This window comes from Micromys minutus (genome assembly GCF_963924665.1).
Source record: "Micromys minutus genome assembly, chromosome: X".
Classification (NCBI taxonomy): domain Eukaryota; kingdom Metazoa; phylum Chordata; class Mammalia; order Rodentia; family Muridae; genus Micromys; species Micromys minutus.
The window spans coordinates 118,520,891-118,592,979 of NC_137970.1; the positions used below are offsets into that span (position 1 = coordinate 118,520,891).

Consider the following 72,089-nt stretch of genomic DNA (forward strand, 5'->3'; position numbering starts at 1 on the left):
AACCAAGGAACAGAGCAGAGATCCAGAAAAGACAGGATAAAAAGACACGGTCACCTAGAATAACTATAATCATTCTAACTCTTTTCATCCAAACATAAATGTAGAAATAATAAACTTAAAAATGAAATTAAGAAAATGAAATGACAAACACAAACCAAAGCCAAGCCTCAAGTCAATAGAGCACAACACTTAGAATACAGAATCTCAAGCACTGAGGTCAAAGTAGAAGCAATGAACATTTTTTATTAATAAATTTGCAAATTGTTCTTTCTAGCTCTATGAAAAATAAAGTTAGAAATTTGATGGGATTGCACTGAATTTTTAGATTACTTTTGGATAGATGGCCATTTTTATAGTGTTGATCCTTCCAAATCCATGAGAATGGGAGATCTTTCCATCTTCTGAGGTCTTCTTCAATTTCCTTCTTTAGAGACTTGAAGTTCTTGTCATACAGATATTTCACTTGCTTGGTTAGGGTCAGAATTTATTAAAATTTACTAAAAATACATTAGGATCTAAAGGTTGATTAAGCAGATCATATTCACAGAGCTCATAAACAGCATGATATTTATTAAATATTAAACATAATTTAAAATATTAGATATCATTATTGCTAGTGCAATTCATGACTTGTGAATATTTTTTGATGGGAATAAATAATTTTCCTTTAAATGTGAATTTATTTGATATTTACTAAAACAATATAATTAAAAAATAACACAGTTAACAATGAAAATAATAATGTAGTTAAATATATATACTGCCTATGTTTAAAATCTTCCTTTGGGCAAAGCCCCAATTTATATTCTATGAATATTGTAGAATACTGATGCACTGAGATAGGTATGTTAAATAGTATGAGTTTAAAAGCAAAATTATTAATACCTCAATCTAGCTTTATAGAGTTATCCAACTATATATTATTGCTAATATAATTTAACTAGCTCCAAATTATATTATAACAGACAGAACAGGGGCTAGAATTACATGTATCATTCAATATCTTTTTATCTAATGTTATATTAAGCTTTACTTTCTTGACTATATATAATTTCTTAAATATTTATCAATTGTGTATTATTATATCAGATTTCATGCTATATCCTGATATCTTAGTGAACAAGTTTGAGTGTCGATGTTTTTCTAAAGCAGTTAAGAAAACATACATCCTTGCCATTGCATTAGTACCTACATTGCAAGCATTCTTTAAGTGAAAGCAAGCTTATAAAAGGTCTGCTTTCTGCCAGGAGAAAGACAGTTGCTAGTGCTAGACATTTTGTTGTAGGGAGTGACAGACCTAGTGAGACATTCATGCCCACGGGAAAGAGCAAAATGTCTTTAACTTACAGTTAAACATTTTGTAAATGGTCCTGGTGAAATTATCCAGCTTGATGGCCTGATGGAGTTTCTGCACATGGAGCTGCCTTCCATCTTCCTGTAGCCTTCCTCACAGAGGTATTGCTGCATAGAATTCAAGTCTCAGTCAAACCTGCTTTTATATCATGGAGCTGATATATTACCACCCCATTTCTCTGAGTTCAATGGCCACAGTCAATTACCAGTTGGAATCACTACATCTGCCATCTTTATGCTACCTGACTCTGCTTTTGTATGAGCTGTGTCCTATATTAATAGTCCAAGTTTTCTTTTCTTTTTTCTTTTTCTTTCTTTTTTTGCCACCCTACCCTGTGGCAAAAGAGCTTTATTTCTTCTTTCTGGTTTTTATTTTGTTTTTTTTTTTTTTTAATTTTCTTTTGTTTTTTTTTTTTAACTTTATTTTAAAAAAACAACGATAGATGGACAAATTTTTAGCATTTTTGTATAAAAGTATACGAATACATTTTTAAGGTTGTAATTAAGTATTTGTGGGTACATATACATACACATATGTATATATGTAACAATAATATAGGAAAAGAGGCTATTAATTTGAGGGGATAGGAGAGAGACTAGGAGGGGCTGTAGGGAGGAAAGGGAGATGTGATACAGTTCTATTTTAATTAAAATATATTATTTTTTGTTGAACTTCACACAGTCTGTGAGTTGTTTCTGGGGTGTTCAGAGCTTTCTGGGGTTAGTATCCCATTATCAGTGACTGCATATTATGTCTGTTCTTTTGTGACTGTGTTATCTCACTCAGGATGATATTCTCTAGATGCATCCATTTTCTTAAGAATTTTGTTAAGTCATTGTTTCTGGTGGCTGAGTAGTACTCCATTGTGTAAATGTACCACAATTTTTGTATCCATTCATCTACTGAAGGACATCTGGGTTCTTTCCAGCTTCTGGCTATTATAAATAGAGCTGCAATGAACATTGTGGTGCATGTATCTTTGTTGTATGTTGGAGCGTCTCTGGGGTAAATGCTCAGAAGTGGAATAACTGGGTCTTCAGGTAGTACTATGTCCAATTTTCTGAGGAACTGCCAGACTGATTTCCAGAGTGGTTGTATCAGTTTATAACTCCACCAACAGTGGAGGAGTGTTTCTCTTTCTCCACATCCTCCCCAGCATCTGTTGTCATCTGAGTTTTGGATCTTGGCCAATCTGACTGGTGTGAGGTGGAATCTCAGGGTTGTTTTGATTTGCATTTCCCTGATGGCTAAGGATGTTGAGTACTTCCTTAGATGTTTCTCAGCCATTTGATATTCCTCGATTGAGAACTTTTTACTTAAGTCTGTACCTCATTTTTTAATAGCGTTGTTTAATTCTCTGGTGTCTAGCTTTTTGAGTTCTTTGTATACCTTGAATATTAGGCCTCTATCTGATGTGGGGTTGGTAAAGATCTTTTCCCACTCTATTGGCTGCCGTTTTGTTTTCTTGACGGTGTCTTTAGTCTTACAGAAATTTTGCCATCTCATTAAGTCCCATTTGTCAATCTTTGACCTTCGAGCACGAGCCATTGGTGTTCTGTTCAGGAAATGTTCTCCTGTGCCTATGAGGTAGGCCAAGTTTTCTGACTTTGGAATACACTTGATTATTTCAATGATAGAACAAACTATAATTCCTTATCCTCCAACTCTTTTGCCAGTTGTGAACTGGTTCCATCTTTTACCTCAGTCATTGTTCCCTCAATCTTCCATATAGACTTCAGGGTATCCTGTAACTTTCTCTAGAGGACTTAAGGTTAATGCTTGCTGCCTTTTTCATTCTAAACACACCATCCCACACTTTGTGGCTTGCCTCTCTTCTCTCATTCTTTTATAACATGTTCTCAAATAATATCATTTCAGGGTCTCGTTTTTCCCCCACCTCCATCAAGTTACTTATAACCAATTTGTTTTCTACTTCTGCTCTAGGATAGTGTTTAAAGTCTCACTATCACCCCAATTACTATTGAATGTGTCCCAAATGCTCCCAATTGAAAAGGAAGCATTTCTATGCAAACAGCATGAACAACACAGAACAGATAAAAATGTTACTTCTTGCTCTTGTTTGTAGGCTTCTCACTTTATATTTAATACTAACTCAAACTCTGTGTTCCATTCATATACTCATTTCATCCCACAGGGCTGTCCTGTTCCCTATTAATAGGGTTATGTCTCTAAGACCAAAGGATGACAGTCTTTTTTTTTAAATCAACTATCTCTGGGTTAATTTATCTCAAAACTGATATGGATTAGAGTCTATTAATGTACTGAGATGGAATTTTAAGGAAAGACTTATCAAACTTAGTGCAGATGTCAGTATCATTGTTCTAGGTCACAATCATAAAATTATTTAAAATGATATACTGAATATATAAGTGGGGAACAAGATCCTGAAAGATAACCCACATCATGTACCAGCAGACAAGATAGCAATAGGAAAATCTATTCTACATGTGAAAAAAATCCAAATGACAGCTGAGTAAGGAAAACTAACATGGCAACTTCCATAATGTCCAGAAACTGCAACCTGGTATGATCATTACCAAGGAGTTAAATCTATGTTCACATAATCTTTTACATGGTTATTGTTATAGCAGGTTGTAACAGACAACTTGGAAAAATCCAAGGTGTATACCATAACATACATCCAACTGTTTGAATCAATATTAGAACTTATGCTAAATGGGGGAAAGCCAAAGCTTAATGACTATATACTGTGTAATTCTACTTATTAAGAATTCTTAAAATGACAATATTGGATGGGAGAATAAGGTTGGTTACAATAAAATAGTAGCCTGTCAGGGGTGAGGCATAGCATCTTGGGCCCTGTGACTGGTCAGTAAAGAAATACCCTGTCTACAGACACATTAGAACTAGAATACAGTGCCCAAAGACCGGGATGGAAGTATGAACAGCATCCTGAGAGGTTTCTGCTCATGAGATGCGTGTCTGTCTTCACTATGCCAAGCTGTCACATGAACGTATGTATATGATAAAACCATATGGTTAACATGGTTACATATGGGTAAATATCATTTGCTCACACAAAATTACATGTGAAACTGGGCAAACTGTAGTAAGGCAGATGAAGCAGGTCCAGGCCACTTCCTGGATGTGATTTTTGTATTATTATGTTGTTACCACTGGAGGAGTTTAGTAAAGACACATAGTGATGGCTCTTTGTTTACAAAGGTATGTGAGAATTTGACTCCAATAGCATTCAATTCAAAAGGCAGCCACACTTCATTATATGGAAAATAAGCATGGGATCACTTAAATTAAGCACATAGTCATGACAAAGTGAAATGCTACTAGGTAAGAAAATTGGAACAAATGTTAAACCAGAGCATCTTTCTAAAATTCATAAAGTAAAAAGAAAGTATCTGAGAAATACACTACAAAAGAAGAGAAAAAGATATAAAGGCAGACAGATATATAATGTACGAAAAGGACAAATGTCCATAAATGTACATACTTGTGGAATTAACCTCACTTGAAGGATATATAAACACATGTTAGTATGTGTATATGAAGACAAAGGATATAAAACCAAGGACTGGCCATCTCGGGGAGAGATTAAATAGAGAAACAAGAGATGGCAGAGAAAAACAGCTCAAGGTCTAGGATTAGCTTAGTCCTCTGACCCTGAGCTCTAACCCATCTGTCCTACTCCACCACCCTTTGCAGAACAGTCACTGGCCATGCTAATAGTGCTAGAGGGTGAAGGACACAGACGGTAAGAGGAATGGTCTCACTGCTTGCTTCCTCTACTCTAGTTCTCAGTAGACAGAGCCCCCTTCATTATCCACTCTGGGGATGGGGACACATGATTCTTCCTCCCTTTGCCTTAATAGGACACTACTCCAAGCATGGTTTCTTTATAACTACTAGAATGAAGTTCTGGTCATCTGAATAAAGGCTCCCATAGGCTTATAGGGAGTTGTACTAGTAGGAGGTGTAGCCTTGTTATAGATGTGACCTTGTTGGAAGAAATGTTTTAGTGGTAGTGGGAGTAGGATTTGAGGTTTATAGATGCTCAAGCCAGGCCCAGGGTCTTCCTGCTGCCTTCAGATATAGATATAGAACTCTTCATCTTCTTCTCCAGCAATGTGTTTGCCTGCAAGTTGCTGTGATTACAAACGTGAGGAGAATGGACTTAACCTCTGTACTGGAAGTCATCCCAAATTAAAGTTATGGTCCTCATAGTTTCTACTCATATCAATAAAAACCCAGCTAAGACAAGTAAATGTTCTTGTCTATTTTTTTATAAACATTTAACCAACACTCCACAAAAATCACAGATATTCCTCATTGCACCTTCCATGTGTCACTACTACCCAACCCACAACACATGCAAAGACACACACACCACCTGCAAATATCTCATGTTTTGTACCTTCAAATAGGACCAAATATTGCAGGTGTGTCTTATTTCTTTTCTTCCTCTGGTTCTTATTGATGGTTCTTAACTAAACTGTCAACCTCTGTTCACTCCCCAATTCGGAGGGAATTGTGCTCCTCAGTTCTCAAATCAGTACTCCTGCCTTTCTTTTCCCCCTACCCCCACTACCTCCCCCCTCTTGTCTCTTCCTTCCCCACTCTGTCAGTTATTTCCCCTCTTTTCTCCTCCCCTCTTCTTCCTCTGACATCCCTCCCAGTCCTCCAGCTTTCCTTTCCATCTTCACTCTCCCTTGACTTCTTCCTCTCTCTCTCTATTCCACATCTCCTCTACATTGCTTTCCCCTTTTCTGTACCCTCTCCAATTCTCTCTACTTTCTTTCTTCCCTTCCCTCCACCCACTCCCTCCATCTCCTTTATTCCTTTAACTTCCCTCTTCACATCCCCTTAATTTCTTTCCTGTATCCCATAAACTTTAGTTTTCTCCCCTCCTTTTCTCTCTTCTGTGTTCCACCATTCTCTACCATCTCTCTCCTTTCTCCCTACTCTCCCCTTCCATAACTTACTCTATCCCAGTGCTACTCCCCCTCCCCTCCCTTCTTTTCCATCTATCCTACTCCCTTATGTCCCTTCCTCCCTCATGTCTCCTCCTCTGTTCCCCTTCCCATAGTCTCCCCCTCCCTCTTGTGTTGCTTTTATATCAAATTGGTACAAGTAAGAGTCATCTGGGAAGAGAGACCTCAATTGTCTCCACCAGCTTCTCATATACCCTGTGGACATATATATGGGGAACTTTGATGATTAATGAAGGAAGGCCCAGGCCATTGGGAATAGTGTAAGCCTTGAGTAAATGACCTTGTATAGGCTGAAGAACATTCAAAAGCTGAACCTAGGCCTCCCCACACATATTTAGCAGATGTACAACTTGGTATTCATGTGGATCCCAAACAACTGGAACAAGTACCATCCCGAAAGCTATTGCCTATACATGTGATTTGTTCTTCTAGCTGAGCTGCCTTGTCTGGTGTCAATGGGAGAGGAAGTGCTTAGCCTCACAGAGACTTGAAGTGCTAGGGCAAAGGGATACTCAGGAGGGCCTCCACCCACTCAGAGAAGGAGAGGAGGTTTGGGGAAAAGGATTGTTCTAGGGGCTGCACAGGATGGGGCAGTGAGGGGAGTGTAACATGAATAAGTAATAAAATAAATAAATAAATAAATAAATAAATAAATAAATAAATAAATAAATAAACAGAAATGTAGGTGAATAAGCCAGTAAGCAGCATTCCTCTATTGTCTCTACTTTGGGTGATGTCTTCAGTTCCAGCTTTGAGTTCCTCCTTTGGATTCCTTTCATGATGAACTGTGCTCAGAACATGTAAAGCAAATCCCCTTTTCTTCTTTAAGTTGCATTTGGTCAGGTTTTATCACAAGAATAGAAAGCAAACTTGGACACTTTCCCTTTCTCCCCTCACCCACCACAGTGCCTCTTCCACTTTCCTCTCTTTACTTCCCCTTTTCTTCTACTACCCTACTTCCTTTCTGACATTTACTTCCTTCTTCTCATTTACTCTCTTCCCTCCATGATCTTCCCTTGCTCCATTGTTGTTCCCTTCTTTGTTCTCCTCCCCTTCCCTTGCCTTCCTGTTCTTTGCCATTCACTTCCCTCTGCACTCCTTCCTCTCTCTGCTCCTGTCCATGTTGCTTTCCCTCTCTATCCCTCCCAATTGCTTCTTATCCTTCTCTGCCCTTATTTCCATTCTCCATCTTTCTGTAGCCTTCTCTAAGCATTCAGCTTTCCCTTTCACCAGTCTATCTATTTCCTCTCCTCTTATCCCCTATTCATTAGTGCCCATGCCCCTCATTCTGTTCCTTTTGCATTTATTCATCGCCCTCTACAACCCCCTCACAGGTTACATACTCTCTATACCTTCTTTACCTCTTCTACATTCCATCTATTTCCTTCTCCCTCCCTTCCCTTCTCCTTTATCTTCTTCCTTGATCTCTCTCCCTTCCTCACCCTCTTTCTCCCTTCCCCCTCCATGTCTTTTATCCTCAACTTTGCTCTCCTCTTCCCTTCTATTTCATTCCTGGCCATCTTCTCTCTGTCCTTGCCTGTCCTCTGCCCTCTTCATCCATTTCAACTGTTTCTCTATTCCCTCTACCATTCTTGTCTTCCATCAATTTCACCCTTACTTCTTCCTTTCTTTTCCTCATCCCATTCCCTCACTCCTCCCATTCTTTTCCACCTCTGCCATTCCACTTCCTCCCTCTCACTTTTCTTTCCCTTCCTTCTGTTGTCCCTCTCTCCACATCTGTCCCTCTTCCTCCATCTTATACATTACTTCCACATTCATTCCATTCTTCTGTTTTCCTCTCATCCTTCCTCTTCCTTTTCTCTTCCCATTCTCTTTCCCTCTCCTTCTCTCTTCCTTTCTCTGTGCCTTCTACCACTTCTCCTTCTATTTCCTCCCTGTGCCATGCTTTTCATAGCCCTATCCATAACCTCTCCTCCACCATTCAATTCTTTCCCCACCTCCTCTTTCCTATCCCCTCACTTACCTCTTCCTCCCTCCCTCTAGTTCACACCCTCCCCCCTCCATTTCCCCACCTTCCATTGTGATTTCATCATTTTCTCTCTCTTGCTTGTCTCTTCCCACACCCTTTACCTCCCTCTTTTTTCTACCACTCCATTTCTATTTCCCCAATACCTCTTCTTTTCCTACTATCCCCGTTCCCCTCTCTGTTGCACATTACTCTGACCTCCCCAACTGTTTCCTTCCCTTCCTCCTGGTTCCTCTCCATCCCGCTCTTCACTCATCCTACAAGCCCAATGCTCTTTTTTTCCTCTTCTGTCATCTGACCTCTCTCTCCTTCCCCTCTCTCTAACTACACCTCTATTCCCTTTCCCTCACTCCTTTTTCTCCATTCCCCTTCTATCTTCTCACGTTCCTCTCCATTACCACAGCCCCCATACTCTTCTCCCTCATCCAGTTCCTTCCCCTCTTTCTCCCCTTCCCTTCCCCTCACTTACCTCTAATCTCCTTTTCCTTTACTCTAGTTCACTGCACTTCCCATACCCTTTGCCTCCAGCCATTGTGATCTCACCACTTCCTTTCTGTTCTTCCAGGCTCCCTCTACCCTCCTCTACTCCACCAGCTCTGCCCTACACCTTCTCTCTTAGTCTACTAGCCCTTACCTTCCTGGTATCTTATGTTCACTTCATTAAAATTGCCTCTCCTTTCTCATTCATTTTTAAATCTCTTCCTTTTACTCTTCCCTTAGCCTTTCTCCTTGGTTCAAACCCCTTCTCCTTCCCTTCCCTCTCTTTCCCCAGCCACCTTAATCTGTCCTTTTCTTATTTCCTACGACTTCTGCTCTTTATGCCTTCCTCATTGACACTTTACTCCTTTCTCTTTTCCTCTATCCCTCCCATCACCTCAACTTCTCCCCTTCTCCCTTAATCCCCTAGCTCCCCTACAATTTTCCTATCCTTACTTCCCCTTTCCTCTTCCCCTTTCTTCTTCTTCTTCTTGTTTTCTCTTTCCATAGCTTTTTTTTTTTTTTTCATTTTTAATCAAGGAACTTTCTTACAAAGAGTTTCTCCTGCTAAATCTTGTTCTTACTTTATTGATCAGACCTGACCTGTTTCTTATAGGGCTCTGCAGCCTGCTGGAAATGGTGCAGAACTGCTTAGGTCTGCAATTGCTGCCATTTACTGGGTGTTATTTGGACTGCTAGAATGGTCCTGAGTCCCTTCCTTCTTTTCCAGATGACTAGGGTTTCTCTTCTTCTTGCCTCTATAGCAAATAACGATCACCGTTTGGTTCTTGGCCTTGTTCGGGTTTTGAGCGAGCACTTCTTTCACTCTTCTGATTATCTTCTCTCTCTGATCAAGAAACAAGAAAAGGCAAGAGAATGTTAGTTGGGGGTAAGATGTAGAAGAGCTGGCAAGGAGAGCTTTATAAGAAAGAGTACGGTTCTGTAACAAGAAACTCATGGGGCAGAGAACTATGGGAAAGGGGGAGGAGCTTTGGATCATCTGACCTTCTCATCTCGCTTGTTCTCATGCCGGACAGGCCCTGTTGCCTCATTCTTTTCTGAGGTGTTGCTTTGTGTAGGCTCTTCTTCCATCTTTCTGGTGATCTTTAGTTACACTAGTTCCCCCTACTATACAGCTTTCTGTAAGCAATGCTACCCCTGGCAGTAATGACCAGGAAGTCTCCTGCCGGTCCTTTATATCTGCTCTACCGCGTAATGAGAAACCACACCCTTAAGGATTGTTTGGTCACCAGGTACACAGGCAGTACCAGGTCTTCACCCAGTGGTGGTGCTGTCTGCTGGGTTAAGCAACATAGAAGCTTATTGCTGACAAATCCATGGGTGTGGTAGGCTGGGGGCAGGTATGGAGGAAGATAAGCTCCTCTGGTGGTCAAAGAACACTGAACTATATAGCCTAAACTCACCTTCTCATCTCCCCATGTTAAGGTTTCAGTACATACATGACACAATGGGGGATTTCTTCAAACCTTTCCTGGGGCAACTCTTTTTATACCGCTCCACGTCCTATGGTGCTATATACACATCCTCAATGTTATCTAGTATTATGGATGTCTCTTTTTGAAATTCGTAATATTAATATACTCAGTTAAGTCTTGGGGAAAATGTGGTTCATCTTATAACACAATCTAATATACATTGAAGACAATTTACTTCTTGGCTACATCTGTGCAGTATTTCTGTCCCATCTGGTTCTCTTCATGTGGTTCTCTACATGATAGCCTTGTAGAACTCCTCAGTATTTTGCTTCCCAACTGAAATCAGAGCCTCTGTCAAATGTCTGAGTAAAAAAATTTAATAACCTTGTTTCACATCAGTCCAGTGTGTTTATATCCAAGCTCTAAAGCAAGGTATTCATACACAGGTTTTACTAGGCAAGGGGAGCAGTTGTCCATATTGTGAAAGTTCTGGAAGCCTCGGTGTTTTTATTAATAAAGTATAACTAGGTAGTGTTCTAAAGATTCTACTATGTAAAGAGGCATTATGATGGCTGTGTACATCTAACTAAGCATACAGGGAATTTCTTGTGAGTATAGAGTTATTTCTGGCCAAAAATTAAATAAAAATATCAACCCCTTAAATGCTTGAGAAAGGAACCAAGAAGAGGGATGGCATACCCTATAGTTCTCTGGTGGTTTGCAGAACTGACCCCATTTCATTTAGAATTTGAATATCTCAAAACAGTAAAGTAAAGAAAAATAGTAACAAACCTTATTGCGGTATGATGCCTTGTTACCAGCAGTAAAAAAGGGGTTACCAAGGTGTACCAGTTTTCAAGAAAACATTGAGGCAATTACCTGAAGATGATAAAGAACTGTCTTGATTTCTCATTCCACAGGATTTTTGTCAAAGAATGATTCAACTTACTTCTTCTAGCCTCTGTTGGTAACTATGTCATGTTCCATGGAAGTGGTAAAATCAATTGTTCAATACATGAGCCAGGAGAAATAGGAGGGAGGAAGAAAATGGAACCTTACACTCCCCCATTATTCAAATACTCCCAAGGGCCTAAGGGCCTCCCACAGGGTCCCACCTCCAAAAGTTGTACTATCCTAGTCCCACAATGCTAACTTTGGAGGACAAGCTTGAATGAAGTAGACACCAATGAGAAAGGGGGCATAGAACATCTTTTCTCAGTGAACTTCTGCTATTACAGTGATTACTACCTTCACCTATTCGGGCATTGGTAGGCCCACTTTGAAGTTTGCTTTGGGGAGCAGGGCCCCTTGCTTGCAGTTAATACTGACAGTATGAGTCTGAGTAAAAATAAAAGTAGAATCTACACAGGTGTGAGTCATCAAACAGATCATGTCAGAACCAATTAAAACATTGAAAGTTAAACAGTTGCCATGCTCGGATGGGTGCTTCATATCAGGCAGTGTGAGAAGACATGTTGAATACATCCATATCCAGTGTTTTGGTATTTCCCCTCTGAAGTGCCTTAGGCTGTGGAGGGTAATTCCCTTATTACTGTGCCTAATATGAAAAGTGTTGCAACGCCATGTGATACACTGAGGTAGTTTGCAATGAGAAATACCTGCAGTTGTACAGATCAAAGGGAGAGAGAAAACTCACTGTGAGGTTTTGCCACCCCACCACAAGGGACCTTGAAAGAAAGATATTCTTTCATTCCTAAAAAGCTCCTCTTGAAATCAATAGTAAACATTTAGGTGGGAGACGAGAAAGTGTGGTATTTAATGTTTTGTTTATTTTTCCCTACTAATACTGTACTCTGTTTCTCTAATTTTAATTGGTTCCTGTTATCTGTGAAAATGTAGGGATATAGTCTTGTTAAGAGGTGAAAATGACTGCTACCTTTTCTTTACTTCACACCCCCTATCACTGCCAGGTATCCAGAGCACAGAATCTCTGGTCCAGTCATGGTTAGGGATTTAATGCTTTCCACATGAAAAGACATCCCAGGAAACTCTCCCTGTACTAGCACTTCAGGCTCAGATAAGGAAAGCCCTTTTAAATGACCACTGACTTTTAGCAACCCATGCCATGTGGGTATACTATGTAGGTCTCAGCATGATAGTGAGGCATCCTTGCCTTGGATGGTGGCCTTCATGTCCTCACATGACATAGACATGGCACTCTGTATGTTCTGTTTTAGAATCACTTTTGCAATCAATTCGCCATTCGCTCTTCTCTCTGCATGGAAGTCTCTCTACCATATAACAGTCTCTTCTATATGACGCTGTATTTCATAAGGAACATTGGCTTTACTGAAGGCTTAGGGAATCTAAGAATCTGAAGGTTCCTTCATATCTAGATCCACTGCAGTAGTGGACTCTTCCATGCAGGTCAGTGAATGAAGAATACAGAGACACCCATTTCTCATGGAGCGACTGTGTTTCTTCCAGGAAAGTAGCAATTCGTCTTTCACCATCTCACCGTCCTTCTGAACTGTTTCAGCTAAATGAGAATCCAAAACTACTATTTGGGACAGTTGTGTGGATGTCATTTAGTTTGCAGTAAAATATCCCATTTTGGAGACCAGGGCTCAGAGTACTACACTTGTCTACTTTGTATAGATAGGCCCAGGGTCATCAGCCTTATAAAAATTGTCAGTTGAAGCTAAGTCACTGGGGGAGGCAGCCCTAGGTTGGCTTCAGTTGACTTCAGCCCTGTGCTCCCCATTCTCTTACCGTTGCTCGACATTGGCCAATTCTCCTTCATCGTGGCTCCTTTCCCATTCATTCTTATGTGTATCATACAGCAGATGTCTGTGATGCTTCTCCACATGGTATAAGCCTCGACTTTGTAGTTCCTCTCCTCCTCCATTGTCTTCCACTTCTTGACAAGAACATAGTGACCTGAATAGACTTGAAGGACTTAGAGCCACACTGTTTGGTTAGGTTGGAGTTCAGATCCCTGACTCACAATCTCCCACCCCCCACTACACACCATGTTTTGCTTCAAATTTTTATATCGTTTTATACGGAAGTTCTCCCAGAATAACCAGAGAGGTGTTCACATTCCGAAAACACAAAGAATCTTTGGAGAGCCACAGACTGCCCTAGGTTTGTTGGGATTCAACTAAGCAGTCCTCCTTCATCTTCCCTGAGGAGCAGAGACATGGAGTAAGGCTACTGAGAGGCAATAAGGAGGGGTTTATCCTTGTGAATTATTAATACAAAATCTGAATGGGAGGATTAAGAGGAATTTTAATCTTAATGACCATGTACTGGAAAACAGCACAAACACCTTCAGTGAAGGAGGTTTGGGTGAGTTTTATTGGGAGAGATGAACAAGAGACAGAAGTTGCCATTCCACTGAAGTCAAGCCTGGGAAAGCAGTTTGTTTCTGGAGATAAGGTCACCAACAGTCAGGAAGTCTCAAAGGCAGCTGCTTCACCAGAAGCCCTTCTCAGCATGAGTGATGACTCACCAAACATCCCTGGAGCTCCAACCCTGCTTACAATCAGCTCCACTAAACCCAGTCTCCTCTCCCCAGACTGTAATTACTTAATACGGCCTTAGGTGCAGGCCTTGTGAATGTGAAACTTTCTGGGCTTCCAAACCTCTTTAGTTTTCTTGGCTTACTGATTCTTGTGAGCTTCCCTCATTTCTTCTGATAGGAATGCTTCTGTTCAGAGGATGTTGCAAAATGGAAAATACCTGATGACCCTCCAGTCATATATATACTATGGAATAATATTTCAGAGAAAAACACTGGTGGCACAGAAAACTTTAATGGTCATCTAGAGAACTGTGTGGTGAGAAAAAGTGTAAAGACTGCTTGTGTGAGAATTGATTCTCTGTGACCTTGAAAAGATAATCCTGTAAGAAGGTGCCCTGACCCCTGATGTTTCAGAGCTTCCTGCTGGGCATCTGGATTCCAGAAGAGAAGCAGGAAGGCCTGAGCAAGTGACAGGTTATTTCTGAATATCTCTTAAGTAACAACCCTGAGAACAGCTGACTGCTCTCTGTGATGAGGGTGGGAGTCACACTCCATCTTCCAATGACATGAATACACACACACACACTCACACACACACACACACACACACACACACACACACACACACACACACACACACATCCAAACCACTTTCCTAGCCAGTGTGTTTGGATGTAGAGATCTTTACATATGTAGCACAGTACACATTCATGACTGTGGACATAGAATAGTTAAGCTTAGAGGATGCTACTCACAACTAATCACCCAGAAGAAAGGTTTTATAGGCATTGTCAGTGAAAGAAGTAGCTAGCTTTAATTCGATTCTACAGAAAAGCAAAAAAGAAAAAAATATTATAAGTAACTGTCTCAGTGATTTGGAGACTGAAAATAACCAAGATCTCAGGTGGAAATTTCCACAGGATAAGTTTAAAGATGTAAGTTCTGGTCACCAGTCTGATAGCAAGATAAGTTGATGCTTTAATCCAAGTTCCAAGGACAAAATAGATGGGATGCTATAGCACTCTCAGTCAGGCAACAAGAACTCTCGCTTTTACTTGGTATACTGTTCTATTCATGCCTTTAGCAGACTGAGTGGGACTCCCACTATCATCACAGAGAGCATACAGTTATTCTCAGGGTAGTCTGCCAAGAGACATTTAGAAATACCCCCTCAAATACATATAGAAAGGGGGCTGCATAGGGAGAATCTGAGAGAGACTGAGAGACAGACAGATAGATAAAAATGGCATTTGTCAAATTTGTGTGATCTGGCAGCTTGTGGTTATATCATTGATGATCCCAGTAACTTCAGGAAATTATGTGCTATATGCCATACTATAAGAATTTAGCCTGAGTTTGCATCAAGTCCACTTGATGTCTACCCTCACCAGCTCAAGTACATAACTTAGCACATATATGTATGTTGACTGACTGCATTGTTATTGAACTTGGCTGTGTCACTCATCTATTCTGTGAATACGTTAAAACAAAGCAGGGCCTTTTTAAATCTTCCTCATATCTAAAAACGATGTGAATTAAATCTTAACCAAATTAACATGTCAGGCAGCATGGTTTTCCATAGGGTTTCCCAGACACAGTCAAAGTAAATTCCTTCACAGAAAGGGCAGGTGAACCATTCTGTACATGGAAGTTGTGGCCAGTGAAGTAAACCTTTCAAGGCCTGAGACACAGCTGAGTCTTGGGTTCAGAAGACTGAGATAAATGTTCAGATGTGTGGTTCTGGTGGCTGTGAGGTCACAGGGACAGAATGTGGGACGAGTTGAAGCACAAGTAGAATCGGGACAGAAATCATAAATACAGACTTTCAAGAGCTGGCAGAGGAAAAGTGCTCTCCAATAAAGGGGGAAATGTGGTTGAACTCAGAGGAAAAAATCTTGGGGGAACTGTGTCATACAAAGAAAGGTGTGCTTACATCGAGAACATGGTCTCAGTGGGAGGCACAATAACATATTCTGTAGGAAAAGATAATGATATGAAGAAAAGGGACTGTGCTCATGCCTTCCCTGATCAAGCAGTCACTACTGATTATTGAGAGTGGCAAGTCTGTTCGTCTAAAAAGAACAAGAGAGCACACAGATAGGAAACATTGCAGCCTCCAATTAAACAATACACTAAAGAAATTATCTGACTTCTGTGAATAAATGTCCTTAAGTCATCCTCAAAATATTCACAGTGATTACAGTGTGCAGGTGTAATTTCTACCATTGTCAGTCATTTCAAATGATTTCTGAGCTGGGTACTCATGCTGGCAGAATGGGCACAGACATTAGTGGCTTAAAATTGTGTGTGAAAAAGCAATAGTAGATAGTTTGAGACTAGCAAGGCCAGCCTGTCTTGAGTCCTTACATGGTCCTTGCAGTAGGAGGAGTAAGAGGGGACTCCAGGCAACAGAATTCCATCATTGGCAAACAGCACATTTTCCCAGAAGTCTGAACTGGATTTTGTGGGAAAGTGCAGGTTTTGCTGCTGTTATCTATTACAGGCCTGATTAGACGTTTGGTTTTGCAGAGACAGAAGCTGGAGACAAGTCTTATGTGAAAAAGAAGATAAGACACAGATGTGGGCACATAGGGGTCCAAGTATGCCTGATCCTAAATAGGTGGTATTTTAAACATCTTCACAAGAATCAATGAAAACAGATGTGTAAATTCAGAGAGCTAGTAAGTCTGGTATGTGTTTAGAATGATGAGTAAAAAAGCAAACTGAAACGCAGGAAGGGAGACAAAGAAGATAATTGAAACTCAGAAAGGGGGAAAGAGAAGGATATACTACAATGTAAAGCCAGTTGAGATGAAGCAGTCCCTAAAGAATGTCAGTCACTCTAGTACTCACTGCCAACACTAAAGAAGCTGTATACTCCACCTAGCAGACATACTCTATCCCTACTCACCAGGTCAACTTCTGACTGTCTATAAAACCACAGATTTCATGTCACCATGTACAGACTAGTGTTCTGTTGAATCTCTTTTTAACATCTTTTCAACAACAACAACAAAATGGAGAACAAAACACTCACAGGAGGAAATACAAGGTAAAATAGAGGATCAGAGGTTGAGAAAAAGATCATTTAGAAGCTGCCTCACCTGGGGATCCACCCCAATTCAGTCACCAAACCCAAGCACTATTACTGATGCCAAGAAGTTCTTATTGGCAGGAACCAGATAGGGATGCCTCATCAGGGGTTCTGCAAGAGTCATACAGATATAGCTGAGCATGCTTGCAGCTAACCATTAGACTGAACACAGGAACCCTAATGAAGGTGCTAAAGAAAGGACTGAAGTACCTGAAAGGGTCTGCAACACCATGGGAAGAACAACATTATAAACCAACCAAACCCTTCACAACTCCCATTAACTAAAACACCAACCAATGAGCACACATTGAGAGAACTATTGATCCAGTTGCATATGTAGCTGAAGATAGCAGTGTCTGGCATCAATGTGAGAAGAGGCCTTTGGTCCAGTGAGGCCACATTTTCCCAATGTAGGGGAATGCCAAGGCACTGAGGTAAAGAGGGATATTAGGAGGTTGTGCACCTTTGTGGAAACAAGTAGAGGGGGAGGGGGGAGGGGATAACATTTCAAATGTAAATACAGAGAATATCTAATAAAAAAGACTAAAAAATGTATTTATTGCCTTAACACCCTCCTAGGCCTTGCTCCTTGGCTTATTGTTAGCAGTGGTTCCTATAGCAATGATGGCAAGGTGAAGGTGCTCTACAAACATCCATCCCATGGCCACAGACACAGCTTAAGTCTACTCCCTCTCTTCTCATCAGTCCAAGGTTTTAACTTTATGGTTCTGAAAGCCTAAAAAAATACAACAATATGTATCTCAATATCTACCAGAGTAAAAAGCATTTAAAAGGCAGATATAGGTGGCCTAAGTGCCAAACTTGTCTCAGAACTTTGGAGTTGGTATACTATGGCCATGGCTAAAAGTCTTTCTATCTGTAAGGTATTGACAGTTTGTACTTCTAATAAACTAGTAAAGGAATTTACTAGAACATTAAATAAGTAAATAAATAAATAAATAAATACTGTGTGTGTCACAAAGTCTAGTAAGGTAAAGAGGCACTTCAGTGTATTACAGAACTTCAGAGACATTATCACTCCCTGTAATACACTGCAATATAATATATCAATAGTTTCATCAAACTAGATGTCCTGAGTCACTAAAACACCCACTTTCAAAATTTCAGCAGTAAGAATGCTTTCTTTTTATTTAGCATCCTACAGTAGATGTGGACCAGTGTTTAGATGGTGGATTCAGTTGAAAAGGCTGAAGCCAACATCTCTTAACCAAATCTGAAACATCAGCATTACTTTGATTTATTTTAATTTCTTAGAGGCAGTCATGAAAATCAGACAATCCTGCCATGTAACTATCTTTGGAATCATGTTGGTTCCTTTCATATTTATAAGCACTGCTTCATCTCAGGCTGTTATTTCTCAAATTTGTCCTTTGCCCTCATTAGGCTTTCATATAAAAATTAAACATGAAAATTTTCTTGTCATTCCAAGACCTTCCACAGTGAAGACCAATGTTCTTTCTAGAACTGTCCCCTGTGCCACCATCAACCTATTGGGTATCCACAAGGGCCAAACAGTTCCCTGATTTAAAAACCCCAGGCACGATAATTATGTACTGCTATTATTGACACTGCTTTCTCAACATTTTATAGTCTTTCACCTTTTGAACTTCATGTCACTCCTTTTTTGCCAATCAAAGCCTACTCAAGCATTAGCAACCTTCTCTGCCCCCTGAGAAAGAATTAACCAATTCCTCCTTTAAACTCCCACAGATATTTAATTATACTTTTGTCATATAATACTAGTAGAGACTACCCTTAAATGGAAAGTGGATTCAGATGTTTCCTTAAAATTTCAGCATTCTTAAACATTTTAGCACTGTGACTTTAGGCATCGAGCCCCTCGAAACCTTAATTTCCTTATTTCATAGTGAACAATATTCTCTACATCTGTGTATCTGTCTGTGAGACTGTATGTCTGTCTGTGAATCTATCTAGCTCTACAACAGCAATATCCAAATATTGAATACACATTTGTTTAATGTGTTAAACTGTAGTATAGTTTCAAAAACGCCTTTTAGATATAATGTTTAAGTCTGTTTAATATTAATATTCTGCTCATAGAATGAAACTATGCAGATGAAAGAAATGCACTCATTGCTCCCAGCCATTCCAACCAGGTCAGCATTCACTTGTTTAGCTATTGACTTCATCAATGCTACCATGTCTTACTTCATGCTAAGTTAATATTTTTAAAGAACCTTTACAGAAAAGAGATAAAAGTATCTTATTACATGAATGATTCTACCTTAGAATTACTCAAAACTAACTGGAAAAGCAAGTAGAAAGTTTCTTCTTTCAGCAAACACTCTTGCTATAATTGTCTATGGGATGACTTCAGGAACCACTCTCACACTGAAGATGGAGATCTATGATTTGGGATTCGAAATGCCAGAGACACGTGGTGGAGGCTGTGGAAAGTACAAGTACTTAGGCTTTTGTTTAGGTAACTGCTCAAAATTATCAGCAAGAGTAAATAGATATGGGAGACAAAAAGTCTACAGAAAATTCACTCTAATATTCATCATCTAAGGTATAGTCCAGTGACAAAGAAGAAATATGTGCTGCCAAATTCATTTCTACTTTTATAAAATGATTGGTTTTAAATAAGACTGCTATGGACAACACAGACCCAGTTAAGAGATGGGACCACCCACTCACCTCAAAAATATTAATACAGAATTCCTCCTCTCAACAGGAAATGCAGGGATAAAGAGTGGAGCAGAGACAGAGGCTGCCCCACCTAGGGATCCATCCTATCTACAGATACCAGACCCACCCAGACATGATTGCTGATGCCAAGAGCCACTAGCTGACAGAAGTGTGTTATAACTGTCCCCTGAGAGGGTCTGCCAGAGCCTGACCAATACAGATGCACATACTCACAGCCAACTATCAGAATGAGTACAGGGATCCCAATGGAGAAGTTAGGGCAAGAACTGAAGAAGCTTAAGGGGTTTGCATTCCCATAGGAAGAACAACAATATTAACTAACCAGACACCTCAAAGCTCCCAGAAACTAAAACATCAACCAAAGAGTACACATTGGGCAACCCATGGCCCCAGCTGCATTTGTAGCAGAGGATGACCTTATCTGGCATCCCTTGGAGGCTCAATGACCCAGTATAGGGGAATGCCATGGCGGTGAGGTCATAAGAGTTACAATAAATATTTAATTACAGGTGATGTGAATCACAGATATTATAGAAAACTTATCAAAATACCATTCAAATAATTCCTCATAAAGGTGCATATTGAAAATGAACTTAGCACTATGTATATATGTCATTCAATGTCTTCTATTTATTTCCTCCATTTTGCAGATCAGTCAACAGAGGCTCAAAAAAGTTCAATTCCTTAAGTTGAGGAACATACATATGTACATATGTACATACATACATACATACACGGAAAGGGGAAGTTTTAGAAACATCAATGTGGAAATTGAGGAGGAAGGGGAAGGAATACACAAGTAAGCAGATTGATAATAAAAGTTGTCTGTATTTGTTTCAAAGTTACATTTTGGAGAAGTCAATTATTTTTACCCACAGATATATTTTTTTGTTTCAATTTTTTGTTTGTATGGCTGAGGGGTATTGTCATAAGGTTTATAGAAATAGCTTACAAGCACACTAAGTTAGCAGTATTACAAATTCATGTGTAAGCAAGAAAAGTAATTCTTTGTGTGTATGTGTGTGTGCGTGTGTGTGTGTACACGTATGTGTATGCATGCAAGCATGTGTGTGCTTACAAATAAGTCCACGCATGAAGGCAAATGGTTACCTTGTCAGGCATTTATCCACCTAACTTTTTGAAACTGAGTTTCTCACTCAATCTACAGCGTTGCAGTTTGGCAATACTGGCTAGATAATGAACTGCCAGGAGCTCTTATCTCTAGACTCATCCCTGTTCGTTACCCCAGGATTGGTGTTACCTAAGTACTGTCTGCCTTACCCCGTTAACTGTGAACAATAGGCATCTATCTTCATGCTTTACACGGCAACACTTTACCTCCTAAGCCACCTACCCCAATCAAATTTGTGAAATCCTGGTGTTACATTTTATTATAGAGAAAGGCTTATGGGACTTCGTAGGTATTGAGCTTAAATCCTCAGGTGTTTCATCTTCTATACTTGTTAAAGTCCACTTTAGAGTCACTTAGATAAATCAGACTCCAAAAGCAAAATACCTATACATGAAGGTAACCCCAAAAACTATTTATAGGCAGAACCATGCCTATTTTTAAACTTTATATTACTAAAGTTTATGGGAATTTCTGAAATTTGATATCACTTAGATGTGATAACTCTCACTAAAGAACATTCTTATTTTTAAGATTTCAAAATAACTTCTTATAACTTGCATATCAGCGATTTTACCTGTCACTCAGGGGTCCTTTACTATTCATAGTTTCTAAGGTATGAAAACTAGCTTCTACTGGCTTGATTGCTCAAACGTCTTAGGCTTGAAAAATGACCCCTCCATATATATTCTGCTCCTGTCTACATGTATCTTATCACACTTTCAGTTGTGAAGAGTCCAAGCTTCCAAGCTTTATCTTTACCAGACTGATATCCTTTAAGCCAATGAAAAAGTTTCGCCATTATTTTTGGCCTTTTATGTAAGTGTAAAGCCCGCATTGAGGAATGAGGTGATCATATCTACACGGTTTCTCAAGTTTCCATCTTTTTGATATCAAGATATCATTAGGAGAAAGAATTGTAATTCATGGACTCAACCTAAAGTACCTCTTATATTCAGAACTCCATAAAACCTGAATAACTTTGAAGATGTCAAGATGAAATCTAAAGCCCTGCACAGAATCTTGAAGATTGCCTTAAAATATATTGTTCTAAGTTTCTAGTGCCTGGATTTTATTTATTATAAATATGGAAGTATTTCAATTTCATGCCTCAAAAAGTGTACTTACGTCATTTCCATTAGTCTCTTCTACCTGTGCACATGTATGAGCACATATGCGTGCAAGTGTGTGCATGTTTACATGCACAGAGATACACATACACAAATATTTCATACACATACACAAATATTTCCATATCCTACCAAGTCCACTTAATGTTACACATACATACATACATACATACATACATACATACATACATACATATGTTTATGGTTGGAACTTTGTGTTGGAAAACCTATAAGGTGATGTGTCCCTGGAGAAAACTGATTTTGTCTCAGCAGGCATTGATACACTGATTGACAGTAGGTCATCATTGAAGAACAGGACCAAGTGAGATTTTCCATATCCAAAAGTGGTACCTAGATTTTCACAAGAGGAGTTAAAACCTCATGCACTGGGAAACATGGCAAGTAAATCTCTCAAAATGAGTCCCTGTAATCAGACTGAGTTGAAGAATTGTTTACAAGAAGTTTATTAGAGAAATTTCAAGAGAGTTTCACTATTGAATCTTACATGAGCTGTGAGATCCAAAGGGTAACAACAATTAGAAACCCTTCCACTAATTTTTTTTCTGTTAAGTCAATGGCTTACTCAGGACTACCCCACCTCCACATGTTTACACATTCCAAAAAGGATCCTTATCTATGCTGTTGGTGCGCTACATAAGACCTTTGGATAGTGTTGATGTCTCTGAACTTCTTCCACTGTCTGTTATTTCACTGAAGAGTTCAAAATTTAGACACTCTTCATGTTGTAAATGCTTGATAAAAATGCTCTAAATTTACAGGTATATGAGCTTCTTAAAAAGAAACTGCTCCAAGGTAGAGCTGACTAATGAGAGATACTGACCAGAGATGAGGCTCTGAAAATGTATACTCAGGTAATGTGACATGGTTTCAAGGCTTTAATAACTTTCATGGTTGTCCTAGTGTAAAGTGGGGCAATTTGAATTTTGTTATTCCAGAATTATCTAGCTATATAACCTCCAGTAGGGGAATAAACTTGAGGCCATGAACTTTTCTAGATATAGGGTGATTTGAAGTGATGTAAAGGCCAGTAGCCACACGTGACATATAAAAATGATGACTGTAGACAGACCTGTGTAAATGAGTATCTACAACCATTATGGATGAACAGAATTAACCACACTGGGTACAGAAACATGCATATGTAGTAAAGAAAAACAGGAAAAGGTATATTGTATTCTCTAGATGAATTTTAAAATTCTTGTGGGGTCTTTTAGGAGTGATACATAATGATTTGTAGAATAGTCAGTATCAGTTAATGCATAAAACCTGATAATTACCTTCTCTGCACACCATTTTTTTCTAAATGAATTAGCAATTTAATCATGACTACTTTGTGGGGATAAAATTAAAATAAACTAATCCTATTTGTTCCTACTTAATCAAAGTCAACTCAGGATTTCCATTTTTGTCCAAAGGAAGTTTTTTGTACTGGACTGCATATGAATTTAAGAAAACTTGGACTCAACAGAAATAGTACTATGCCAGTCTTCGCTTCTAGGAAGCTTTATTCTCTATGAATGTCTATTCCAAGCTTTTAGAAGCACTTTGAAATTCTGCCATATTCTCTTAAAGAAATAAAACCCTTTCCCACATCTTGATTGCTGCCATTGTAAGACATGAATATCTTTGTTAGAACACTGTCAGTGGAAAAGAACTGTAGTTACTCAATGAGTCAGTATGTGGGCTCAACAAAAAGGTTGTTGCTTAGGGAAATTGGAGTAGAAAGGTAGACCCACACCCAGGACATATACTTAAATAAAAGGTAAACCAAACATGTTTCCAAACTTAAGGCCTCATTTTTTTGCAAAATGTACTCTTTAAGTTTTCCTTGACTGGGTGTTCTCTTTGATTCTAGATAAATGCTTCACACTGTGCAGTTTCAGCACTGCCTTACAGTCACATTAGTAGAAATCTAAACACCTTCATCACCACAGCAAATGTGTAGAGGGCTGCGTTCAAAGGCCTAGACTTGAAATTCAGGTATTCAAAATTGAATAATGTTTCATTATTTGTTTTCTCTTTAGGACTCTGGTGTTAAGAAAACTAAAGTACACAATATCTTCTAATATGCAGAATCTGTTAAATAAATGCCTTAAAGCTTTCTAACATTTCACTGTGCTAAGATGGGGTGTGTGAAAAGAGACTATATCTGTGATCCTGTTATATCAATTGTTAACTTTACCTTTGCTGGTGTTACTTAAGCCTCCTGAGCCTTAGTTCTCTCAGCTGCAAGATGGAAAAAAAAATCACTGTGAATGAAGACAGTCATGAACAATGCTTAAAGAATTCTAGTTTACAGTCTGCCTGTGATCAGTCATAGTTATCGTTTCCAAGTCTTTGTAGTCAATTCACTCATACTTTCTTCTATGTGCTTCTCTCTGCTGAAAATGATTCCTACAAAACTGTCATCATCCTTGCTGCTAAAGCTAATGAATACATTGGCATCTACATCTCATCGTTTTTCTTGTTAGTATTTGACACAGTTGGCCACTCCATCCTTCTGGTATGTATAGCTCTGTTGATATCTCATTAGTCATAACTGTGTTCCAGGCACTGTTTTAAGTGTTTTACATAAGAAACTCTGTATTATACTATTTATAGTGTTTCAGCTGTATTTTCCATATTAGCAAATGATGCTCAAAGGCATTTTCATGTTCAATTACAGAAATTTTAAGTGATAGATCTGGATTTCAGGAGGAAGCATGACATTACTCAAATTACTACCCTAAACTGGATTTTTATTTCACTCTATATACTTAAATAGTGTGCTTCTAAAAAGTTGATGTGCTTCTAGATTGTTTTTTTTTCTTTTTTTGGTATTTTATTTTACATGAGTAAGTTATAAATTCCTCCAATGTGCAGTAACACACACACACACACACACACACACACACACACACACACACAGAGAGAGAGAGAGAGAGAGAGAGAGAGAGAGAGAGAGAGAGAGAGAAAGAGAGAGAGAGAATACACTAAAGTAATATCCAACAGGTATTTTAGAGCCTGATTTATCAAATACTTGGTCAAAATCTATATAGGTCATACAACTGACTGTGAAAGTCATGAAAATTTTGGAACAAGTACAAGTGCTCCTACATCACAGTAACCAAATTTAATTCAAAGTAACTGGATAATGAATCTGACATGCTTCTGTTTGTGCTTACACATGTTGAATTATAAGGTGGCACTGCAGCCTTAGCTCTAAATATAAAACATATGCACTTTGCACTATACACTCTGTATCTCTCTTTCAATATACACCAACAAATTCTACCTGTATACTGCCACATTTGAGATTATTGTATATTACTGATTACACTAAATTTATAAATAAAAAATTTCTATTCATATAGAAATATAATGATTTGATTATGGATGGAGAATGATGGTTTTCAATCAATTTTCCTACCATCATTCTTCAGCACTTAAAGATACAATTTGGACAACCTTCAATTATAACATGTTAGCATGTACAGTGGTTTCAATTAAAAACTATTTAATATAGGTACAGGCATTTGAATACTTGGTCCACAGTTAGTAACACAGTTTGGGATACATATGGAATCTTTAAGACATATGACATTGACTGACGAAGTACATTACTAGGATCAAGCTCTCTGCTCCAGGTTTTCAGATGAAGACTGATCATTCAGATTCTTGCCACCTACTGCCATACCTTCCGAGGCATTATAAACTCTCCCATGAAACTGTAGCCAAAATACACTCTCCATTCTTTAAATTATTTTGGTCATGTTATTTTACACAAGAACAAAAAGTAGCTAATTGAGAAGCTGGTACAAACAATGTCTCCATTCTTTAAATTATTTTTGGTCATGTCATTTTACACAAGAACAAAAAGTAGCTAATTCAAAAGTTGGTACAAGAAATGTTATAAAGCGCCCCCCCAACTTTTGAGAAATATGGAAGACTTTGGAACTTTGGACTAGAAAATCATTTCTAAGAAAAGATTACTGGGTCCCACCATGTGTACTCTTTGGTTGGTGGTTTAGTCCCTGGGAGCTCTGAAAGGTCTGGTTGGTTAATACTGTTGTTCTTCCTTTGGGGTTGCAGCTTCATATGTAGCAGAGGATGGCCTTCTTAGACATCAATTGGAGGAGAGGCTTTTGGTCCCAAGAAGACTGGATGCCTCAATATAGGGGAATGCCAGGGTGGGGAGATAGGAGTGGGTGGGTGGAGGAGCACCCTAATAGAAGCAAGAGGAGGGAGGATAGGATAGGTGTTTTCTGGAGGGGAAACTGGGAAAGGAGAAAACATTTGAAATGTAAATAAATAAAATATTCCAAAAAATAACAAAAAGATCAATGGGTCAGTCTAGTAGGTCTTTGGAAAAGAGTAATTTGAACGATAGAGGTTTAGCTAATAAGATTGATAGAGTAAAGCTTTCTATTTGAAAATTGGCTAAAATACATTTGAATGCTATTTTGGCAATGAAACTGCTGTAGTGTGTTCATGCTATAAAAATTTAGGAATAAATTTAAAGGTGGTGTTTCTAGTTTGGTATTCCATTGCTGTCATAAAACACTAAAAAAAGAGGTGACACAAGGAAGAAATGGTTTATTTGTTTCACACTTCTGGGTCACTGTACGTCATTGACGGAATCCAAGGTGGTAATTGAAGCGGAAACTACAGAGGAATGCAGCTTTACTAATTTATTTTATGACCCCCCTCAAAAAACCTGGGGCCAAGTTGTCTAGGAACAGCACCTTGCTCAGGTGGATAGGCCCTTCTACACAAATTTAAGAAAGTATTCCACCAACATAACCATAGTCCAATCTCTTGGAGGCAATTCTTCAACTGGGATTTCCGCTCTTCCAAAGCCACACCAGCTGTTTCAAGGTGAAAAAAATCAACTAACCAGCATACTAATAATGTAAAATGTTTTTGGTGGAATAGGTTTCAAAACTGAATAAAGAATTAATCTATTACAATTATTACTAAAAGTTCTTATGAATGCCTACAACACAGAAGAACAAGTGAGGCAAAATGAAGTAAAACTGCACGGTTAAGAATTGTAAGAAGCTTAATGTAACCCATCAGACATGCTGAAAAGAGATTCTAATTGCTGATGATATTAATTTCATTAATGAGAAGATTCCTAGTCTGGGTTTGGAATAGGGAGGTACTTTCACAGGAAGACTTCACACAGCTTGTGATGGTTTGCATATGCTTAGCCCAGGGAGTGGCATTATTAGAAGGTGTGGCCTTGTTGAAGGAAGTGTGTCACTCTGGTGATGGGCTGGGAGACATTCCTCCTAGCTGCCTGAGGTTGCTCAGTCTGTTCCTGTTTTCCTTAGTCTGTTCAACTTCCCTGTACCATGCCTGCCTGGATGCTGCCATGCTCTCACCTTGATGACACTGGACTGCACCTCTGAACCTGTAAGTCAGCCCCAATTAAATGCCCTTATAAGACTTGCCTTGGTCATGGTGTCTGTTCACAGCAATAAAACCCTAACTAAGACAGAAGTTGGTACCAGGGACTGGGGTGTTGCTGTGTTGACCTGACCATGCTTTTGTTTGGAAGAATGTGGATTTTGGGACTTGGGATTTGGAAAGCTGTGGAAGACTTTAAGTGGGGCTTAATGGGTTATCCTAGTAAGAATATGGAAGACTTTGTTATTGAGAGTGATTCAAATTGTGTCGATTTGGCCCAAGAGGTTTCAGTGGAGAATTTTAGTATGTGGCCTAGAGACTGTTTTTGTAGTATTTTGGTGAAGAACATGGCTGCTTTTTGCCCTTGTCCAAAGAGTCTGCCTGAGGTTAAGGTGAAGAGATTTAGGCTAATTGCTTTGAAAAAGGAAGTCTCAAAATGGCCTGGTGTAAATTCTGTTGTGTGGTTGCTAAAGCTCACCCTTATGAAGAACATTTTAATGAAAAGGAGCAAGTTGAGAAAGGAAAGATACAAAACATATGGTTCCAGTATTAAAGGGACACCAGGACAAAGGACAGGGGTACTGAAACTTCACTGTGAGCGACTTGTCAGGGAGGCACCAGAGGTCTCCAAAATAGCATAGGCTCTTGTTACTGCCCCTAGAAAACTGGAAGTTTGCTGAAAGCTGCATCCGCAATAGACTTGTGACATACTTTTAGTTTAGAAACTCTTTATATTTTGAAACTAAAACTCCACTGCTATTAAATTTTGTGATTTGTTGTCTGAAAATACAGCTTTAGTAAATAAAATGAATGGGTGAAGAGAAAAAAAAAAAGAGAGAGACACCAGGAAATGAAATGAAGCTAAATTCTGTGTTCAAGAATTTTAAATTGAATTAAGGAAGTAAGGACCTTGGGACAAAATCCCACTGAGCTAAATTGGCTCCAGGTAACAGTACAAACCTTTAATCCCAGGAGTCAAAGACAAGCAGATCTCTAAATTCAAGGCCAGCCTAGAACTTGCTCAGAAGAAAAGCTTAAATCCAGGTGTGGTGGTACAAACCTTTAATCCCAGGAGACTGGCATACAGATCTCTAATTTCAATGTCAATCTACAGAGAAAGATCCTGGACAGCCAAGCTTAGACAATGAAGGAGTTAGAAAAGAGGAATCTAGTGATAAAGTAATAGAACAAGAGTGGCATGTTCCAGCTCCTGCAAGCAGCAGAACTTGGCAGCTTTGGGCATGTGGCTCTGGCCTTATAGTTAAGAGGAGAAGGAGACCACTGGGACCACTGATGCTGGTCAGGTGGAGCTAAGAAATAAGTGGTGATTAAGAAGAGACCAGCATCACTGAGGTGAAGTCTTCTGGGAAGTGTTTTCTGAAAGGACAAAAAAAAATTGTATTCCAGAGATAGCCAAGGTTGTACCTCCTGCTGCAGCTGTACTTGATAATGTGTAAGAATCACTCAGGTGGTACTGGATTTGAAGGCATGAAGGCATCATGGATTACAGCTGAAGCTTGGCACTGTGAGAGGCCATGGAAAGCCACTGTTGAAAGTGCAGCCTCAGTTGTAGTTGACAATCCAGGATTGAAGGGGTCATGAAAGGATATAAGGCTTGGCACCATGAAGAGAGCCTATGAGAGGGTATTGGTGAAGCCTAGTTGCAATGGAAGACCTCAGTATATTTGAGATGCCAGTACCATAGGATGATCACCAAGAACAACAGCAAAGGTGTAGTGGATCAACCTGAGCTTGAAGTGGTAGAGCAGGCAGAGCTGGAGAAGTGAAGCCAGCCCTTGGATGAACCCAGAAGATCATGTGTAGATCCCAGACATTGAAACAAAAAGCTGTAACATTGAAGCTGCCTTGGAGACCAAAAGATGTTAAAGATGCCAGAGCAGAGGGATACCTACCAAGGAAAGCTGCTAACAGGGAGTGGAACCAGCCCAGAAGAAAGAAGTTTGTTGCCATCAACAAAGATGAAAAAGGAGTTGAATATAAAGACTGCTTTGACATCAGGCATGGAGATGGCAGAATCTGGAATTTGCCCAGCTGGTTGCCTGACTTAATTCAAGGATTACAGTTAAGTGATTGGATGAATCTCAGAAGAGACTGGACTTTTAATATTGTTGACACTGCTACAGACTACGGGAACATTGGCAGTTGGACTTAACGTAATTTTTATTATGCTATATTTAGGTATGGCCCCCATAGAATCATGTGTTTGAACAAGCCTATGGGGGCCAGGGAGTGGAATGTGATGGTTTGCATATGCTTAGCCCAGGGAGTGGCACTAGTAGAAGCTGTGGCCTTGTTGGAGGAACTATGTCACTCTGGGGGAGGGCTTAGAGACACTCCTCCTAGCTGCCTGAGGTTGCTTAGTCTATTCCTGGGTTGCGTTGGATGAGGATGTAGAACTCTCAGCTTCTCCTGTACCAAGCCTGCTTGGATGCTGCCATGCTCTCACGTTGATGAAACTGGACTGAACCTCTGAACCTATAAGTCAGCCCCAATTAAATGTTGTCCTTATAAGACTTGCCTTGGTCATGGTGTCTGTTCACAGCAATAAAACCCTAACTAAGACACAGCTTAACTTCCAATTTGAAAAATAAAGCTTAAGGTGTTTTCAGTTCCTAGAAAACAACTACATGCAACAGCTTCTACTAATATAATTCAAGGGGTGAGGCTCCAGCTTAAGCTGGCAGTCTAACTTGAGAATGTTAATCATATCATACTGGCTTCTGAGACATAAAGGATGAGTCAGAATGAAAGGATGTCAAGAATGAGAGAATTAAGTATTCTTCCTCCATGGTTTCAGAGAGCTGTGGAGGCTAGGACAAATGTGAAGGGGAGTCTTTACAGAGTTTGATTTGTTGTGTGAAGCTGAGAAAGTGAAGCCTTGGTTGAGGTGGAGATACCAAGTTGTAATGACAGAATCATAAGACATCTGTCAAAGATAGCTAGCTGATAGCGGGTCACAGAAGCAGCCCAAGAGAGAGATGTCTGGTTAATATATCAAAGCAGGATGACTGGATACATCTAATATCTGTGAAACTAAATCTTTAGCCACCGGTCAAGGGACCCAGGTGTTTGTACTACTGGATTTGTTCTTTGATTTGATCACATACTTTCTCATGCCTGCATTCCTTACTTTAGAATGGAATTATATATTATGTCATTATACATTAGAAGTTTGTATTTTTTTTTTTGAAAGGTCGCTATTTAAAAGATTGTCATTAGTGGATACTAGCCCATAAGCTCAGAATACAAGAAACAACTCATAGACCATATGAAGCTACAAAAAGGAAGTAAAAAATGTGAATGATTTAGTCCTTCTTAAAAGGCAGAACAAAATAATCACAGGAGGAAATACAGGGAAAGAGATTGGAACAGGGACTGAAGAAAAGATCATCCAGAGACTGCCTCACCTGAGGACCCATCCCATATGCAGCCACCAAATCCAGTCACTATTGCTGATCCAAGAAGTGCTTGCTGACAGGAGCTTGATATGGAAGTCTCCTTAGAGGCTCTTCCGGAGTCACATAGATACAGACGAGAATGCTTGCAACTCCCCATCAGACTGAGCACGGGAACTAGAAAAAGGAGCTAGAAAATGGATTGAAGAAGCTGAAACGGACTGCAACCCTATGGGAAGAACAACAATATCAACCAACCAACCCCCCCCCCCCCCAGAGCTCCCAGGGACTAAAACAGCAAACAATCAGTACACATGGAGAGACCCAGCTACATATGTAGCAGAGAATGGCATTGTCTGGTATCAATAGTAGGAGAAGCCTTTGTAGGGAATGCCAGGGCAATGAAGTGGGAGTAGGTGGTTGGGAGTGGGAGTATCTTCATAGATGCAAAGGGAGGAAGGAGGGAAAATGGGAGGGGCTAACATTTGTTTTATTAACTACATAAAATATCCAATAAAAATAATTTTAAAAGATTGCTGTTAGTCTCAGAAATCACTATGGGCACTCTTGAGACTGTGAAAGAGTATGAATCTTCTGATGTTTAAAAAATGAATTTTACAACCTGACGTAGTTGTTAGAATCTAGACACCAGGAAGAATAATGTGATAGTTTCGGTGAGGGATCCCCATACTCTTGGGAATCTGAATAGTTGATGCAGAGTTGGAGACACTGGATGAGTTTAGAAAATATAGCCTTGTTCAGGAAAATGTGTTACTGGGGGCAGGGATTTAGGTTTCAAAATCTATGAGCAGTTTCTAGTGTGTTCTATTGGTTTCTGGCAGATGGTTCCAGATGCAAATTCTCAGCTGGCTTCTCCAGTTGCTATGTCTGCCTGCTGCCATGCAACCCCACAATTACAGTGGTAGATTCTTATTCCCATGGAACCATAAGCCCAAGTAAACCCTTTTACTATGAGGTGAATTAGTAATGGTATTTTATCTCAGCAACAGAAATTTAACCAAGGCACCTGTATTAAATTTGAGTAAACCCAATAAAAACAGTTCGCCAAACTGAACTTGGGTGGTAGACTTACTTTAGATTATCTTTGTTCCACAATTATTTGGTCATATCTCCTCATGAATAGTATCATACTACAAACCATAGAAGGCATAAAGGAATGGACTGTTCCTGGGACCCAGGCAGTCCCAGGCTAAGACTCACACTAAAAGGCTACAACTCCCAAGCCAGACTTCCTCCCTTCAGGCCATACTCTCCCTAACTGCTGGTGGCTCCTGTTGGTTAATGCTTAATTTTCAAAGGAGGAGAAAATGTTTACTCTCCTGGCCTGCTGGCCTAAAGAAACAAGTCTTCAAAGCATAGCCCAGTGTGTCCATAATGTTTGGTTTTCCTGTCTTTCTCCACTGCAGTTGGTAATAACTTCTCTCAAAGCTTCTGTGCTCTACAGAGTCATGAACATTGTCTTGGGAGTTAAGATCTAGATATATTCCTCTGCAATATTTGTAGAAACAAACAAAATACATTCCTGCTCCAGGTCACTAAGGATACTTCCAGAGGATAGTCCTCATCTGTTGTTTGAACTTCTCCCTGCAAATGAGACTGCCAGCCTTCCTGCACACACTGGCTTAAACATTAGACTTCAAACCTAACCTCTCCCATCTTGTTCTGGATGGCCCTTTCAATAAAGACAAGGCTTAAATGGCACCCCAATTGCCTCCTAGAGATACTTAGACATTCCTGTTTCTGGATTCTGATAACATTTGCCGTCCACCAGCATGCTCCTTACATTAGGTCTCTGGAAACCACCTGTGATTATATCTTCTTTCTCAAACCTCATGTTGAAACAGAATCTCTGAGTTCCTTGCCATCCAGTCTGATTTTCACCCTATTATGTAACTGTGGTTCCACAGAGACAGAAACAGCTTACCAAATGTAGGATCAACAAAGCATGAGGAAGTGAAGCAAGGGGGATATATTTCATGAAGGCTGCCAGGTTATTAAACATCACTCAGATTCCCATCTGTGCTTTTATCTCCTACTGAATTCTTTCTTCAACCTTCTGAACATTTCAGTAACACCTCATAGCAGTTTCACATCATGAGTCTGGGTTTCCTGAATGCAGTCTGCTCTTCATCCTAAGTTCTGGTAAGCAGGAGAACTAAAATATATTGAAGTAGCTCCAATCTCAAAGGACCTGGCTACTACTAGTAAGCTCTGTGATCTCAGTGCATAGAGCTGCTTCTTGAGCTACCCAGATGGCCCAGTTCTTAGAATTGAGAACTTACTGCAACAGTCTCCCAATGTTTAAGATAACTGGTGTGTCACAGGATGAGGAAGTGTAAAGTTCTGAACAATGTGTTACAAGTATAAATAATAAATAAGCCAGAAAGGAAAAAGAATGGTCATAGTTTACACAGGTAATGGCTGTCACATTCCTTTTCATGAATACATTAACAACTATTGTCCCAACAGCAGCTGGACAGAATGTATTCATTCAGTAACCAGAAGGGGCAATTATGTTTCAACAGTTTTCTTTGATCAAAACTGAATGAGAATATAAAACCAGTCCCTTCCAAATCCCTATTTTTATTTCAGGTTTTAGGATTGAAAGAAAATAAAGACTAGGTAAAAGATCAAACAAGGGACATATTTGGCCTGAATTCAGTGCTGGGACAAATTCTGGATACAGGGTCCCTAGGATTGGAAATGTAAATTCAGCAAATTACTCATAGAAGCAACAGGATTTCAGAAAATAAGACTTATGAGCTCCTTTCAGCATATTTAGTTGGATGAGAAGGTGGCTGCTGAGAACAAGATAAATCCTTTACCATAGCTTAGAGGTATTTTAAGGGGACTTCTGTCAGGAATGGAGGGGGTTTGCCTGTATCTGTGCTGAAATGTGTTCTACAGCAGGGGTTAAGGATCCAGAGTCACAGTTTATCTGCTTAGTATATGCGCCGTTGTTTCTGAATTACTTGCATTGACATAGATTAAATTTCAAAAGTAAATTTCTCTCGTGACTAAGAGTTACTTCCAGCACAGTGACCATGCAGCAAATGAAATACTTTTAGATAGTCACTGTGGCTGTGGAGGAAGAAACTGAACAGAACACTGTTGGATGTGGAGGTAGAAGGATACTACCTAATTCTTATGGTCATAAAACCACTTCTTTGGGAGTTGTTACTTTCTGACTTAAACAAGGGAAATAAGAAATCTAATAAAGTTCTTGAAAGAAATGTTACTCAAAATAGAGAATGAATTCTAAGGGTTTCTAGAGGAAATAAGCTTATGCAAAGTGCAGGATGCAGGTTAAAATATATGGGATGAAACAGCATTGTCACCGATGTGCAGGGACTTCACATCTGAAGAGGAAAACATTTGCTCATGAAAACCCCAGGTGGGAGAAATATCTGAAATTCAGTGTGATTGGACTAATTTGGGCTACAGAATGGAATATGTTAACTGGATGCAGTGGGGGAACATTCTGTTCCAGAACTTCCTTCCAGCCAGGGTAGATTTGTGCACATTTTCAGACATCTGTGTCATTGGTTCACAGAAATGAGAATTTTCATCAAAGGTCATCATTTCAGGTATGTCCTAGAGAGGGCCATGGGTACTTACAAAAGTCAAGAGTTAAGATTAGAATGGACTGGACTGCCCCAGCCCACATAGAGTGACTCCAAATAATCTCATATTTTCATGGTTTCCATTCTTCACCAAATTGGTTCAGGGGTACATATCAGTCTCCCCTACATATTCATTGTGGGCTGAGAGTCAAGTGCTAAGGTCCAAGATGTCCTGAAGGCCTGTGTCCTTTCACAGTCAAAGTGAGAGATGAAGGGTCATTAATGATGCCCCAGTCCTCAAAGCTCTACCAAATAATGCAACTGTGCTTTGGCAAGCCTGGCACCAACTTGGAACTCCCTTCTATGAAGAACCCATTTAGCCCTCCTGTCTGCAGGGAGCCAGGCTTTGAGCTTCCTAGATAGGAGAATGTCAGTGTGCCCTGTAGCTAAAGTGAGAATTTAGGAAGGACTGGAGAGATTCTTTTCTATTGTTAGTCTGCAATTCATGTCACTGATCCACTGTGTATGTCTGGCACCAAGGTGCTACCCATATATGTGTATAACCCCCCCTTCTCCTTTTTACATCCCAGGATTCTGTGCATAGGAGTCTTATTTCAAGATTCCTAGAGTAGAGAGAGCCTGGATCTGTTCAGAGTAAAGATGAAAGCTGAGGGTAGGTTATGGGGACTCCAGTACAGATACGACAACATAGATTCCAGAAACATAACTGCTGAGTGCCCTGCACCAAAACAACTGGAGTCTAAGCCGAAACGGCCACTTGTTTGTACCTACATTCTTATCAGAGGACTTTGGAATGTCTATTTTTTGTGTTGTCCTAAATTTGAGGAATGCCTCAGTGCTAGTAACATTGGGAATTAGCCCCCTTCCTACCTTTCCACATGAGGGCACTTAGGAGATAAAGGATCGTTTTTGTAAGGTTTCTGGATAGGAGACAGCTACTCTGTATGACATTTAGAGAGTGTAGGTGAAAGCTTAAAGTTGACAACAATGGTCCTTTTAAGGATAGGACGTTCCCCCACATAATTCACTGTCCTACCCAAGTTTAGCCTAGATTCCAAGGGGGCAAACAGAAAAACAGACTTCTATTTTGTTGCTGCTTGCCCTGAGCAGGCACTATTTTCTGTCATTTTATGAGCAGGCACTGTTTTCCGTCTTCCCTGGAGGGGTAGGGGGTGTTTAACTTGCAGAGCTTACGTAGGACCTGAGAATGGAATGTGGAAGCTCCACTCTGGACAGAGAGACTGCAGATACTATCACCGTTCTGGCCTGATATGTGCTCCTTAAACTGACCTGACTTGTTGCAAGGATCCCTTTCCTCTCCTTCCCTCAGGGGATGGGGAGTTTCTGCTCTTAAGAACTATTTCAGAATTTCCCTGAGAGAAAAGGACAGTGTGACTTTCAGGGTCCAGATGGAACCTGGCAGTAGATCTCAGAAAAGGTTCTCCACAGATAGATAGATAACCAAGATACCTTGTGTCCTTCTGAGGGTCTTCCATAAAATCAGGGAGGAGTTGTAGAACTGTTTAGGGGCCCAAACTTCCGCATCTGCATCCCGGGACTTGGATGACTCAGAGACCTTTGGTGATGTTCCTGGAGGCTAGAAGATTACTCAATGCTGATTTGTGGGAATGAATCCCTCCCCTCTCTACTAGGTTTAAATTCCAGCAGTTTGGGGACTCGGAGCCATTCCGCTCTCGGAAGGGTGAAGTCCACTCAGCACGCCCTGCATCTGCGGACACATAATTCAGAGCTGGCTCACCGGGCTTTCTGAATCCAGGGACTTGGGGGACTCAAGCCCTTTTGTAAGGGTCCTCGGAAGTGGTAAGTACACTTAGTGTTTTCTTAATCCAGGGACTTACGGAACTCAGTCATTTTGTAAATATTCTGGAATGGGGAATTCCAGTCAGCACCTTCTGTATCCTGGAATGTAAGAGGACCTCAACTCAGAATAGTGTCTAGTTAGAACTTATTTCATCCAGGGTCTTCAGAGGTTCATCACTGGTTTTTTTTTTTTTTTTTTTTTTTTTTTTTTTTTTTTTTTTGAATGTTCTGGAACAGGGAATTCTAGTTGGTGGTGCTTTTTACTTCTGGCGACTTTAGAGGCTCAGAGCCATTTTGTGAGCGTTCAGGAAGTGGGTAATTATAGACAACGCTTTCTACTTTTGGGGACTTGGGAGGCTTAGAGCCACTTTCTAAGTGTTCAGGAAGTGGGTAATAACAGTCAGCGCCTTCTACTTCCGGTGACTTCAGAGGCTCAGAGCCATTTTGAGAGCACCTAAGAAATATTAGGTAATTCAGTCAGCACCTTGTACTTCCGGTGACTTCAAAGGCTTGGGGCCATTTTGTGAGGGTTCTAGAAGGTGGAATTCTCGTCACTGCTTTCCCCTTCCGGTGACTCGGGGGAGGAGATCAGCGCCATTTTATGAGGTTCCTGGGAGGCAGATGACCTCGCCCTGCTATCGTATCCCAGGTGAGAGTGGAGGGTGGGCTCCTTAATCCTCTTTCAAGATTGAAGGGCCACGAATAATATAGTCTGACCCCTTTAGTTACCGTGATACCACGTGGGACCTAATTGAAGGCACTCACGACCAGTCACTGAGAATTATACAGGTGCATTTTTGTGGTTAGAAAAGAAGTTCTTCCCCAGGATTAAAGACTGAACAATGGACTGGGAAAATCCCAATCCAGATTGAGGGCTTTACAATATTAAATCTGTACCTCCGTGGTGAGCACTGAACCACATGGGGATCCAGTTTTAATAATAAATTCTTTAACCATGTCACTGTACACAGAGAAGAGCGATGATTAGAGGTCTTCTCAAACTAGATGGTGACTTTGCTTTTGAAGTATGTATAGCACCAGAATGTGGAGTATAGGAGCTTCAGTCCTTTTAGAATTTTGTTTCTTAATCTGTGGGTCGAGACCCTTTTGGAAGACACAGTGGTCACCTAAGACCCAAAGAAAATATAGATACTTGCATAATGAATTGTAACTATAGCAGTATTGCAGTTATGAAGTGACAATAAAATAATTTTATGGTTTGGTAACAGAAAGAACTGTAGTAAAGGGTCACAGCACTAGGAAGGTTGAGAAGCAGGAATCTATAGTGAACTCATTATAATTAGAGAGGGGTGTGCTTGGAGGAATTATAGCTACACACTTGCATGATGGGTGCTTGGAGTAGTTAGAGAAACTTTTTAGGAGATAGACAGGATGAGATTTTAAAAAGCTACATTGTATAATTTTGACCATGTTCATGCAAACCAAGGCTGACTTGTGAGGAATGTGTCACTCTCCTATCTTTGTTATTGCCTTTTGGGATTTAAGGAACTCAGAGCCATATGTTGAGAGTACTCCCTATTGCTCACTTGCAGGACTGAGCAATCTCAAGGCTTCCCCATCCTCCACAGTCCACACTGGTTCTGTGTAAGACTTTGGACCAAAGATATCACCTCTGATTTCCTGTTAAGGAGTTTAGGTTGGGGTCAGGTTTGACCTGGGCCTGGGTCTAAAGGTCAGCAGGGGCCTAATAAGGCATACTTGGAAAACCTTTAGAATCTCCAGGAAAAAAAAAAAAAAAAAAGGCATCCAACTAATTCTGCCTGTCTTGACAAATACCCCAGAGTTCTTAAAGTGGACTTTGTCTTCACTTCTTTCTCCTCCCCAGGAAGGTGAGCCTGTACAGTGTGCGGGATCACCAAACAGCAGCAGGAGCTACGAGAGGGAACTATCTAGTATCTTCCAACAATCCAGGTAAGCAACTATGGTGAAAAGTATAGTTTTGAAGAGACCCTACATGTACTATAACAAGGAATTAGAGTCTTGGATCAGTTCTAATGCCTGCCCTGGATAGGTGGCAAGTGTTGAGGGTTTATTTTCACTTGCATGCCTAATGGTGGGAATTATCTGGGAAAAGATGTACTTTGTCCTAGAATTAATGTCACTTCAGAGGACGGAGCTACATATGGAGAAACAGAAGCATTTAGTAGCTGGACCTCTTATGAGGACTGTATCTGAAATTAAGGAAAAATACTTTGCAGACTGCATATGCCCTGGGGTCATAGCTTTAGGGGCTTCAGTGGCTTGTTTACTTAAACTGTCTCTGACCGAATATGAATGTTTGGAGGAAATAAGGTAAGGGGTAAATGAAAAATCTAAAGGATAAATGAGATGAAATTCAGGTGGAGCTTGGGAATTTATAGCTAGCAGAGATGGCCCCAGGTCATGTATGTGGTCATCACTGGATATCTCAAACTGAGGTAGATGAGACGTGTCACTGGCTCACGTCTCCTGAGAGTTTTGAGGATCTCCAGGAGGGGAGGAATGTGATCAGAGTGGGAGACTTTGGTTAACTACAGGACTTCTAGGACAAGGCAAGTTCCAGGTAAGGATATTGGGAAACTCCAGCCTAGAGCACAGATATATATCCCCCAAAATGTCTTCCCTGAACCGTTTTTTCTACATCAGTCTTTTGCAAGGACATCATTCTGAACTCCCTGTCTTATTTCCAGGCATTAGTCTAAAGGAGCTGAAGGGCTTGACTCAAGTCATCAGAGGAAGAGCCTGGTACATCAGTACAAAGGTAAGAGCCAAGGAAGTCCCATCAGCCAACACAAAGATTCAGAACCTCTCTACTCTCCTGGTAATAGTGGGGAAGCCTAGGCACTTTGGATGAAATCCCTTCCCTCGCCTCCTCTCTTGTCTCACAAAGCAGAACCCATGTCTTACAAAGCAGATACCCTTGCCTTAGGGAATAGAGATACGGGGGGTCATATGGAACAACCTCCTCCTTTACATTTATCCTGGATTAGGCTGATCGTATATCCTAGCAAAATGAGGTCATGCTGACTTGTTCTGTACCAGATACAAGGAGATCAGACACCTTTACTTCCTTAGATTATATTTCAGAGGCACAGAACTTTTTGGCATTTGCCTCAGACAAGAAGATGGAAGAAGCCTGCAGAAGCCATGTCTTTTCCTCTTTCAGGTTTTTAGGGATACATGCAGTACCATAGTCCTTTGGCCTGAGAGTACCACTGAAGCAAATTTCTGTAACAGGCATTTTGGGGAGCTACTTTTGGATAGAGTCCCCTCACATTTTTCCTTTATTCCTCAGATTTGTGAATCTTCATCCCCGTGACCTACACGGTATCCTGCCTGCTTTCCAAGGAACCTCAAGATGGATCCTACTGAGAACAGCCAGACCTTCAACCTCTGGGACCTCCCTGAGGCCCAAATCGAAGAAAGGGGCCCCGAGGATGCCCAGGACTCCATAGCTGAGGCAGGGGAGGTGGAAGCCATTGCCACCATATCTGGGGATGTGCCTCCTGGAGAAACACCTAGTTCTCCTCAGAGAGCCTCCTCTCCTCCCCCGGCCATCGGTTTTATGGATGGGGAATTCCCTGACATTCCTCTAGCAGGGATACAGGGTGATGGGGTCCCCTCCCTGGATGAACTAAATGGAAAGGTAGTTGATTTGGTGAGATTCCTGCTCATCAAGTTTAGAAGGATGGAGATAACCAGTAAGGAAGAAATGATCAGGAAGGCCTTGAGTGATTATGAGGAGTACTACCCTATGATCTTTAGTAAGGCTTTTGAGTGCATGAAGCTGATTTTTGGCGTTGACATGATGGAAGTGGATCCTTTCGTCCACTCCTACTTCCTTTACCCTGCTCTGGGGATCACCTATGATGGGATGCTACATGGAGTTATAGGTGTGCCCAAGACAGGTCTGGTTATAATTGTCCTATGCATCATCTTTATAGAGAACAATTGTGTCAGCGAGGAGGTATTCTGGCAGGTGATGAATAACCTAGGAATGTATGCTGGAATTGATCATTTCATATTTGGGGAACCCAGGAGTCTTATCACTCAAGACTTTGTAGAGGAAGGATATGTGGAATACAGGCAGGTGCCCAACAGCCTTCCTCCTCGCTTTGAGTTGCTGTGGGGCCCGAGGGCATTTGCTGAAACCACCAAGATGAAGATCCTGGAATTTTATGCCAGCATTGTTAGGCAGGATCCCAGATCCTACCCTGAGAAGTATGCTGAGGCTTTGAGGGAAGAACAAGAGAGGGCCTAGGCCAGAAAAGCCCAGCAGATAATAGTACTGCTCTGACCAGCACAACCTATAGTGTATTAGTAGTTAATGGTCAGGCAGAATAGTAATATAAGTGGTAGACCCCCAAATGAGAGCTATTGGAAAGAGAGTGTAACCCATTCCTTTCTTATTGTTCTGTTTGGGTGACTTATGCTCATTATTTTAAAACATTATTAACTTTTACTATAAGGCTCCTTTACTTGAGAATTTTAAGGCAAAAATTGATATCAGTAATGCCTGTGTTTATTTAGGTCAGGAAAACTTTGTCATCTTAAAAACAAGAATGTTTTCTGATTTGTAATGTGTCACACGATATAACACTAAAGTTGGAATTTCCTGGATAACAAAAAACATACTGGCATTAACAAAGAACAGAATAAAACTAAATTTTTCTTGTGCAGCTATGTTTGGTCTCTCATTCCAGTTAACTAACTAAACAAAAGGGAATCCCTTCCCAGAGCCTTCTCTGAGAACCTTATCTTTGCAAAGTCCTATGTTATCAGTGGGATGTAGGGAAAACCAGATCCCTCTCTACCCTTGGATAACTGGCACATAGCAGAAGCCAGACCATGAGAAATCCCCTTAGATGACAAGCCCTAGTACAAAAGGACTGCAGAGGGCAGGCCCTCCTGAGAACTCCTGTGTTAGTGCCTTAAAGGAATACAGCATGGGAGACTGTCCTGGGAGGTGACTGTAATTAAACCCTGAGTTAGCAAAGACCAGATACTTGGAAGGTGTGACTGACTTAGGGTTGAGAGAAGGAAAAACTGAGCATTCCTTTTTCAGTGAACTTTAGAGAGGATTCAGCCTGGGAGTGTCACTCAGTGGTGAAACATTTGCATTTCACATGCAATCAGGAAGATTGTAGCCCTATCACATCAAAACAACTAAAATATTCAGAGAAGAATCTTGTTCTGGGGCATGAATTCAAGTTACAGCTTAACACATCTCAGGAACTTAATTAAGGTTCACTGCTGCATTCTACAGGAGGTCCCTAACACACGCAGGGCAATCATGGGAAAGCAAGGCTTAGACAGGGCTTCCTTATCTTCTTGGCAGGGGACACAAAGCTGAATATTAAGATTATTTTAAATGTTTCTTAGGCTTATGGCTTTTTTGTTTGCATGTAAGTGAGTGGAGTATTTATGTCCCTGATGCCTAGGGAGGCCAAGAGTGGGTGCCAGATCCCATGGAACTGGAATTAGAATGTTTGTGAGCCTGTGAGTAGTGTAAACAAAACTTTGCTTCACTGACTAAAAGACCAGCAAGTGCACTGATTGTCCAAGCTTTCTAGCACTGGGTAAAATTAAACTTTAGGATAATTATGTGTGTATATCAGTGTGAATTCAATGTGTACATGCCACAGTATACTTATAGGCAGCAGAGTACAGTTTGCACATTGTTTCTTGCCTCTCACCATGTTAAAGCAGATCTTGCATGTTTCTACTGCTGCAAATCTTACTCTGAGAGTCTATGGCCAGTTCTCCTTCCTCTACCTCCGTTCTTGATAAATGAGTGCTAGGATATCAGTTGTACCCAGTTGAACCTCACTCTTTCTGTGGTTTGGGAAGGATATATCTCTAAGTGTCAGGCTAACAAAGCTAGCACTTTGACCCTTTAATGCTTTGACTGGACCCTAAGATACCATTTTAGTTCAGTTCTTACCAGTGTAATTTTGCCCTAGATAGTCACTTTTCGTAGATAGTGAACTATGAAAGGCACTGCTTTGACTAGAAAAGCCTCTGAGAGGGATGGAAGTCAGAAGTTGATCCTGGATTCACACTGTAGGAGTTTCCCTGTACAAATTTTGACATGTATTCAAAAAGAGGGAGGATTTAGTGAGTTTTATTCCTAAAATTTCAGTGGCTGCTTAGCTGTATTGTGTCCCACTGGGCCACATGTTCTCTTGATATATCCTGGCAAACAGGGTGAGTAGCATGACCCAAGGGTAGAAAGGGCTAGTAACAATCATCTACCTTTTACTATGATTCTACTCACTAAGAAACTGTACTGGGCCCTTACATGCAGGACTCAAATTCTAGTAGCCCCTTCGAACAGGCTTTATCACTTCCAACAGGAATAGCACCACAGTTCCCAGCCTTGGGAATTTTTCTAATTCCTGGATACTTAGTGACAGTGTTGGGTGGAGTCCACAGTTCAGTATGCACCTTTTTCTTGCCTGATGCTCCTGTTTGGCCTCCTCTTGAGGCCAGAAAGACTATTTCACTCTCCCTGTGAGTTGCTTTCACAATGCATGTGGTAAGTGGTCAGGCTGAACATAGAATAAAATTAAATTAAAAAGAAGAATTCATGAATTTCATGGCATATCTGGTCTTAGAAGCCTAAACAAGAGATAAAGTCACTGTCATACAATCTATAGTAGCCACATTTTTTGAACAAAATTAACAGTTATAGATACTGTAGTTAACTTATCAAAACCACCACTCTCTACGACCTGAACAAGAGGTAATACACATAATATATATTCATATATATTAATATGTTATTACATTATGTGGCATAATACATTGATTTAATATTAAAATTATATATTATAAAGTGTATATAAAATAATTAAATATTGTATATTATATATGCTTACCATACACACATATATGAATAGTATACATATATATATATATATATATATATATATATATATGTATATATGTAGATTGTGCTGAAGCTGTTTGTATTTTAATGTTAATTCCACTTCCCCAAGAAGGGCTGCCTAGTCATATACTCTTCAGGTGACTTCATCTGAGCCTTCCCATTTTAATTAGTAAAATAAAGGAAAAGTAGTGACTGGGCGGGACAAGGGAGGTATAAGAAGAGTTCTGAGGAGGTCAGAGGACAGAGGGTGAAGGTTGTGGCAACATGGAGGTTCCCAAGGAGTAGCTGGGATTTATTGGTGTTAAATAGCTATGAATATTAAGGATTTTATAGGTCTAATATATCATATAGAAGGGAGGTTTGTATCTTTGTCTATTCGATGTAATCTTGCTGTGTAGAGGTTTGTGGATTGAGAGTTGAATATATAAACCTGAGTGAAAAGCAACTGGGCTGTAGAGTTGTAATATATATGTAATAAATATAATCATATATAATTATATAGAATATAGTATATAATATATATGTATACTATATATCAAATATATAGTATATAATACATTAATCATATATTGTAGTATATATGTACTTATTTACATTTATATTTTTGGTATATGATATAAAAATATATGTATATTTATAAATATATATTAAATATAGAAAATATATACATTATATATAATATATTAATATATAATTTATAATTCATAATGTGTAAACTATGTTAAGTATATATTCATATATTTGTGAATTAGAGACATTAAGTAATATTGCATATATTTCATAATACATAGATTATACATATGTTCGCTACAAAAATTAAAAAGTACAAATATGTTATAATCCTCTTTTAGAAAACTTTCTTTTATCAGCTGGCATCCTTTTTATACAGAATATTATAGCATCACAGGTATATAGAGTTATTATTATGTGTTGAAATGAATCCTGGTATGTTTTTTTTATGTTGACGCAGATTGTAGTTGTTTAGATTATGAGGCCCTATGTATTCCTCATAAAAGAACCTTGTTGAATTATGACTCCCAAATAACATTGCCTTCTGTGTAGTTTGAGCATAGAGGGCACTACAAAGTCCCTGTCATGGACACAAACAAGTATGAGATGAGACAAACTGAAAGGCAGCATTTTAGCCATGCCTTAGGGTTCTCAACCTTCTTAATGCTGCAATCCTTTACTACATTCCTTCCTGCTGTAGTGACCCCCAACCACAAGTTATGTTCATTGCTACTTTATAACTGCAATTTTGCTATTGTTATGAATCATAACATAAAATTTTATGTACAAGACATCTAATATATGATCCTCTAAGGGGTCATAACCCTCAGGGTGAGAACTGTTGTCTTAAGAGGGATCACTGACGCTGTCCCTCTGCATATGACAAACTTCTGCAGACAAGTAGGAAAGAGGGATGAAGACAATGGAACCATAGGCACACACTATTCTACAGGATCCAGGGACAGTTGGCAGGGAATCTTGTTTTGACAAGGACCTATATTTGGATCTCAATAAGGACAGATATAAGACATAGCAGCTCTGGAGGACAATCTCTGGCCAGTTTCCTGAGATTTTCTCTAGATTCCCCCTTTTTTTAGTGATAGGAAAGAAAATAGAAAAAAAATCCCAGCTAATTCTCGTAGAAGTGTGAACAGGAGTAATCATTTGACATGCTACCAGGCCTAGCTTCAAAGGCAAGTGTTCAGATCTGAGTAACTGAATTCACAGAATACCTCATTTTCTTCACTGAATAGAAATGCTTAACTGCAGTCTATCACCATAAAGTTGAAAACAGTGCAGTGAAAGGCAGGGCAAAGGGATACAGAGAGACTGAATGGCTTTCTTTAGTCCTTAGCAAGCCATAAGTTCACCACCACAACAGGAAGAACCCCAAAAGGCTTTGTACCTCAGTCTCTATAGAATGTCAGGGATTGTGGGGGCAGAAACAAATGGCATCACAGAAATCAGCCCAACATATCCAGTGTCACACAAAATAGTGTATCTCCTGATACACAAAATGCTTTATCGACCTTTGCAATGATGCATACAGATGTATCCTGCTCACGACAATAGGTTTTACAGTGACAATCCAGCTCTGTTCGTTAGTTTGTTTTTTCTTGACAATTTGTGAATGGTCTTCACTTTTGCCTGTCTGGCTAGAATTTCAGTTTCATGAACCTGATTTTTATCATTTTATCTCTTTAATTTCTGACTTCACCAACAATGGCTTCTGGTGCTGTTTTTTTTTTTCCCTACTTGTTATGCATGATTTGATCTTTCTGATCAATTAATGTGAATGTTTGTTTATTCCTGACCCTTGATCTTAATCTGAGCAATAAATGATTATACTTTTCTCTACATTTGCTCTATAACAGATTCTGTTAGCATTGTCAGGTTGCAAATATCACTAAAGAACCACAACCTATATTGTACAAAAAGAAAATTTAGTACTCCCTGTCAAGTACAGAGTATCTGATCACTATTTCTATAGTCTATAGAACCAAGTATCCCAAATTTTGAAGAATATATAGTAAATGTTCTCTTTCTTATGTTAATCCTGAATTTTGATTTTTACTCATGTGTGTATATGTATGTATATTTGATATAAAAGGCAGCATGAAAGGGAAAAAGAATTCTTAAGAAACTGGAGGGTGAGGGCAGAGTAGTAATAGAGGACATATGATCTGACAGTGGAATAAGACTTTCTAGGGAAGCAAAAGGCAGATGAGAGGGCTTAGATAGATAGAAACAGGACAGAAAATCAGCCAAAAATATGAGCATGCCTAATAAAAATACTTGTATATTATGTGCTAATTTTTGATGTGTCTCAGATAAAAAATATAAAGAGTTCCAAAGCCTTCCTGATTCCCAAATGACAGGAGTTTCTTGACTAAAATGCAAACACTTTACAGGCATTATAGTGGTGTCTTAAGCAACAGGGACATGTCATCGACATCTGGCCTTCAGTGAATACTGTAGCACTAGCATATATATGTGGAATTTCCAAGCACTAACCATGCTAATACCTCATTAGAAGGTAGAAGAAGGTACCCTTATTTTGAAACGCCCAGTTTTCTTTCAGAAAAATATATAGTATGTCATGGGGTATATAACTCCCAAAGATAGAATCTGCTTCAACTGTACTATTCATCAGAATAAGGTATCCTCAGCTCCAGTGTTTACTAAAGCCTTAGTGCTCTCTGTAGGCATAAAGTATTTGCAACTTACTTTTAAAAAGGGTTCACCCTCTCCTCTAGTCCACCACACAACAGAGATAGTGGAAGAGTACAGTTATTAAGATATGGGTGAAGTGAACCTGTTCAGCAATTGTTCTTTTTGGATGAGCTTCTTGAGCAAACAGTTCAGTCCTGTAGCAAACACCAAATACAATTAAGCAGTTTCAGACCATTCCTCAAGGCAGGCAGACACCAGGCATGAACCATCAGCTACAGTCCAGTCCTTTCAGCAAGTAGATACTAGGAAGCTGTAGTTCAATCCTGAGGAAACCACCAGGCTCCCCAACCAGCCTGACACAGGGCCGCTGAAACAACAAGCTGCCACTGGAGCCTCACTAACATGTTCTTGGGCATGTTGCTCTCAATGGTGGAGTTATGACAAATTGAATTCAACAGCACTATGTAAGGCAAACCAATACATGCATGTCTTTAGTGAACACTAGTAAGGTAGAACAAACCAAAAGTTTTAGGTTCATATGTTTGCTATATCCAAACATACTTTCACCTGTGTCTGCTTCAGAAAAATACTCTTTCATGTGTTTGCTTTGGCAAGACATCCTTTCACCTGTGTGCCCCAGAAAAATATCATTTAGCATAACTAACATTCCAAAGAACTAGATGTTTTCACTTTAGTTCTCTGTAATAGAAGCAACACAGTAAGTCTAGTCCAATTGTCTGCAAGATACTCAAGTGCACAAAATATTTTCCAAACTGGTAGGAGAGGAACAAGTATATTCCCCACCTCCTTGAGAGCTAAGTCTCTCCATAATAGGAGTACAAGAGAAGCGGCTGCACTTTCCTGTCCATAGGGCCTCTGGTTAACCTTTGTTCTTGAACTGGCCTATGTAAAGTACAGTCATACTTCTGTTTCAAAAGATTTCATGAGGAAGCACAGCATGACAGAAAGCTTGCCTGATTTGTAATTAGGAGGCTTGGAAAAGTGCCTGTTGCAGTAAATATTAAAAAATAAAAAATCAGTGTATCTCTTTACTGGCGCTGAGGTCACACTTTTCTGGCCCAATTTTAGTTCAGAGCTGTGCCCACGGCAGGAGCCCAGTCTGAGCCACTAACATGGTCCAAGTAGTGCAAGAAACTCCCTTCCCTAGGGGTTTTTTACTGCCTGTTCTCTGCCTCTGTCCTGGGGTGTTTCTGTACCCCAAAATCCCACATAAATACAACTCTACAGCCTGATAGCTTTTCGTACAGGTTTATATATTCAACTCTCAATGCACAAACCCTCTATACAACAAGATTGCAACAACTAGACAAAGATACAAACTGCCCTTCTATATGAAATATTAGACCTACAAAATCCTTAATGTTCATAGCTATTTAACACCATTAAATCCCACCTAGGTCCAGTTGGTCCTTGGGAACCTCCATGTTCCACGACCTTCACCCTCTGTCTTCGGATCTCCTTCGGCCTCTCCACATACTTAACCCCACCCAGTCAGTGGCTTTTCTTTATTTTACTAATTAAAATGGGAAGGTTCAATTGGAGTCACCTGACTAGCCAGCCCTTCTCTGGGAAGTAGAATTGATATTAAAATACAAACAGCTTCAGGACAATCTACAGGTGCCTTAGGCGTATTCTTCCTTTTCCCATACACATATCATAAATAGCAAGCCAGAATCACCATCTCAGCAACACTCTTATTTAGGTTTATTGCAAAATCAAGGGGTAACATGTGGGTACTTCCAGCATGTCTATTTCACATTGAAATTCCCTCTTACACAAACAAGTTTCCTGTGGGCTGACAGCAGAATCTCAAAAAAAATTTCATCTTGGACAATAGGGCATCCTCAGTTGTATCCCAGGGATCATACAAATGAGACCTCAGGTGGGAGGCACACTATCTCTTAACACATTAAGATGGGCACAGTGAGATTTCCCTGCAAACACCCCACTACAAATCACCTTTGATGTGGTTGATTTCTGTTTGACAATGTGTTTTATGTGATTTTTTGTTTTGAGAAAGGAGAAGGAATCATTAACATACACTAAGAAAGTACCAACAGAATAAAGAAAGAATTCACAAAAATCTGTGAGCCAACCTGTTTCTTAATAATTGCTGTGAATGAAATGGAGAGGGGTAGATTGAAGGAGAGGGAAGATGGATAAGTCTAAGGGAAGTGGATGGAGGAAAAATAGTGCTTGGGATATATTGTATGAGAGAGGAATATATTTTCAATAGCCAATACTTCTAAAATAAATAAATAGATAGATAGATAGATAGATAGATAGATAGATAGATAGATAGATAGATAGAAGCAAGCTCACAACATCCTCTATCCTAAGAAAAGAACATTCTGTACAGGAGCCAGGAAATACTTGCAAAAGCTGATTGACTGGTTACAACATTAGTAATGTGGAAAGGTTAGAATGCTGTAGATCCAGAGTGTAATTAGAATTTATCTTTGGCTATTTTTTAGCCTCTTGAATAGCTATTTCTTGCTTATATCTATATCAGATATAACATCCTGTTAAAAACACTTGAAATGGAAAATAAATGCTTACTGTCTTCGAATCAACTATGTGTGGATGTTGGCAGGCAGTGTTCAAGGCTTCTGACAGTGTTTTACTTACTTTGCTATAATCTACCTGCATATCATACCCACCAATATTTTTGAAAAGTATCTTCATTTATGACTTAACATTATAACTGCATAAAAGCTTTTGGATGTTACAACAGAGAATTTGGGGTTGCCAAAGTTACTGTACTTTGGTGTGTTGGTTAGAATGAGAATGGCTACATAAGCTAATATATTGGAATTCTAGGTCCCCAGCTGGGGGAACTGTTTATAAAAATTTAGAAGGTTTAATTAGTCTTATTAAAAGACATATCTCTCAGGATGGGCTTTGATTATTTTCAAAGACTTGTCACATTGATAGTGTGCCTCTTTCTCTCTGCTTCAGGGTTGTGAATCATATGGGTCATGATGTGAGCTCTACAATGTTCTTTAACTTTACATCATTAACTGTAAAGATCTGAAATCATAAACCTAAATTAATCACTTTATCTAAAGTTACCTTAGTCATCATAACATATCATGGAATAGACAATGAGCTAAGATATAATTTTGTACCTGGGAATGTGTTATTGTTGTGCAAGTCTGAAAATGCTGTATATGTGTGTGAGTGTGTGTGTGTGTGTGTGTGTGTGTGTGTGTGTGTGTGTTTGTGTGACAAATGTGGGATGCTCCTTTAGACTAGGAAATGAGTGGAACACTGTAAGTGGCTTAACAGGACATTCTCATAAAAGCTTGGAATAGAGACATCCTGAGAACAATATGGATACATGAATTTTAGAGCATAATGATATTATTAGCAACTGTGCCAGAAATTAATATTGTGTTTGGTAAAGAATCTGGTTGCCTTTTGCCTTTGTCCTAATAAATTGTCTGAGGTTAAACTGAAGTCATGGACTAATTTCTTTGGTAAGGGAGATTTCAAGACAGACAAATATTGATTTTCTCTTATGTTTATAAGTAATCCCGCTTGTGTAGAATTAAAATAAAAAAGCAAATGTGGCAAATGCACAGTTTAAGGAGCAAAACTTAGAAGAAAATTTAAAGTCTGCACTAAGACCTGTGATGAAAGAGATGAGAAGTATAAAGAAAGACCTCATGGAAAATGAAGTGAAAGAAGTGGTACCATCAGGGAACAGCCCACCCTGCTAAGCTAACACCTTGCAAAAGAGGGAATCTGTGAGTACCTTTTTCCTCCTAAAATGAAACAAAAAGAAAAGCTGCTTCAAATATAGAAGGCCTGCCTCCATCCTATGTGGCAAATGAAATCAGCAGTTCTGTCTATGTGATTTGTGAGGAACACATGAGCAATGGGCTATGGAATAATACTCCGTGGTTAAGGAGAGTCACTTAGGCCTGTCAGGTAATAGGGAAGTACCTGCATCGAAGTCCTGAAAGTCACTGTCATGCACCTGTGAAAGTGAAACCTGAGTTGCACTGGAAACCTCAAGATGTTAAGAGATGCTAAAACTGAGATATGCCTGTCATAGAGAAAAAGATGCAGGGAGTGGAAGATAGAAATATGTTTCAGCCTGCAAATCAGAAAAGTGGAGCCACTTAAGTTCTTTGACATCAGCTGTGGAGTTATAGGAGTTATAATATTCTTGGCTTAGTTTCATTCTTGCTTTGGTCCAGTACTTCTTTGCTATGACCCCATATGACCATTTAAGAATGGTGATATATATTATGTGACACTGTATGTTATAAGTATGTAATTTGAATTTAGACTTCAAATGTTTTAAAAGAGACTGCTTTAAGTCTGAGAAGAAACTTTGGAGCTTTGAACTATATTAAGACTGTTGAAGTTTTTAGTAGCATTTGGCCAAATGAACTTTGCACTATGATATGGCCACTGGACTATGTGAGCAGAGTGGAATATTGTGATGGGAGTGATAATTGCCCCCATAGCCTCATATATTTGAATAATTGTTGTATAGTTGGTGGACTGGTTAGGGCAGGAGTAGGTCTCTTTAGAAGAAGAAAGTGACTAGGGGGTAGACTTAGAAGAATCAAAACATTGCTATGACTCCCAGTGATTTCATTTTGCCTAATTGTTATAGAAAAATGTGAGTTCCTATCTCCTTCTCTTTGTCTTTGCTCTGTCATCATGAACTTTAAAATTTTGAAACCATAATTCAAAATAAATAATTCTTACCAAAATTTACCTTAATCATTATTGCAGTTGTTATCATAGAAATAGAATACAAAGTAAGACCACTGCACCCAGACTATGTTGGTTCTTAGTATGATGATAGATATGGAAGCCACTGGGCATGTGTCTCACGTTAAAGAATTTTCATCAAAGGTCATCATTTCAGGTATGTCCTAGAGAGGGCCATGGGTACTTACAAAAGTCAAGAGTTAAGATTAGAATGGACTGGACTGCCCCAGCCCACATAGAGTGACTCCAAATAATCTCATATTTTCATGGTTTCCATTCTTCACCAAATTGGTTCAGGGGTACATATCAGTCTCCCCTACATATTCATTGTGGGCTGAGAGTCAAGTGCTAAGGTCCAAGATGTCCTGAAGGCCTGTGTCCTTTCACAGTCAAAGTGAGAGATGAAGGGTCATTAATGATGCCCCAGTCCTCAAAGCTCTACCAAATAATGCAACTGTGCTTTGGCAAGCCTGGCACCAACTTGGAACTCCCTTCTATGAAGAACCCATTTAGCCCTCCTGTCTGCAGGGAGCCAGGCTTTGAGCTTCCTAGATAGGAGAATGTCAGTGTACCCTGTAGCTAAAGTGAGAATTTAGGAAGGACTGGAGAGATTCTTTTCCATTGTTAGTCTGCAATTCATGTCACTGATCCACTGTGTATGTCTGGCACCAAGATGCTACCCATATATGTGTATAACCCCCCCTTCTCCTTTTTACATCCCAGGATTCTCTGTGTTAGCATTTTGTCTAAGCTTTGGCTCATACTTACCTGGTAACAACCAGGTATGCCTGATTCACTATAAAAGGGGCTGCTTGACCAGTGCTCTCTCTCATTCTTGCCTTCTTGCTGTCCTCTCTCTCCTTTTCACCCTCTTCCCATTCTCTCCCCACCCCCACCTCCATGTGCTCATGGTCAGCCTCTATTCTGCTTTCTCTCTTTCTGCCTTTTTGTCTCTATAACCCTCTTAACTCTCTTCCCTATGCCCTAAATGGACTCTATCCTATACTATACTGTCATGTGACTGATCCCTCAGTGGAAAGGGATGCTTCAGCATGGGACTGCTTAGGCACCAACTTTTCCCACAACTGACTACACATCCACCAAACATAATCCTTCTCTCCTTTATATTTCTATAAAACACAATACTTGCTGTTGTAACTCAGATTTAGGTTCACATCCTCCCTGCTACTATGTGGAGGTTAGCTGATCACTAGCCCAAACTTCAGAGAACTGGTAAGGCCCTTCCCCCCACTGGTCAGAGTAAAATGTCTTCAGAGTCCCAGGGGAGAGTTTGTGAATTCAGAGCCAACCCTGTTGTGCTCTTGAGAACAGAGATATTCAGGCTATATGACTGGTCATTTCACTGACCTCATTCTATGACCTCTAACCCTTAAGTGACTCCCCATCCTCCCTTTGGTGTTGTTGATTTTTTTTTTTTTTTTTTTGTGACCCTTCCCATGTGCTTTTGCAGCTATACAGCAAATACCTAAGCTTAGGTGGACCGCTTTTCTTGTTATTATTAAGAACCAGACTTAGTCAATAGTGATATTGAAAGAGTTAAAATTTCAAGCTAGCCCCACTAACCCTGCCTTGAGGACAACTATGTTCAAGGCTGAGAAGAAAATACCTCAGACCACCTGGTATTGATAAGGCCTGACTCTGCAATCCTGAGAACTAGTCAGTGTGCCCAAAAACAGGGTGATCTGGAGTTGAATCATATCCAAAATCAGACAGAGTGTGCCAATTTGAATAAACCAATGAAATTGTTATGTGCTTGTTGCAAACTGCTTATGTAATTTTCCCTATAAATATGTCCCCCTAATTGAGTTCGGGGTCAACTCCTCTATCTCCTGTGTGATATATGTGTCATCCCCAGAGCTCTGGCCTCCCGGCTCCCTTAAATAAACCTCTTGCCTGATTGCAGCAAGATAGGCTCTGTGAGTTCTTGGGTTAGTGCTAAAATGAGGGGCTTCCCCAACCCCCCAGGTCTTTCAAATCCAGGACTCATCAAAGTACTTAGTTGTCCACTTGAAGAGCTGAACATGTAGCCTGGCTGCATGTTTATAATTTGTTAATAAATTCTGTTCTCAGGATGACGGTAGGAACATTTTTAATAAATCCCACAACCAACAGACTGGTCTATTCCACCTTGTCCCTACTTACTGGGGCTTTTCCCAGTCTAATTCACAGTACCCAGTAAGCAACTGGTATTTTAAAACAACTCCCTCACAAGTGATCTGTAGGTTAGGCTACTCCCTCCTCCTCTCTCAGTCTTTCACCCTTTGCTCTGTTTCCTGTTTACCTCTTGAAAAGCAGGTCTGGCCCCACCCCTTGCGTCTGGCTGGGACCCTGTTTGCTGAATCATTGCTGCCCCATCACTCTGCGCATGAGCGTGCTCTTTTTTCCTCTTTCTTGCATGCGCATGCGTGTATGCCCCCACTTCCTCCCTCTCTTACTCTTGAGCACGCATGTGCATGTTCCGGCACGCATGCGTGTGTGTGTGTGTGTGTGTGTGCGTGTGCGCGCCCTCCCTCTCTTGCGTGCACGCCGGCAGGTATGCATACTCCCCTCCCCTCCGCGCCTCTTCCTCCCCCCAGGACATAGCTCCCTACCTTTGCTACTGTCTGGAGTTTCAGGGACTGAGAGCCCTGCCAGTGCTGCAGGAAAAGCATGCACACAGCCCTGAGATAGAGCTTCAGCTGTTGCTGCCACTGTCCTACTTCCTAGGCTCTGGCTCTGGTGTCTCCTGCCTCAGTTCCCTGCTTAACTCCACTCTTCTGCTTCTTGTGTGGGAGCTCTCTCACACCACCTGGTGGAGTGGCTAGGTGATGGAATGCTACTTCTGGTGAGTCCCTTCCCCGCCCACTGAAGAGTCCAAAAGGCAGGGTGGCTGCCCAGAGCCAGCCCCAGCATGAGTCACTTCCGGATACCGGAAGTGATACAGCAGGTATCACTTCCTCCGGCAGGCAGCCAATAACAGCAAGAATCACTTTCTTCTGCCAGCCCACAGCAGAAACTACTTCCAGCTTCTAGGAGGAAGCCCTGCCCCATTTGTTTACCTTTGAGCCGCATTCACACGCTCTGGCCCTTTGACACCACCGCCACCATTCATTGGTACTGCAGCTCTGCACTCCTTCAGAGTGCACACCATTATTGTGGCTCCATGCAACCTGTGCGCGTCTGACTCCATGCACATGCACATGCACACACGTGCCGCCGTGGTCCCACAGGTGGGTTCTCAGGCCACACTCTGCTGCCGGCTACCTGAAACACTCTCACACAGGCTGGGAAAGCAGCCTGCATGCCTGCCTATTCAGTATGTGTCACAGACCTGAACCCACCTAGACACACATACTTCCTGTTGCCACAGTCTCATACCACTGTTAGCTTTCTGATTTCTTTCCATTCTGGTCTACACCAACTCTTAAGCCAAATGTTTTTCTGCTAACGTAAAATGTGATTTTCTTTGTTAATGCAACCAGTCAGAGTTACTTAATTATTGCGGGAGGCGGTATGTGGGCCTCCATTTATGGTGCCTGTACCACTAACAGCTACGCTGAACTGGGCAAAGGCCTAAGGGTTTGAAAGAAAGACACAAGTTCATTATTCGTGTTACCAGAAAGTTTACTCCATCTTGAACTGCTGTCTCTCAGGACAGCTTGCAGTCACAGTCACATAGACAGTGGTCCCAGTATGTAAATTCCCTAGCTGCTGGGTGTAAGAGTCACCCCCTAGGGTGGAAGTCTGTAATTATCTTTCAGCAACTGGGAACTGGAAGGCCAGGTGCGAGTGCCTTGTGAGTGGGCCAAATGGCATAACAAAAGGGGGGCTTGTATCTCTCCCATGCAAGCAGGCAGTGAAGCTAACCCTACACAGATGCCAAGAGTTGGGATGATTATTCCAACAAATTATGATTTTTGTACCTATCCTGCTTTGATAATGATTTTACTACTGCCATATAGTCATAATGTACTCTATTGTCTAAGATTATTCTTAATAGGTACACCTCTCAATCTTGTCAGAAGTCTGCTAATATATTAATATTTAAGTTTATGAGAGACAGAATCTCCCAAAATCTAACAGTTTACCAAGGTCTCAGGGGATAATGGACACAGCTAAAAGAGACTGCCTGGATTGTGGAAAAGAAATCTCTCCATTGCCCTGCTTGGGCTTGGTCTACACTGTGGACAAAACTGGATACCCTAAGAGTCAAATACCTCATATTTTCTAAATCAAGGTGAGTTAATACTCATTTAACAACTATGTATTCCACAGAGAAAAGGCTCTTCATCATCTGGGCTTGAAAGCCAGAATGACTCCACCCTAGTTGCATGGAGACCACAGAGACCTGGGAACTCTTTAGATAGTGGACTATAGATAAACTCTGTCATTTTATTTAATGTGTGACTCCTATATTATAATTTATTTTCCCAAGATTTTTGACTACATTGACAGCTGTGGAATCTATAGTTTGAAACCTAGAAAACAGACCTAGCTTCTTACCCTAACATAATCCACCCCTATATTTACTCATTAGTAGGTTCATTACCTAGCTAAGACTGAAAGACTTCTTACAGACTTCAGTATAAACAATATACAAGTTCAGATACAAGCTTTCACAGATGTAACCTTCTTTTACTTCCTTACCTAAACTCAGTTTCCAATGACTAAATTCTTCATATTCTCTCTTCTTGCTATGCCACTGTCCTAACATTAGTTGAGTTCTTATAAATTTGCCTAACCCTAATAAAGCATTCCACTATACAATCCAACTGTATAATCACATTCAAATGTCAAGATTTCTTTCTATTTTAACTAAAATATGATCAACAGTATTCACATTGTCAAGGTTTTGAGTTTGCTTTGTCTCTCAACATAAACTTGAAATTGTTTCTCATTATGTATATTTAGTCTCCTAGGCAAAAGGAAAAACTCTTCTTGTTCCTCCTGCTCTACAAAAGGTGTGCTCATCTTACTGTTCATGTTGTTAACAAATTTATTTCTTTTGTAAACTTATAAGCTACAGGAAACACTCTCAGATTTACCTCTCATGGACCAAAAAGATTCCAGATACGGACATCTGCTAACCAATACAGTTCCTAAAGTAACCACTTACTACCTATTTCAGGTGATGGAAATTCTCTCCTGTGCCCTGAAATTGGGACTCATCACCAACCACCAAGAAAAATAGATTTCAAATGTACACCTAAGAAAAAAAAAATCCTCCTCCCAAACATCTTATTCTCTACCATTAGTGTGTGTGTTTCAGCATCTTGTCTAGTCCAGGTGTTTAATATATCCAGCACAGTTCCAGAGAAGCAACCTCCAGATGCTCCAGTCTTCTCTAACAGACACAGACAATTCTACTGGAGTTGTTCCTTCTGATCCATCCACGGATTATTCCACATACCCTGGATAGCAAGGGGAAAAGCCAACTCCTAAGACTGGACCAACATTCCCAGACCGATTTTCCTAGTTTCATGTCCCCTCAGTGTCAGCAGAAATTATCTAAAGATCATGATGAACATATTCCTACTCTACCATTACTATTTTCTTTTCCTTTTTTTTTCTTTCCACTTTCCATTACATTCCACCCCACTCCATTTCTTTTTCCCATAGAGGAGCTTTTCCCCTTAGAAACTTTTTTTCCTTTTCCCACTTAGAATCTTTCTGCTTTCCCTTTAGATAGCTTTCATAGAACACATTTTAACGACTAAGTAATAAATATTATAATCACTTTTCTTTTTTATTATTTTATTGGATATTCTCTGTATTTACATATCAAATGTCATTCCCTTCCCTCTCCCTGTCCCAATCTCCCCTCCCTCTCAACCTGTCTTTATGAAGGTACAACCTCTCTCAATCACTTTCTCTACCTCAGTGCCTTGGCATTCCCCTACACTGGGAAAACATGCCCTCAATGGACCAAAGGTGTCTTATCACACTGATGCCAGATAATGCTGTCCTCTGCTACATATACAACTGGAGTCATGAGTCACTCCATATGTGCTCAATGGTTGGTGTTAATCCATGGGAGTTGTGAGGGGTTTGTTTGCTTGATAATGTTGTTCTTCCCAAGAGTTTGCAAACCCTTTCTGCTCCTTCAGTCATTTTTCTAGGACCTTCATTGGGGTCCCTGTGTTCAGTCCGATGGTTAGCTGTAAGTGTGCTCAGCTGTATCTGTATGACTCTATCATAGCCTCTGAGGAGACATCCATATCTGGTTCCTGCCAGTAAGTACTATTTGGGTTTATTGGGTGCATATGGGGTTGATCCCCAGGTGAGCCAGTCTCTGGATGATCTTTTCTCCAGTTCCTACTCCTCTATTTATCCCGTTATATTCTCTCATGAACATTTTGTTTTTCCTTCTAAGAAGGACTGAAGTATTTGCTTTCTGGCCTTCCTTCTCTTTGAGCTTCCTAAGTTCCATGGATTTTTGGGATAGTGTCTGCTTATAAGTAAGTACATAACATGAATGCTCTTTTTGACAGGCTTACCTCACTCAAGATGATAGCTTCAAGTTCCATCCATTTGCCTAGGACTTTCATGAACTCACTGCTTTTAATAGCTGAGTAGTACTCCATTGTGTATTTGTACCACAATTTCTGTATCCATTCCTCTTTTGAAGGACATCTGGGTTCTTTATAGCTTCTGGCTATTATAAATAAGGCTGCCATGAACATGGTTAAGCATGTGTCCTTTGGGTATATACCCAGGAGTGGTATAGCTGGGTCCTCAGGTAATACTATGTCTAATTTTCTGAGGAACTGCCAGACTGATTCCCAGAGTGGTTGTACCAGTTTAGAACCCCACCTCTTTCTCCACGTCTTTGCCAGCATTTGCTGTCACTTGAGATTTTGATCTTAGACATTCTGATTGGTGTGAGGTAGAATCTTAGGGTTGTTTTGATTTGCATTAGGGATGTTGAACATTTCTTTAGATGCTTCTCAGCCATCTGATATTCTTCAGTTGAGAATTCTTTGTTTAGTTCTATACCCCATTTTTAACAGGATTATTTGATTCTCTAGAGTCTAAGTTCTTGAGTTCTTTGTATATATTGGATATTAGCTCTCTATCAGATGTAGGATTGGTAAAGATCTTTTCCCAATCTGTTGGCTGCTGTTTTGTCTTCTTGACAGTGTCCTTAGCCTTATAGAAGCTTTGCAATTTCATGAAGTCTCATTTGTTGTTTCTTGATCTTAGAGCATAAGCCTTTGGTGTTCTGTTCAGGAAATTTTCCCCTGTGCCTACATTTTCTAAGCTCTTCTCTACTTTGTGTTTGATTAGTTTCATTGCACCTGGTTTTATGTAGAGATCTTTCATCCACTTGGATTTGAGCTTTGTATAAGGAGATCACCATTTTCTAATACTTTTCTTTTATAATTAAACCAAAATGGAAGAATATTGGCATTTTTAAGCCCCACCGCACAGTTATCTGGCAACAGATAGGTATGCCTGACTCACTATATAAGGGGCTGCTATCCTGCTTCTCACTTTCTTGCGTTTTTGCTCTCACTCTGTCTTTTTGCCCCTTCCCCCCTCTCCTCCCATTCCCTCCTTTCTCCATGTGCTCATGGTCAGCCTGTACTCTGCTTTCTCTCTCTGCCTTTCTCAGTCTCTACTACCCTCTTAACTCCCCACTCCATACCCTGAACAAACTCTGTTCTATATTGTAATATCTTTTGTCTGGTCCCTGGGAGCCGGGGTGGAGGGGGAAAGATGCCTCAGCATGAGGCTGCAGAGGTACCCTTTCCCCCACACTTGACTACACATCCACTAAACCTATTTATTCTCTTCTTTATATTTTTATAAAAGACAATACTGTGCAAAGGAGACTTCTTTCAAGATTACTAGAGTAGAGAGAGCCTGGATCTGTTCAGAGTAAAGATGAAGGCTGAGGGTAGGTTGTAGAAGCTCCAGCACAAATAAGACAGTCTAGGATCCTGAAACATCACTGCTGACTGTCCTACACCAAAGTGACTAGAGTCCCAGAAGAAAAATCTACTTCTTTGCATCTACATTCTCATAAGAGGACTTTGGAATGTCCTATTTGTTGAGTTATCCTAAATTTGAGGAATGCCTCAGTGCCAGGAATATTGGGAATTACCCCCCTTTGCACCTTTCCACATGAGGGGACTTAGGAAATAAAGGATCATTTTTTGTGATGTTTCTGGGAAGAAGACAGCCACCTAGTATGGTATTTTCAGAGTGTAAGTGAATGTTTAATGTGGACGTTAATGTCCCATTTCAGGATAGAGTAATATAGCTCATGCCTGTGTTTACTATAAAACCAAGTAGGGTCCACATAGAAAAATTTATCCTTCAATTCCTAGGGACCTTTTATTGGCACAGTTTTCCCAAAGAGTAAGGGGGCGTGGCTTATAGCTAGCAGAATGAAAGGACCTAATAGTAAACTATAGAAGTTCTCTGAATAGAGGCCAGATTGTATAGTTATTCAATTGTGGTATGCTACATAAAGCAGGGCTTACTTATAAGAATTTGACTCTTTTCTCCATCCAGACTGGTAGCGATTCTGTCCATAGGATCCATTTCAGTGTTTCCCAGAAAGGAGTTGGCCACCTGTCTTTCTTTAAGATGAATATATCAGAAGCACATTGCACATAAGCAGGCCTGTATAATCAAGCAACATTGTGTCTTTTTGAGGGACCTACACTAAAGTGAGACTGTGGGAATCAGCCTCAGCCTGTTCCTATGCTTCCTAACTAGCATCTGGGCATTTGGAGGACTCTGAGTTATTTTGTTTGGTTCCTGGGAGACTGCTATGCTTTCAGAGCTGAGGTAAGTGCCTAGGGTATACTCTAAAAGCCTCTTTCAGGATAGAAGGTGCCTGGATAATCTAGTTTCACCTTTGTGGTGAACCTAGCTCCAACTAGGTTCCAGCTGTAGGGATCAATCTCCTCCTCTTCCCTCCAGGGACCACCTCTCATCTGTACCCTTCACAGACATTCCCAGAGAGAAAGTAAAAGGAAAGGAAAGATTTGCAGAGTGGACATGAAACCTTAGAATGGGCTTTGGAAGCTAGACTCTGGATATAGGACCCCAGATTCAGCTCCTTTGAAATGCAATGATTTAAATAGGATTTATTTTTAGCAAGAGCCCCTTCTGCTAAGGCCCTGGCGCAGAACTCTTTCTAAAGAGCTGTTTCAGAGTTTCCAAAGGAAAAGAAACTAGGTTTCCTGAGCAAAGACAGAAATTTGGGAATGGAACTTGGAAGGCCTACCCAGATGGGTCAGCTGGGATAATTAAGGTATACTGTATTGTTTTGAGTGTCTTGTGCCAAACCTGATTTTACTTGTGGAAATTAACCTTGGCAAGCTTCTGCATTCTGGAACCTGGGGGGGGGGGGCTCAGTGCCATTTTTGTGTGGTTTTTAGAGCTTAGTGCTTCAGTGCTGGCTTCAGATAATAGTTTTCATAATCATCATTTTTCATCCACATCCTGGTACTGGGGATTGTATGTCAGAGCCATTTGGTGAGTTCTCTGCTAAGGCATAGATCACACTGCAATTTCTGACTCCAGGTAGAAAATTAGAATTGATTCCCAAACCTCTTTCTGGATAGAAGAACCCCAAATAATGCAGGGCCACCCCTTTACTTAACATCATGAAACATAGAGCCCACATTTAGGGAGCATTCCCTTGTTCAAACAGTCCTAAAAAGATTATACTCAGGACCCATTTTAGAAGGTTCTAAGGAAGAAGAATGCTTTCTTTGTCCATGATGGAAATCTGACCATAGAGTGGTTGGAAGAAACTCCACTCCAAATAGAAGGTCCGAAAATATTAAAGCTGTTCCTCTTTGGTGAGCATTGCAGCAAACGAGATTCTAGTGGTGGTACTGAACACTTTGCCAGTCTGCAGCTGTAATCAGTAAAGAGAAATGACATAGATTTTTAGACAGTATGAGTCATGACCTTCATGGTGTATGTAATACTTGAACGTGAACTGCAGAAATCCTACTCCAGCTAGAGAGTACTCCGATAATTAAACTGGTGTATATTTGAAGGAAGGAACCTCTTCTTTTCCTTCTCCAAGGAATAAAATGGAGCCATTTATGAGATTAAAAAAGAGGACCAGGAGGGTGGTCATGGAAATTATGAGTGCAATGTAAAAGCCCCACCCCAAGATAGACAGGCTTTTGACAGCTCTGAATCAAACCAAAGGCTGACTCATGGAAATGAACCCCTCTCTTAAGGTCATCATCTGCCTCCTGCTGCTTTTGGAGACTTAGAACCATGTTTTGAGGTTCTGGATCTTTAAAGGATGCCTTGGTACTCAGGAATTAGTTCCTTACAGACCCTTCTGTATCCATGAGATTACTGATGGAGAAAGGTATACAATACCAAATCTAAGTGACAGTGGAATCCTGCCTATAGCGATTCTTTCTAGATAGTTTACAAATGATTCAGCCTGGCACTGAGTGTATCCTAAATATTGGAATGAGATTCTTCCTCTCAGATCATACACGAGCCTCCATTTTCTCATCAGCCCTTCAGGCTCTGGCAGAGTATAATCAGACTCAATGCACCTTCACTGCAGCTTGTAGGATATCAGGGAAGAACAGGCCTTGTTTGGGGAAATAGGCCTCAGATCTGCAGAGGAAAGATAACAGAGCCTTCTGAATTGAGTTAGGTGCTTTGGTAAACTTTAAAGGTCCCTTTGAGACCAGGGTTACCAAAGTACTACATTTTTGTCCCTGTGGTTAGCCTAGCTCCAAGTAGGGCCCACTCATATGGATGATCTTCTTTCCCCTCTGTTCTTAGGAACTCTGAGTAGACATTCCCAGAGGGAATGAAGGGAGAGTAGCTTGCAGAGTAAACAGAGTTCCTTAGAGTATATTGTGGAAGGTCTGTTCTGTATACAACAACTTCAGATAATCTGGGTCAGATGGTGTGGTAACCTGTACCCAAAACGTTCCCACTTGTGGCAATGAGTCCTTTCCCCTGCTCACTCTGGGAACTCTATAGATAGAGGGCATTTGAGAGGTTCTTGGAAAGAAAGGACCCACAGAATATAGTCAAGAGGCAACATGACCTGAGTGAGATTCAAAAGCTCCCTCCCAGGTACACAAGCATGGATAATCAATTACACTGTATCTTGTTGAGGGTCTGGCAATAAATTTTACCCTTATTTATAAGAATGAGCATTTCCCCAAGCTCGGGTATCCAGGGACTAGGGGAGACTCAGAGCCATTTTGTGAGATTCCTGGAATGGAGACAGCCTAGATGCCTTTGAATTCAAGCTGAGCCCTTAGGGTAGATGTAAAGGGCCCCTTTCAGGATATATGGGCCACAAATAACAGAGCTTCATCACATTGGTTTACATGTCAGCAAGGGAGGCCTGTGCCCATTGTATTCTTTTGGGGACATTGCATAGGAGCCAGTTGTGGAATTTCCCTTAAGGAGACTCATTTCAATTCCAGGGTGACATTCAGACCTTAGAGAGGACAGCTGAGTATATTGAATATATACTTCTGAGAGAGGGTCAAACCATGTTTCATCTGGACCCCTATGGTGAGCACTGCACCAAACTGAGGCCCAGTTTCTGGAATCAGCCCTTTGCCTACTAGGTCCTTGAAGACAAATACAGAGAATCTATTTTTAGAGGTATGGTTATTCCTGATTGTGGCATCTCATTCAGCATGTACGTAGGACCTGAGAGAAGATTGCAGAAGCCCTACTATATCTAGAATGTACCTAAGTGATATTTCCACTTGTGTAAACTTAGAAGAATAGAACTTTCCAGACCTTCAAGCATTCAGGGTATGATGTCATTTGAGTATTTTAGAAAGAGGAGGTGAACAAATGTCTGTCAGTCAAGTTGTGACCTTTCTAAGTCCTTTTCTGAGACCAAACACCAGGCAGACAGACAAACTGGGGTAATCAGGCTACATTGTATATGTTTAACAGCCATGAAACAAAACAAAGCTGCCTTATATAAAAGATTCCATCACAAATCTTCATCATCTTTCTTTTGGGACTAGGTGAGGAGGTGTGGGTAAGCAATGTTTTGGGGGTACTGAGAGGATGCCTCAGTAAGTACTGACTTACAGGAATGAGCCCGTCACCCACCCTCACATACACACAAAGTTCCCATAGGAGAGATGGCCACACTGTCAGGGCCAAATGACAGCACAAGCTGAACTAGAAAAACACTTTCTAGATAGAGGTCCCCAAGTAACAAAGCCTGGCACTGAGTGTGGCCCAATTTCTTGGTCTTCAGAGCACAGGTGGGTTTGCACGCTCCCATTGGTCCTGAGAAGCCTTGGGGAGTGTTACTGTGCATAGTGAGCCTTTGCTTCATCTTGCAGCGGGTGGGGGAGGAGCTGGACTAGTCCTGGGGAGAAATGCCTAAGATATGTATAAGGAACCAGGTCCTGAAGGAGGATGAAGGAGACCTCAGCGTCAAAGCATGAAAAAGCTGCCCCTGCCCTCAGCCTGTACTGGTTATGGGAACAACTGTGGACTAAAGTTGTCACCTGTGGTCCTACTCAGTGATAATATTGAAGATCACAGCTGACCTGGGTCAGAAGGATGGGTATGAGGGTCAGCAGGGGCCTTGTAAGGAGTCAATAAGAAATCCTTAAGAATCTACAAGACAAGAGTGGACACCCACTTCTCTTGAACAGTCTTGAGAAATGGCGCAGAGTTGAGTAGATGGGCTGCATTTTCAAATCTGTCTCTTCCCTAGGAAGCTGAGCCTGCACAGGAAAATGTACAGCAAAAGCAACAGAGGAGGCCACATGTGGTTACCAGAGGAAGCATCTAGGATCTGGAAGCTTTCCAGGTGAGCAGCCATGGTAGAATTGGAACTGTGATGGGGCTGAACCTACCCTATAAGCCGGAGATCACCATGGTGATGATGATGCCTGTGGAGCTCTGACTGGGTGACTACTATGGATGGGATCCCTTAGAGACTTGAATTAGAGTGAAGCATCTTTAGGAAGAGATAGTCTCAGTCCTAAAGTTGATGTCAGGTGAGCAGAGGATCTTTCTTTAGAAACGAGACTAAAGCAAATTAGAAAAGGATAATATGGTCTGGCTGTGTGATGGTGCTAAATGCCTTGATTTCTTAAAATACCTCAAGAAAAAAAAGTATGAATCTTTTTATATTTAAAATTAAAAGCATACTTTAGAAAAAAAGAATCATTGAACTAAGCCCTGTGTATTTTCATTGTTGCTCAGCTGTAATGCTGGGAAACTTAAAAAAACCCAGTGGTAATTCTGCAGTGTGGGGTAGATGGAAAAAGGATTGACAAGCAACCTTCTCTTTGTCTCTCTCTCTCTCTCTCTCTCTCTCTCTCTCTCTCTCTCTCTCTCTCTCTCTCTCTCTCTCTTTCAAGACAGGGTCTTTCTGTATAGTCTTGCCTTTGGAATTCACTCTGTAGACAAGGCTGGAGTTAGAATTCATAGAGGTCTACCTGCCTCTACCTCCTGAATGCTGGGTTTATAGACTTGCTCCACAGTTCAGGTTTGATTTCATTTCATTTTTTTACTCTTTCTTTTTTTAATTGGATATTTTCTTTATTTACATTGCAAATGTTATCTGCTTTCCTGATTTCCCACCAACAAACCCCCATTCTACCTCCGCTCTCCCTGCTTCTGTGAGGGTGCTCCCCCACCTACCGACCCACTCCCACCCACCTGACTGCTCTGGCCTTCCCCTACACTGGGACATCAAGCCTTCACCGGATCAAGGGCCTCTTCTTTCATTGATGCCCAGTAAGACCATCCTCTGCTACATATGCAGCTGGAGCCATGGGTCCTTCATGTGCACTCTTTGGTTGGTGGTTTAGTCCCTGGTAGCTCTAGGGGGTCAGGTTGGTTGATATTGTTGTTCTTATAACCTTCCTAAAAGGTTGAAACCCTTTCAGCTCTTCCTTTTTCTAACTCCTTCATTAGGGTCCCCATGCTCAGTCCAATGGCTGGCTGTGAGCATCCATATCTATATTTGTCAGGCTCTGGCAGAGTCTCTCAGGAGATATCAGGCTCCTGTCAGCAAGCATTTCATGACATCAGCAATAGTGTCTGGGTTTGTTGTCTGTATGTGGAATGGACCCTCAAGTGGGGCAATCTGTTTCCTTCAGTCTCTGCTTCACACTTTGTCCTTGTATTTCCTTTAGACAGGAACAATTCTGAATTAAAAATTTGGAGATGAGGGAGTGGTCCCATCCCCCAACCAGGAGTCCTGCCTAACCTGTGGATATGGTCTCTACAGGTTCACCCTCCCTATTGTTTGGCATTTCAGCTAATCTCACCCCAGTTGAGTCCTGGGAGGCTCTTGTTTTCCTAGCATCTGGAAGTTTCTGGTGGCTACCCCTAGTTCCCTATCCCCCATTGCTACACACCTCTGTTCCTGACCCTCTCTATATCATCTCCATCTCTTCCCATACCTGATTCTGCCTCCTTTTTAGCCTCCCTCTCCTCTTCCCAAGCTCCTCCCACCTTTTACCTCCTGTGATTATTCTAAGCATCCACACTTTGGTCTTCCTTCTTCTTGAGCTTCTTATTGTCTGAGTTGTATCTTCAGAATTCCAAGCTTTTTTTTTTTTTTTTTTTTTTTTTTTTTCTTTCTAATATCCACTTATCAGTGAGTATATACCAAGTGTCTTCTTTTGTGACTTGGTTACCTCACTCAAAATATTTTCTAGTTTCATTCATTTGCCTGTAAAATTCATGAAGTCTGCTTTTAATAGCTGAGTAGTACTCCATTATGTAAATGTACCATATTTCTGTATCCATTCCTCTGTTGAAGGACATCTTGGTTTGTTCCAGCTTCTGGCTATTATAAATAAGGCTGTTGTTAACATAGTGGAGCATGTGTCCTTTTTTATATGTTGGAGTGTCTTTTGGGTATATGCCCAGGAGTGGTATAGCTGGGCTGTGGTGGTGGCTCAGTGGTTAAGTGCATCAACTGCTCTTCCTGAGGTTCTGGATTCAATTCCCAGGAACCACAGCTCCTGAAACCTTCTGTACTGGGATTTGATGCCCTCTTCTGGTATGTCTGAAGATAGCAACAGTGTATTCATATACATAAAGTAAACAAATAAATTTGATTTCATTTCTTATGGGAGAGTAGTCAATCTTTTTATGTGACCTGATTCTTACATATCATTTATCCCAGGCCATTTATGAATGTTTTTGTTTGCTAAGTATTATGGTACACATTTTACATATATATTTTATGCATATATTGGCTACATAAACCAATAAATCCCTTAAAGAACAAGATCAAAAGGCCCTATAATTCATAAGATAGTTTTTAGGATGATCTCACCCTTATTTACATTAACATAGAGCAACTGAGGATAACAGGAATTAAATTTCTCAGATGCATTTTGCTCTGCTCATAACAGAGCCATCATTTGAACACAAGTTGGTCTAATACTAAAACCTTGTTCTTGATAATTACATTTGCACAATATGCAAGCACACACACACACAAACACACACACACACACACACACACAAGAACACACTTTCCAAGTATTTATCCTCTCCACCTTTATGAAAATAGTAAATCTACTATAAATAATTTCTGTTTTAAAGTTGACTGACAGGCCCATTTTTGTCCTCCGATACAAATGATATAGTGTGCAGCTGAATGTATATTCCTGCTAATATCAACATTTAACTCTGAAACAAAAATTACCAATCCATCATCACAGCTCATAAGGATCAGCCTAGTAGAGCCCTATCAAAGCACTAGAAATTCCTTCAAAAGAGACAAACATTGGTAGACAACAAGGGTTTAGCTTTATTGATAAAATGAAATCTAGCTGTTCCCCATTCTCTGAGCATCAAAACACCCATTTCTTTGTTTTCTGTAAAAGAAATAGAGTAGGTCTTGCACAGCCCAAGTGTGGCTATAATTGAACCAACAACCCACCTATACATATCAAGACCCGAAAATAGAGTTACTCAAGGACACTTGGAAATGGTTGCAATTAGCACAAGGTGTAAGTGCTACTTCATGACTCAGCATACCTCTGTACATGGTTCTTTTGAAGATTTTTAACTAATCCACACTCAGTTATAGTTACTAGAAAGATATTTTAAGCTAATGTTAGAATTAAGGCAATTAATATATAAAAACTATCTTTAAGGGGAGGAAAGGCAAATGTTTTGACTATTTTTTTAGCATTTTCTGAGAAACTTAGATACATTATCAAGCATTTTACAAATTGATAGTGATTTTCATCTGAAAGAAAAACATTATGCATAATTTTTACATTAAAATGGGTTACACAACTAAGAGCCTTATTAGAATTTTTAAATTTTAAGGGATTGGAATATAAAGGTACAAATTCAGATGCTTATTCAACCAGATGAGTGATCATTACATCTTTTTCATAATTATAAAATATTCATGCTCCTGATAATCATAGACTATATAGTATTTATGGCACATGTGCAATGAAATCTGTACAACATTTCAGCAATGACACAAAGGAAGAAAGCAAACTATTTCTAACAATCTCTTCAACTTACAGCATTAGCTCAGAATTGCAGGGAAAGCTCCACTGCATGACGGAGGTAACAAAAGTTTGCTTCCAGTCTCTAGTTCTATCACCCGTAAAGATGACTAGCATTATTAACATCTTTCTACCTAAATTATCATTTTTCCATAGCCTTAGCACCACTTGCTTATTTTTAGAAAGACATTTATATTTAAACATTAAAAAAGGACTTTCTCTCATCAGTACCAACTTTGGAAGTCTTTCAAAAGAGACCAGATTATACACCAGTGACAAGTTTTGTTTTCCATAAACACCATTGAGCTTTCTTTCTTTTTCCAGTATACAGATGAAAACTCAGAAAATTTATAATGTGAGAGTTCTAACATAATGCATTGTATTGTCCATCCACTTGAGGCTAGTCACTGAGTAAAATGTGACCAGAGAATTTGCCTTTTAATAAATACTTTAAATATTTCAATGTTTACATAATTCATGATTGATTTTGATTTGGTTCTCCAAACAGAAAAATACTGTATTTCAGTGAAACCAACAAATCATATTGTACAAGAGTCAAAGTTTGAGCTGGATGTGTACATTGTATTCAATTCCAGCACTTAGGATGCAGAAGCAGACTGAGCTAATTTCAAGGCCAGCCTGGACTATAGATTAAGTTCTAAGATAGTCAGGGCTACACAAAGACATCCTGTCTTGAAAAAAAAAACAAATCAATGAGGAATAGAGCAGTTATTCTGAGTTTAACTGCAGAATTGGCCTTTTCCAGCTAAAGGGAAATACAGCATTAGATTTCATACTTGACTATAGATATTTTTTATTATCTATAAAACAAGGCTATTAATAATTGTCATGTACCTCAAAATCCTTAGGAAGTTCAAATGACATAATGTATTGCTTTTAAAAAACAAAATCCCTGGGAGCTCTGAGAGGTCCAAATTATTTGACAGAATTGTTCTTCCTATGGGGTTGCCATCCCCTTCAGCTCTTTCAGTCCTTCCCCTAAATCTTCCTTCATGACCTCAGTCCAATGATTAACTGTAAGTGTCTGCATTCAGCTGCCGGTAGAGTCTCTCAGAGTTCCCTGGACCCCTCAGAACTCCCAGAGACTAAGTCACCAATCAAAGAGAATATGTAGTAAAATACTGCCTTGTTGGGCCTAAGGAGGGGGGGAAATGTGTCTAATCCTGTAGACACTTGATGACCCAAAGAAGGGGAGTGCTGAATCTGGGGAGGTTGGAATGGGTGGATGCCCCAGTAGGCTGGAGGAGCACCCTCTCAGAGGTAGAGGAGAAGGGGGTTGGGTGAAGGAATCTGGAGGGGGTTCCAGGAAGAGGGACAACATTTGGAGTGTAAAAAAATAGAATGATTTAATTTAAAAATGTACCTTAAAACAAACAAAACAAAACAAAATACAATCCTAAAATCCCAAATATTTGGCTTACCAATAAAGACTCAGAAGCCAGATGCTGAGGTGAAAGCCTGCTATCTCAGAGAGGCAGAGAAAGCACCCAGCTTTCTACTCCAAGGAAGTTGCAGAACGAAGAAGATATTTCTCTTTCTTCTCATTGTCTTAAATACCCTTCAAAACCAAGACCGTCCTGGGTTTTCTTATGTTCACTCTCTATTAAGTAGTTGCTGGCTCTTCATCTTGACCTATCATGGACTTTATTTAGTTCTTGTTTACAGAAGGTGTTAGAGATATGTGCTAGGGCTGAGTCACACCACAAGAAACAGGGTTTCTCAGTTTACAATCTCAAGGGACAAAATTTGATCAAATATCCTGCAACAAACAATAATGGGTGTTTGCTACAGAAGTCATGTTATGTGTTAAATAACTTTCATTTATTTTCCCTCTGATCACAGTAAGGCTAACTTTACTGGACTCTCCATTGTAAGTAATATGACCATGGAGCTGTATTCTAGCCAATGGAATGACATGCATGTTATGGCCTGACATGACACATCAATAAATCTCTTTTTTCACCATCTGGATATTAATTCCCAGAGTTATCTTGGAAATCATGTTTTAAAAAGGGATATATCGCTTCAGACCCTGAAAAACTTAAGAGCTATGAATGTTGAAATACTTTTAAGGAAAACAATGAAGTCATTTGGTAAATTTTGAAGCTGCATCTAGATGTAAGGAATAAAACAAAAGAATGTTACTAGGGATAGAGTGAAACAACCATGACAGGATACACCGGCTTTGCACACAAAACTTACTGAATTCAGACATATCTACTCAGAAATAACTCATTGTCTCATCCCTTGTACTATAGAGATAAGAGAACTAGGAGTTCAAGAATATTGTAAGCTACATAAAGAGTTTCAGTCTACCCTACAATACAGAAGACCCTGCCTCAAAACTACAAAACCAGACACAAGTAAATTTAAAAAAAATTAAAGTCAGTTTTTTTTATGTTCTAAATCTTAATGTTTTATATAAAATAAGTTCTCAGTAAATGTCACGGAAGGTATAAGTATGTCATTGTTTTTGTTTTCCAAGGTATATTTTCTCTCAAAATCTTTGTGATTATTATCACTTAATTTGTAATTTTGTGTAGACTTGTTGACAAGAATAAATTATTGATGCTATTGTTCTAGTCTTAAATCTAGTTAAGACAGGGAATGACAAAAAATCATGATATTAGCACATTTTAAATTTTATTGTCAGTGTACATGTGCATATGCAGATAAGCTTGTGCATGTGTGTGTTCATTTGTATGTTTGTGTGTGTGTGTGTACACTGCTCATACTAAGCACATTTATGTGTGGAGGTTAAAAGACCATTTTCAGTAGTTCGTTCTCTAGTTAACACTTAGTTCCATGGAATTAGCTCAGGTTATCATGCTATAAGTTAAGCACTTTTACCCACAGAGCTAGCTTTTAGATTCTCTGTTGCGAAGTTTGGAGTAAAGAGAAATTCTGATAGGTTACCTGGATATTTTCCCTTGCTAATTTTAATATTCTTTCTTTGTTCTCTGGATATTGTATTTGATTATTATGTGGCAGGAGGGTTTTCTTTCCTGGTCTATTCTAATTGGTATTCTGTAAGCTTCTTCTATGTTTATAGGCATCTCTTTCTGTAGGTCAAGAGATTTTTCTTCTTTCATTTTGTTGAAAGTATTTTCTAGGTCTTAGAACTTGGACTCTTAACCTTTTTCTATTTCTAGTATTCTTAGGTTTGGTCTTTTTGTGGTATTCTAGATTTTCTGGATGTTTTATGTAAGAGGTTTTTTTTTTTTTTTTAGATTTAATCATTTCTTTGACTGATGTATCAATTTCTTCCATTGTATCTTCTATACCTCAGATTCTGTCTTCCATCTCCTGTATTCTATTGATGATACTTATATCTGTTCCTGATCTTGTCCCTAGGTTTTCATTTTCCAGGATTACCTCATTTTGTGTTTTATTTACTGTTTCTTTGTCCACTTTCAGGTCTTGCAGTTTTATTTATTTCCTTAACCTATTTAATTGTATTTTTCTGTGTATCTTTAAGGGATTTATTTGTTTTCTCTTTAAAGCTCTCTCTGATTGTATTTTTCTATTTCTTTAAGGAATTTATTCTTTTCATCTTTAAAGGCTTCTATTGTCTCTAAAAGAATGGATTTAAGTTCGTTTTCTTGTGCTTTGGTTGTGTTAAGATATCCAGGGCTTGCTATAGTGAGGTATCTGTGATTTGGAGTTTCATATTGTCCTTGCTTTTGTTGTGTTCTTTTAAGGGCTTTTAGTCATCTGGGTGGCTTTGATCTCTCAATGTTCCTGCTGCAGTAGGTATTAAGAGAGGGGTTAATGTTGATGGTCCTTGTGTGGCAGGCCTCTTATTGGCATCCATGGGCTGTGTTTCTCCAGAAACACAGCAGGGCTGTGTGGTTCAGGATTTGCAAGTCTTTATAGTTTAAGATATGCAGGTTCAGTGACAGTGAGAAAAGAGGTGGTGGGAAAATGGAGGTCTATCAGAGACAGTAGACAGTTCAGGTCAGCTTGGGGTGTCCCAGAGGACTCAGCAGGGAAGATGTGTCGATGAAGGGAATCTAACCTGTATGGTTCACGCTTTGCAGGTCTGATTAAGGTGGGTAGAGTGGTGGTGGGAAGAATCAAGAATTTTTTTTAGAACTACTTAGAGTTAAGGGGCAAGATTTAAGTACTTGCCTTTTGATGAATGTATCTCTGTACTATGTTCACATTATAAATTGTATATATTAATCTATTTATTATCTAATATTATATAATATGCTGATTTAACTGACCATTAAGATTCCTTACTTGAGCTAAAGTGTATGGAGAAAAATCAGTCTAGGATAACAGACAATCAGAAACCTCTGACTTAGTACAATCATTTCATTTTACAGCTGGGACAATAGAAAATTCTCATGAAATATGCCTTGACAAAAATTGGACAGACAATAATTAGCCAACTAGAGTACTGTTTCTGAGACCAGTAAATTTCTTTCCATAATGTTCTTATTCTATTTGTTTACGGTTAATAAGGCACTGGAGTAAGACCAAAAGATAAATGACTATTGTTAATATCTAAAGGATATTATATGTTGTTGTGGAATAATTCTGAACTGATAAGTATCATGAAACTGGGAGTGACATAGAAGAAGCTAAATTTATTTGTCTTCTAACACACATAAAATTATTTTTTCTTGTGTAGTGATAATAAATTGAAATTAAAGTAGTATTTTATTAAATATTAAAATATTAAATTGTTTAAATATTAAAGTAAATCTTTTTTT

The 72,089-nt window shown here is 39.9% G+C and overlaps 2 protein-coding genes across 2 annotated transcripts; one reads left to right on the top strand and one right to left on the bottom strand.

Moving 5' to 3' along the window:
- Nucleotides 1-9,479: 9,479 nt before the first annotated feature.
- On the bottom strand, nucleotides 9,480-9,898 carry SPANXN5 (SPANX family member N5; the record flags this gene model as incomplete). Its single annotated transcript, XM_080910691.1, has 2 exons — nucleotides 9,480-9,653; nucleotides 9,812-9,898. 2 exons carry the CDS (start codon nucleotides 9,896-9,898, stop codon nucleotides 9,480-9,482), a joined length of 261 nt encoding a protein of 86 aa, XP_080766817.1.
- A 29,487-nt stretch (nucleotides 9,899-39,385) lies between these two features.
- On the top strand, nucleotides 39,386-40,288 carry LOC308414363 (melanoma-associated antigen 10-like; the record flags this gene model as incomplete). The annotated part of the gene is made up of 1 exon (XM_080909591.1): nucleotides 39,386-40,288. One exon carries the CDS (start codon nucleotides 39,386-39,388, stop codon nucleotides 40,286-40,288), a length of 903 nt encoding a protein of 300 aa, XP_080765717.1.
- Nucleotides 40,289-72,089: the final 31,801 nt, after the last annotated feature.